Source organism: Corvus hawaiiensis, chromosome Z (genome assembly GCF_020740725.1).
Source record: "Corvus hawaiiensis isolate bCorHaw1 chromosome Z, bCorHaw1.pri.cur, whole genome shotgun sequence".
Taxonomy (NCBI): Eukaryota; Metazoa; Chordata; class Aves; order Passeriformes; family Corvidae; genus Corvus; species Corvus hawaiiensis.
Window position 1 is genome coordinate 22,824,313 of NC_063255.1, and position 71,724 is coordinate 22,896,036.

At 46.0% G+C, this 71,724-nt stretch overlaps 1 protein-coding gene across 1 annotated transcript; it reads right to left on the minus strand.

Moving 5' to 3' along the window:
* Positions 1-358: 358 nt before the first annotated feature.
* Positions 359-34,733, minus strand: SKOR2 (SKI family transcriptional corepressor 2). Its single transcript, XM_048291365.1, has 11 exons — positions 34,624-34,733; positions 26,389-27,770; positions 26,097-26,241; positions 25,536-26,003; positions 24,617-24,677; positions 24,223-24,297; positions 16,881-16,946; positions 16,397-16,495; positions 12,157-12,224; positions 3,398-3,462; positions 359-1,132 (listed from the first exon to the last, which is right to left on the minus strand). The coding sequence occupies exons 2-10, from the start codon at positions 27,735-27,737 to the stop codon at positions 3,400-3,402; spliced, it is 2,394 nt and encodes a 797-aa protein (XP_048147322.1). The 5' UTR covers positions 27,738-27,770; positions 34,624-34,733; the 3' UTR covers positions 359-1,132; positions 3,398-3,399.
* Between the last annotated feature and the right edge of the window lie 36,991 nt (positions 34,734-71,724).

Consider the following 71,724-nt stretch of genomic DNA (forward strand, 5'->3'; position numbering starts at 1 on the left):
GTGTTTGGGGCTGAAACCTCTAGCAAGGACATGAATTCCCCTCAAGAAAGCCCTGATAATCAGGGTGTTGCAGGTCACCAAGGAAAGACCTGGGGGAATACAGCTGCAGTCTTCAAAATAAACTGACTTGGGCGTGTCTTCCTTTATTTCTGTGGATCCACAAGGCACGTCCTGAAATTGTACTACATATACTTCTGAAGGTCTTCAAAATAACCAGAGGCAGAAATTTCTGCCATGAAACTCTTCAACAAATTATTTGTGAATTAAAATACTTCTAAAAAGGTATTCTTGGGGATAAATTTCCCAGTTGTTTTCTTCAGTGGAGTAAGCATCGCATTAAATTACAGGGAAGCTCAACTATTATCTCATACTTTTCTGGTTTTTTTTTATTATAGACTTTTTATCCACATGAATGATAAAGAAACTACAACAGAGTTAAATACCTTTTTTGATAACAGTGATTATATTCTTAATTACACTCAATATTAAATTGTAAAATATTTCCAGAGGAGTACAATCGTAATTCATACAGCAGGCAAAATACCAGAGGAGGAAAGGGATGAGGGAGAGGGGTGTGAGAATCTCCAGACTGCTTTTAAAAAGCACTGTGTATGGCTAACTCTGCTCTATCCATCCATCCATCCATCCATCCGTCCGCCCGTCCATCCAAACGTGGTTCTGGCCCATCTGGTGAGACGTTCATTTCCTTCCATAAAACAATCACTATTCCAAAGCAAAAGGTGAACTGGCAGATGTTGTCAGTGTCTGTGGCATTGAAAGGACCAGCAGTTCCTTTCACAGCTTATCTGCATGATTCAAAAGCATTTTTTTCTATCAAGCTCAATAGTCCTTCTAAAAACACAAAGACTTAAACTTTGGTACCACCAAAAAAAAAAAAAAATCAAGGACAGGCATTTTTTTTGTTGTTTTGTGTTTACTAATAAATGGCTGCTACATTCTATTTGACATGGTTGTCCATGATACTATGAGGTCACTTGTCCTTAGGTTCAGAGGAACCTGATTTTTTTTTTATTTAGATCCCCAAACACTTCCATTTCACAGTCTATATACAAGTCAGGTTTCTGACTGGGTTATAACTTATAAGGTAACAGCTGCAAAAGCTCCTGTGCTTCTGGGAATTAAAAGAAAAAAAAAAAGAAAGAGAGGGAGAAAGAGAGAGAGAGGGAGAAAGAGAGAGAGAGAGAGAAAGTGTTACCGACATTAAGCCAAAGTTTGAGACACTCACAGAATTATGACACTTACTTACAACCCTTGAGAAAAGAACATACGTAGGTCATCTGCTCTGGGAGCATCCCCTGAGACTTTGATAGTGAATATCTGTGGGGTCATGTGGAAATATTCACAATAAAGGTGAAGTGCAAACTTAAACTGACTACAGTGCGATTAAACACAACCAGATCTGCTGTGGGAAGGAACTCAGGGCCCAGCAAGGGCAGCTGAGGGGCTCAGGGCAAGAACTGAGGGGTTCCTCTGCAGGGCAAAGGGTCTCCAGCCTCTGGGAGCGCTGCGTGGGCAGGGATGTGCAAACACGTCTCATCCTGAGGAGACTTTTCCTGCCTGGCACGTGAAGGACCTGAAATTGCTTCTGAACAACAGAGCTGCGGTTCTCTGCCTGGCTGGTTCAGCTGAGCAGTTAAGTAACAACTAATCTGTCAAAAGCACCGGGGCTGCTTAGAGAAATCCCCGCTGTCTGCAGGGATGGCGTGCGGCTGGAAACAAAAGTGGCGTGAGGGGCGCATCCATCCTTCATGCTCTCGGCAAACAGGCACGGAACGCTCGCTGCTGTGATGCCAGCACCGTCCTTGCAGGGACTGGGAGCTGATGGAAGCCCGGTGCTGGGAACAAACTGTTCCTCTCCTCCGATGCTGCCATCCTCAGGTAGATTTTTATTGTGCATCGAGCGCTGCGGACAAGGCGCTCGGGGCAGGACCTGCTGCTTCTCATCTGGGGAGGCGTGCTGTTTTATTCAGGATATTAATGCCGCGGAATTTGTTTTAAATCAGTGCCCAGATTGCTGTAGACTCGATTGGAAAACGGTGGCAGTCAGCAAGAAAGTGTGCACAACAGGGCAAAGGAGACAAGCTCGATGCTTAGATTTATCTCCTTATCTCAGCAGGCAGAGCTCAGGGCCACAGATACTGGTGATCTGGTTACTCTGTACTTACTCCTACTCTTTTTAAGAATCTGCTTCTTCTACAGCTCAGGCAAACCTCCATCATGTCTACTATCAAGCCCTTCTCAGATGTCCCAGACTCTCTTGAATGCCTCTCTTCTGTGCATTACTGAGATCTCAGTGTGTGAGTAGCTCTTCTTTTTCTAATCCCCCTACTTCTCCTCAGGGATTTTTTCAGTGAATCCACAAGCCAGATTTTGTGGCATAACACAGTAGCAAGGCTAACAGCTTTTGGCATCTGTCTCCAATCCCTAATCTCCTTGTTTTACCAGGAAAAAACCCAAGAGAATGTCATTTAAATGTTAAGACTTCAGCACCCAAAACTGGAATCTCCCAGGCCACTGGGGATGGAGGTGGTGTTTCTATTAAATGAATGCTCCTAAAAAACGGTCCCAAAAAATGTAGTGTTTGGTTTAGGAAGGCTCTGGATGTGGGCAGCAGGATAATTACCTTCTGTAGGACACTGAACTAAAGAACCACAGTCAGTGGGGTTCTGTGAAACTCCCAAAATATGATGAAGTACTGCTTTTTCCTGGAGCTAAAGGAGTTCCATTAAGGGCAGAAAAGCCCCTCCCTACCTGGAGTGTGAACGATTTTTTTTTGCACTCTGAATGCCAAGGTATTTCCCTCCTTCCACTGAAGGTACATGATCTTGATGACACTTTCCAGTATCAGGAAAAGCACATGCTCAGGCAGTTAGAGTCATGGAATGGTTTGGGTTGAAAAGAACCTTAAAGATCCTCTCACCCTACCCCTGCCATGGGCAGCGACACCTTCCACTGTCTCAGGCTGCTCCAAGCCTCATGCAATCTGGCCTTGGACACTGCCAGGGATCCAGGGGCAGCCACAGCTGCTCTGGGCACCCTGTGCCAGAGCCTCACCACCCTCATAGGGAAGAATTTCTACCTGATATTTAATGCAAAGCTACTCTCTTTCAGATTCAAGCCATTGCCTTTTGTCCTGTCACTACAGGACTCATGGGTCACCTCCCAACACTACGTCCCACCCCAGTGAGGCCTTGTAAGTCGTGCCACGTGTTATTTATCAGCTTTAGACTGTAGCACAACACGTGCACAGAGAGGGCTTTGACACCAGAACCAGCAACATCAAACAACAGAATGATCCTCTTAATCCTTGCAATGGCTGCAAAGGAAAACAGGCAGCCAGGTCAGGTGGAATGAAGTCTCTTTTTCACAAGCTCACCTTTAGCTTTTGCTGAGGTGTGCACCGAGCTTTTCTTTCCTGATCAAGCTTGCTGCATAGGGAATCTGGAATGACACAGAAACAGAGACACTGCTCAAGCCAAGGTCTGGCTAATGAAACATCCAAGCTGGAAATCCCTGCAAATGAAAGGTTTTGTTTTTCTCCCTGAAAACAGGGAGCAATTGTAGGAAACAACACCTTAAGTAGAAGGGTTGTACTCTTTATGAAACTGCAAGGAGGTTGAAGCAGAAATAAAATAAAAATGGTCAGAATTAAAACAACAGATAGAATCTTAAAATTCATTGTTAAGGATGCCTCCTGATGCTTTGTTTATATAAGAGGCTGACAAAGGGTAAAGCCATCGGTGAGATCATAAAAAATCAGCTGTCTGTGACAGATCAGGCAATGCACACTGATCCCTGCACAGCCAAAATACAGCAGGTTGGGAGCATGAGACTTCGTGTATTTATATCCCCGTAATTAGGAAGTTCATAATAGTTATCTCCAGCTTGCACCAATCTGAAGGGAAGCCACTGAAGTGGAACAAATAATTAAAGAAAAACAGAGAACATGGGCATATTAGGGAACACAGTTATATTTAGAAACAAAGTGGGATGATGTGCTCATTTGCCACTGGGAATACATTACAGGGCTGCTCTTCTTCAGTGCTGGGCCTTTAGAATGCAACAAAACTAAATTGCTCTGAGATTTCCCCATAGCTGGGAATCCAAGTGGCTACAAATTCTTTGATGATGACTTTTGGAAGGACCGCTGGAGGAATTCAGGCTGGGAGATCAAAAATTTCTGTGTCCCTACACTCCTAGGGGCTGCTGCACGCTGAGCTGACCTGCTTCTGCTGCCAGGCACTCCAAAATATGCTCACAAATAATGTCAAATACGTTACTGCAAGCTGACAATTATGTCAGCTGAAGTCAGGATCAAGGCCTTAACCTGCACAAACAGCAGAAGGAACAGATGGGCAAATGCAGAAAGTTCAAGCAACCTGCCCCACACCTAATGACACAGTGAGTTTGCATCCGTACCCACTGACCCCACACGTTCCTGTACATACCTGCTTTGATTTTAAATGCATTATGCCCACAGAGGATGTTTATGTGTATTGTGCCCAGCATGTCTCTGGGCTGGGGTAAAGCATCATGTCTGCAAAGACATTGAGAGACTTATCCATCCCTGCCTACCTTAATGAGGAAAAGAGGAGGGAAGGGTCAGCGGGAGAGGAAAGAGAGGGGCTCCTGCAGCTCAAGAACTAACCCTTTCATTTCTTGGGAAAGGAGGTCAGTCTGACTGAGAGCATCAGCACCAGGAAGCAGCAGTGTCTGTGACTGAATGAAAGCAGAAGCCTTTCACAGGAGCACACTGCTTCCCCCCTACACAGCCCTAGAAAAGTGGAAATATGTGTGCACGAACCACTGATGACCAGAAAAGACCAAGATTCCAGGTGTTTTGTCTGGCTGCTCTTATAATCCCTTCCCTTGACAGAAGATAAAAGGTATCAGGAACCTTGTGGCCAGATCCCCCCCAAGAACAGAGCTGTCCCCTCCACCATGTCCCCAAACACAGCTGCCTTCAGTACATGCTGCTTGCAAAGGCTGCAAAACTCCCTCCCAAGCTGCAGCGGAGAGGGGGGGTGTAGAGAAGCTGCCTCCCTGATCACCCGTGGCCGTGGTTTGGATGCAAAAAGGAGCCACAAACAAACTGCACAAAAAATCAGCACATTCCAGCTGGGACCTGTGGTGCCTCACCAGCTGATTCCTGCCTCTCTCCCACTCACGAAGACCAACTTGGGTTTGCATGGCCACAAATTATATAGGACATCTCCCAAGCTGTACTGACCTAGATAATACAACAGGGTACAATCTGTCAGAAATTAACTGTTCTTAATCCACTTCTCTGCTATATTTGGCACATTGGCGTCTTTCTAATGTGTGTTGTTTTACCTGATCTCCTGGTAATAGATGACAGTGGGAGAAGTGGGTGTTCAACAGGGAAATGACTACTTTCTCCATGAGTTAAATCACCTACAATGTCATCTTCTATTTCTGTCGTTGTCAGAGCATCTGGTAACTCCGATGCTGTGGTGGAATAGGATTTAGGGCTCTTCATGGCAAAACAGTCCCCCCTTTGTGCATCCATGGGGGCTGTCATGATGAGGGCACTCAAAGGGGCATGGAGATGCAAAGGGTGGCCCTTTTCAAAGGGTGTAGAAAAACAACAGAAGTGCAGGCAGTTTGGTTTTAAGCAGCAAAAAAACAGTTTCTCACAACCAAATCCACATTAGTAGGAAATACAACACAGGAAGCCAAGGAAAATGCAATATGGACACTGAGTCCTTTTTCCTGCAGGCTGACCCCAGCCTGGTCCTGGTACCCATTAGGAACTGCAGCACACTCCCGTATGCATTCCTGGAGCACATCCCCTTTGCTCCACCTGGAAGGAACCCAGTTAGCAAGCCCTAAGCCTGCTCCATGACTCAAACCAAAGCACAGATAATGGATAGGACTGGGGAGTCATTTCTGAAGTTCCTCTCTGACCCCTGTTACACACACTTGGATATCAAAGAAGCTTCAGCACACCATCCTCTTTCAGAGGCTTCACCTCTGCATCCCATCTCTGGTGAGGTACACAGTAATACATCACCCTGCCTTCTGTCGCCTAGAAAAAATATTTTGCACTCAGGCAGTATCAGAGGCTGGCTCTCTGTACATCTACACCCATTTTTGATCAGAACTTCGGTAGATTTAAAGGAAAGGAAGCTTTCTGTTTAAATTTCTACAAGGCATCCTTTTCTTTAACACTTGAGTTTACTGGAGAAGGAGGCACAGCTCCATCCTATCAACCCAGGGTGCATCCACATGCATTGTCAAGACACAAGTTTTGCTCGCCTGTCTTAAAAAAAAAGAAAAAAAACCGACAGTGGGGAATAAAATTCTGGTGAAAACAGCTCACTTTCCTGTACACAATGAGGGATGAGCCTTTTCAGGACACAGGACACAGCGTTCCAGAAATGTTCTTTCACCTGTTATTATGTGTGTGCCTGTAAACAGGCACTTCATCACAAGATGCCACTCAAGAAATCCGAGAGCCATTCTGCTGAACAACTGTTTGCGTTCTCACCAGGGTCAATCATCTGAGCTGCACCACTTCAGGCCGAACACAGAAATCACAAATGGCACTGAAGCACTACCATTTCCCATTTCCTGCTTTTGAGAACAGGGACAGGCACGCAGAGACCGAGGTCTCCACACAGAAAAATGTGGATGCTTCTTGCTTGGATAATGAATACATTAGCTGTACAAAAACACCAGCTCTCCGTAAACAATGTAAATTAAACTAGGAATTAAAAGTACTGGTGCTCTTCTGAATTACAGTGTGACCCAGAGGAACATGCTCTTATGCTGCTGAAGATTTACCAACTTTACCACATGGTAGATTTTTTTTTCCTTCTTTAAAACATCCCTTGCCGATCCTTAAGGATCAGGGTGAAAGATGATGCAGAGATGGAAATCAGTTTTGCAGAGAGATAGTTCCTGATTTATTTTATGGCCTCTGAAGAACAGAGTTGATTTAAAGGAGCACTGAAAGCAGAAAGCCATAAAACACAGAAGAGTTCCAGATGGATCCAGTTCTGAGCTCTGAACATTATTATCAGCCCAAAGTGAGGCTAGTGAGGAGGAAATCTGTTCACAGGAGCATAACCTAATTAAAACACCCCAAACAAAACCAAACCAACATTTTTCACCTTATCTAGAAAGACGAAGACCTGCCTGAGTATTTCACATTTCTAACACACCTCAAAAACCTATCACCTTTTACCCCAATGGGAAATTAGCGGGGTTGATCATCACCTGATGATCTAAACCCCAATGGGTGATGAACACCACCTGAGCTTTTCCTGATGGGTAGGTCATCACTGAGGTCAATGCTGCCTGAGAACCCACTTGTAACTACTTTTAAGAGACCTCTGAGAGAAAATTAAGAAAAGCTCCTCAGTTTGCAGGAGGCTTAAATTTCCTGCTTGCTGTTCTACTTCCCCGTGGCCATGTCTAAGAGGGGTTCATGAAAACATTAAAGGATGAAAATCATCTTGCTGGCAATGCTGCTTCTGATCTTTTTCTCTCACCAGGCAGCTAGGAAGAAAGTTCATGGTTTTAAAATTTGTTCCACTAACACAGTTGCTCAGAAGACAGTATCAGACAGATGCAGAGTCTCAGGCAGGAGTAAACTTGGTACTTGCTTACAGCGCTGGGCTGTCTCAGCAGATGAGTTCTGGTCTCATTGGACAGAAACCAAAAACTCTAAAGGAAGGTGAGCTCTTCTAAGGCTGTACCATGTGTGTCATGTCAGAACTCACCCCATCCTGCAGAGCACCAGTTCTTTCTCACTGGCCTTTTCCGTGCAACTCAGTAACAAAATCCACATGATCCTCAGAATCACAGAATCTTTTAGGTTGGAAAAGATCTCTAAGATCATCGAGTCCAACCATTCCCCCAGCACTGCCAAGGCCACCACTGACCCATGTCCCCAGGTGCCACGTTCACAGGACTTTTAAACCCCTCCAGGGATGGGGACTCCACCACTGCCCTGAACAGCTGACCTCAGTGCTTGACAGTGAATAAATTTTTCCCAACATCCAGTTTAAACCTCCCCTGGCACAACAGGATCCACATGCAAAATCCATATTTTATACGTCATCTCCACATACATGCCCTGTAGTCGGCCAGTTTGGGAGACAGCACTTTGCAGGAGGAGGAAGAGAAAAATGCAGTCGTCTAAGATCCATTTTTGTTGTTAAAGATGATGATTGGTTGTTTCTTAGCACTCGGCCGAGAACCTGGCACAAACAGGTTGCAAAACTTCCTGGCAGCTGCTTCAGGCACTCTGAAAACTGAAACACGGGAAGTTCCACCTGGATATCAGGAAGAAATTCCTTACTGGAACACTCTGCATGGAGAGGTTGTGGAGTCTTCCTCACTGGAGATATTCAAAACACGCCTGGAAAACTGTTCTGAACAAAGTGCTCTGGGGGACTCCAATCAAGCAGGGAGGTTGGACTAGATGACCTCCAGTGGCCACTTCCAGCCTTACTCATTCTGTGATACTCATCAAAACTAATGGCCACACAACCTCCTGCTGCTCCAGCAACCTACTAAGCCAGGCTGTGTCCAAAGAAGAGAATAGTTCCCACCCCGTTGCCCCAGCGACCTGAGCCTTACTCCTGACTTTCAGAAATCCATAAAACACTGTTATTTGTCAGTTCCGGGGCGGGCAGAGCTCAGAATCGCTCCCCATGGATTCAGCCCTGCTTTCGGAACGCGGAGTCACCAACTCGCGGCCCCTGCAGTGGCGGCCGGCAGCCGGCAGAGGGCACCCGCGGGCCGCGCTGGGACGGATCGCTCCCAAAACGGGGAAGAATCTCCCCCCAAAAAAACGGGACAAAAGCCTCATGGCCAATGTTCACCACCGCCCGGCCACAGGGCATGAGCTTCACGTCAGGCTGCAGTGGGTGTTGGGGATAGAAAGTTTTCAAGTGCAGTCATATTTGGTTGATTTCTTTCGTGGTTAGGTTCAGCTTGTATTCCAGACGCTCCTGAAACAGCAATCAGGCTGGGTCAATTTATTTAAAGGTCTAATTACTCAGTTCAGCGTGAGCGAAACCATCGTTCTGGCAACACCTGCCTCTGGTACCTACAGTTACAGGGGATCAGGGAGTCACAGAATCGTTTAGACTGGAAAAGCCCTCCAAGATCGTTGAGCCAACCATTCCCCCAGCACTGCTCTGCCCACAGCAACCCGTGTCCCCAGCTGCCACATCCACACAGTTCTTAAATCTCTCCAGGGATATTCAGGAAGGACTAATTTAAGTTGTATATCTTCAGCAGTGAGAAAACCCAGCCTGACTCCAGGCATCTATATTGTTTGTAAAATGATTTTTAAAAGCAATTAAACCAAGTTCTGTGCCTAGGTACATCAGTAAATGTTGCGTTTAGTACTACAAAGGCATACACATATGAAGGTCCAAGTAAAGCTGTGATTTTAGTATGCATTAAACACTTCTGCTTTTCTCTTTGCACTTCTATGTTAACAAGATAATTAGGTTAAAACCCCGTTAAAGTAATAGTGCAGCACCTCAGGTACAAAGAAAAGCCTAACCTGCCCCTGTTAAAACAACAACAGCAATTAAACAAAAATAAAAAACAAAAGAGCCACGCTTTTTGTATGTTCTGCACCAAAAGCTTTAATTCATCCATGCCATAACTCAGGAAGGCCGAAGTAGTTCTATCATTACCACATTCAGTTCATTAATCTTAATTCTAGATATAAACACACAAGATATTTTCACATGAATGAATTAAAGCAACTGCAGGGATTATCACCTCAAAAGTGCTGACTCCATTTCAGTTATCAGCCAAGACATCTCTGAGGATTCCTGCACCCATCTTAAGCAAACACACTCGTTACTTGCAGCAGTCTCTCAGTTTTTCATACAAACATCTTTTCATCGTTCTCACTTATCACAACCTGCCCCACAACTATGAGCATGAAGGCTTACTGGTGATTTGACAACATTGCAATTAATAATGAGTAAACCCAGGCAGCTGTAGTGAGTGAAGAGGTCCTGAGCTGTTGGTGCAGTACATTAAATGTTGAAACTGTTCTCTGTAAGTACATTCAGACAGCTCTGTTTAATGATTAAGTGACTCTTAGTCTGTTCATAGTGATGCCATGAAGATTTTTGCCTTTTCTTTTATACCCCTGTTACACCTTTTTACAACTTCTGTATTCCTAGTGCTTTTTGCCTGCATTCTTGGACTTGTTTGTTAAGCTAAGAGACTAAACATTTTAGAAGCTTCGTAGCTAGGGATCAGTGTGCCCCAAACCCCAAGGTCCTCTCCAGAGCACATGCTGTAAACCAAGATAGAACCATCCAGGGGAAGGCTCCTTGGGGAGGGGGGGGGGGGCTCATTCAAGCTTCTCATTGGGGAATTTTTGATAGATATGCTAATTAGTAAGACCTATAGTGTTATACCAGATCTTTTGGGGATGTGCATTTGACCTGGACATAGTGCACCTAAGGATCCTTAAAATAAATACCAAGGTAAAATCCCTTTCTCCCTTCTAACTGTGTCTGACTCTTGATTTTAAGACCAGGAGAAGGCATCAATTGCACATGTCAGTAAGTGAAAAGGGTGTGAATTACTTGATCATATCTCTTTTCCTGCCCAAGAAAATCAGGAAAACCACCACAGCTGGCTCACTGGAGGTCTGGGATATCCAATTCCAGAAACAACTTCACAACTGGACCACAAGGTGAATGGCAGAGGTGATCCATTCTCTCCCTGGGAGGCAGAGTTACCTCCAAGTTCAGCTGATGCAAGAGATAAAGGCTGGGGGTGGGCCCTGCTTAAAAGTGTTTTGCAGCAGGAAATCCAACTGGACACCTGTCTCAAGTCCAAAGCAGCAGTGCTTTGGAAGTGCTTTTCAAGATAGCATCCTAATTAGAATTTTCTGTGACAACAAAATTCACAGGTCAAGCCAAACTTCCTGCCTGGCATAGGGACACAATGGGGAGCACAGTAACACCTGGACACATTAAAGGAAAAGAGTGGAGACCAGTTGGAAAAAAATACCCAGAGATGATCTGGGTTTGAGTTTCCTCCACAAACAACCTCTTTCAAACACCCTCCATCTCTCATTGAAATCTCTGAAGTCAGCAGGAATGGGGCGCGTGGATGTTCGGCAGCTCTAAAAATAAGGCCAGTCCTAAATGCCTCTAAACACTGGAGCACAAATCCTGGCCTTCAGCTTTACTTTTATGTCCTAACCCATCAACTAGAAAGTGACAGTACCAGGAGGCTGGGCAATGCCTTCTCTGCACCAGGGCCCCGTGACAAGCAGAGAGGAAAATTTAGATGGTGGAACAGGGGGCTGATTCAGGGAAGTGGGGATGTTTGGCAAACTTGCCTCAAAAAAAAAAAAACCAACCCTGTTGAGCAATGTCAGACTGATCACCGAGGAATCCCCAGCAAAGCAAGCATTAGCTGACAGCCTCACCACACCCTGCTCTTGAAACCACACTGAGCACTATGTGAGTATGGAACAGCTTCCAATGATCCAGCCCCTTTGCTTGCACCAGATTAAGAACGTCAGTTTTTCAAAACAACACAGCTGAATGTGATGATCTAGAGCTGCACTAACACACAGGCAAAATCCCTCTTGATTTTAAAATAACAAGCAGGAGACCCAACGGTAACGTGTGCCTGCACTGAACCGTGTTTTGGCAACTTGATCCTTTACTGCTGAGTTAAGCACTTCTTCTGAAATGAGAAAAAGGCACATCCTAAGGTTTGTTTGCTGGTGAGAAGCTGGGATTGAGCAGATTCCCTACCGAGGGCGGAAATACACCTCTTGGCAACTCACACGAGGCAGAAACATTTAACTGCTTAAGGTTTACTGATTCACTCCTCCCCGCTCCTCTCTGCAGAAGCACCTCTCTGTGTTGAGTCAACACGTTTTGTTTAGTTGAAACGTGAAGACCCATCTGGTTACGGTATGAAAGTAAATCTCCAGGTAATTAGGCTCTAAACCAGCTGAGAACTGCATGTTTACCTCTATGTATAAGGCAATAGGAGCTTGGTAATTGTGCCTTTGCATGGGTCATGAAGGAAAAGCTTGAGGTGTGCGCTTAAAAAACACAAAGCAGCACCTTAAAACATTTCTAGCAGAGAAAGTAAACTTACGATTTGTAGCTGCTGCACCATTTCTTCTCTGTACGCCAGTTCCCGCTTCATCTGATCTTGAAAATTATCTGTATGAGAGGGACAAAAATGTAGGTGCAATAATTAAAACAGAGACCTCTCAGCAGAATTTACATAAATCAAACTAAATCAAACCCAATCACCACTGACAAACCAAAAAGCATTACAAAAGTCCTTCACTCAAAACATATGCCTAACAAATACTTATATAATAAGAAACACCACTGACAACAGAAAAATTGTGGGAAAATTAGATTTCGCTACTTCCCCCATCAGAAAATGTAGGATGCTAAGTTTGTGTTGCTAGCACTTATTCCCAGGTATTTCCCTCACGGGCAAGGCTCTGCAGTCATTAGTCAAACTTCTGCAAGCCCTGAAGAGAACAGCAAAAACTGCTCTTCTTTGCTTTGGCATAAATCTGTTGACATCAACAGCAATGTCCAGCATGTGAGAGGAGAAAGCGTTCAAGGATGCAGGGTTTGATTTGAAGTTTGTAGCATTGTGCTGACAGCTTTGAACAGAACTAAAGCTCCAGAAAGAGTGACGTGGAATTTGGAAGGCAAAAAGTTTTTGAAAGAGAGATCCTGGGCAGCTGGGTTATAGCACAGGCCGGCCTTCCTGCTCCGGTAGATCCTCCTTTCCTGATTCTCCTCCTAAATAACCATTTCAGACAAAACTTCATTCAGTAGGAGATTAACTGATGCTCTGTGTTCCATAGCACCGCTGTTGGAGGGTGGGAAAAAGAGAAATATAAACCAAACTATTTACAAGAACCAAATAACTTGGAGAGCTGCCTGATGGAGATCTGGGTGTTAAATGGAAGAGGAAAGAAAATGCATTCCAACCACTAAAATTTTGATTTGAGTAACAAGCCTGTCCTGGAAGAAAGTACAAGGGGGCAGAGCTCTTCACACAAGAACGTTGTCCTCTCTGAATGATGAGCTAAAGTTGTTGTTTAAAAGGAAAGGAGGCAGGAAAAGAGCAATGAAACAAAAGAAAGAGTGAGAAATTTTGGTAGGCTGAAGCCATCATGAGTCCAGCACAATCACATTGAAAAGGACATGGTGACATTATCTCAATGAAGTTCCTCAGATTTCAACTAAATTCCCATAGAACTTTTAAGCCTATTCCCTCTATTCCAACTTCATCAGAAAAAATAAGCCAACAAAATAAAACAGATTTACAATTCCTCTTTTCCTAGCCCCCCCACAAAAACCATGCAGTATGAAAAGGTAACTGCCTCCTGTCCTGGTCACTAAAAGCTGATAGTCTCAACCAAGGTCCTCCAGCTTCACTCTGAGTAGGCTTCAAAGAGAAATTTTCCTTTTTTCCTCAACACTTTCCTCCCAGCTGCCTCTTCATGAGCTCATCACCTCTCCAAAAAACCAGCTCAGGGATCTTGCTCAGTCCTGCACAGCAAATGTCCAAGCTCACGGTGGAAATGGGGTGTTAATGGTAGGGACAGCGTTTTTTTCTGGCGGCATTTATCCGAGTCCAAACGCTCCCAGACAAAGCCATAAGCAGTACCCAGGAGAAAAGATATGAATATTTAAATAGCTTTCTTAACACAAAATTAAATACTTTAAGTACCCAGACTGTGTCTCCGCCATTTTATTGCCACGTTGTTTAAAATGCAGACAGACAAAACACGGAGCACCCGACACCGAGGGTACAAACCAGAGCAGGGCTCCAGGAGAACACCCTGTTACCAGGCAGAGGTGCTTGTATTTCTATCAGGACAGCAAATACTTTCACTTTCTTCATGTGATCTGATCTTTTTTTAAAATTTTATTCAAGTGATCTCTGCATTGAGAGATCTTAAAGGCAAAGGAAAATTTCACCTGCAGCTTTCAAGCACAACAGCAACGTGAAAAATCCAGCAGAGACAAGACCTTGCTGTTTTATAAATTATCACAGTCCGTCTTCTAAGCAGGTACAAGAAGCCACAGAGAAGAGTGCAGCATAGCACTGCTAAGAGAGCTTGCAAGTAAGCTCAGTTTTCATTTAATAGTGATTTAAATGAGAAGAGAACTCTGAAACCAAACACCATTTACTGCACAGCCCTGCTGTGAGAGGTGGCTTGATGCTATGAAGGTATAACACCCCAAAAGTGCTCAGTTCCAAGTAGAAGATCCAAAAAAGATGGCTTTGGAGTAAACTTCATGTAACCTGACAGAAGCATTTTCTAGAGAGAAAGACAGCTGAAACAGGGATGAGTTTTCCCCTATTTCAAAAACACTAAGACGACTTAAAAGCCAAAGTCTTCCCATTTATCCTCACAGTGCAAAGGACGGGGGAACCATCAGAGAATTACCCTGGCAGTGTGTTTTTGTCCTCGGCAGGTTTAGGGCTGGCACAGAGATCCTGTCTGCATGGCTGATGCCACAGGGAGCCTGACTGGGATACAAACCCTGCTGCCTGCCTGCTCATCAGTCCCTCCTGCAGCCTCAGGTCTTTCCAAGACACAATGAATCCAGGAATACAATTTAAACTTTACCTCAACTTCCCTTTAGCTGGATCTCCAAAGACTTCTCTCTCTGGCTCCTCCCTGCCCAAAACACCAGAGGCAGTTTTTACCTGGGGAAACCTGGCAAAAGAGTTTCTAATGCCTGACCTAAAATTACAGCCCTGTCCAGCAGCAAGAGCCTCGAACAGCCCCACTCTCTTGTGCTAGAACACGTACTGCACTAGAGGACAAAACACTCTTAACATGGATTTACACTAATTTGCTTTACAAAGACCCTTTTCTTCTTATTTTATTACGTGTGGAGGAGGGGTGGGTTTTTTTGGTAAATCTAAATCTGTAAATAGGCTTTACGGTCACTTGTAGATATTGTTTATAGCACATTATCTGTTTTCTATTTTAATCCTGAACAAAATTGACCACTACTTTGTGGTACATTGAAACCACATATTTTTCAAGCCGGCATACAGCAGTCACCACTTCCTTGGTCGGCCGTACTTGTTCTTTTCTTTTATTTGAATTGTATTTCACGTGGTTTAATTGCAGTGTTTATTTACCTGGCAAAGACAGAGCATTAATTTTACTGTAGAAGAACAAAAGGATAAATAAGAGACTTGAATGGCAGAAGTCCAAGATGCCATTTCGCCAATACCACACAGCAGCGTTTTGATCTCCACAAATTATTTGAAAATTACCTCACTCCCAAACCCAAGTAATGACTGGATTTATTCTGAAGGATGAGGTTATCCTCCTTTCATTAATATCTGTATCATGTCAAGCGACTCTTCTTTATTTATGGAGCTGTATACATTTTTCAATATTTGGGCTAAAGATGGAGTCATTCCCAGAGTCCTCACACTTCCTTGCTTCCCTGAACTTAACTGGTGCTACAGAAAGGGGACAAGCATATTTTCTTGGAACAATACAAAAATTCTGTCTGTGTTCCCACCTTTTCCACTGGGATCATCCTGATCTAAGTGGGATTTCTCCTGGAAGAATTTTTCTGCCGTTGCTCCAGTGTTATTCAAAAGGTGCAAACCAAGGGGTCTTTTTCCATACCCCTGTACAGTCAGCCCAACCTTCTGGAAGCTTCACAAAAACCCTGCTAAGTGCCCATTTCATTTTATCTGAGATGTGCCCTGCAGATTCCACGACTCCTGGACAGCAGCACCCAGCTCATCAGCTGTGGTGAAAGGGCCATCACAAGGGGAAAAATCCAAACAGGTATTTCTAGTCCTTGAAAAGGCCAGATCATTTTTCCAGCATCAGCTAGAACCTCCTGAAAATGAGGACTAAGGACCTCCTGAAAATGAGGATTAAGTATCTCAATTTCAAAAGCTCCCGAGGTGTTGGCTAAGACCACCAACCTCATCATAGCCCATGAGGCCCCAGAAGTGTTTCTGTCTGCTCGCTGCATTCAATGCTACCAAACCCAGTAGAATGTACTCCAAAACAATCATCCAGCTTTGTATTTTCCCTACAAAAGCCCTGCTTCGACAGCTGCAAAGCCACAACAGAAGTGTCAACATAGAATCATGGAGTGGTTTAGGTTGGAAGTGACCTTAAAAATCACCTCGTTCCAGCCCCAGGGACACCTCCCACTATTCCAGCTTGCTCCAAGCCCTGTCCAACGTGGCCTCACCAGAACTAAGCCCAAGATCATTGGCAGCACAACTGAGAACCCCTCTCATTTTATCAGCCTGACAACAACCAACCACATGCACACACAACACCAAACCCCCAGATTTTTTGTCTTACTGAAGACTGGGAAAGATGCGTTTCCTTTCAACACCTGGAATTCCTGTTCCAGCCTCCTCCGTAGGTCAATCTGCTCAAACAAAACCTTCTGGAGTTCCTCTAACAAAGAGCAAAAGTGGTTTTGATAATCTGTATAAATAATTCTTGAAAGAACAGTTGTAGAGCAATTCATTACTCTAGACAAAATATTTTAGCGCTTATTAAAAAAAAAACGTGTTGCATAGACCTACCATAGATTTTGTGCAGAAAGCCATGAATATAAATCAATGTAATATATTATTTTAAAGTATTATATTACAGTGTCATGTATTGATTGATATATATGCATTAATCTCAATTATATCCACCCAAAGGTCCATATATTATTCATATGTTACTTGACAAGCTTAAAATATGGTGCAGAACAAAAGTGCCCCCTATTATCCTCATATTCTATTAAAACAAAGAGCAGTTTCATAATGTAAGAGGCCCTTATTTATTTTACCTTTCCCCATATTTTCTACATCCTTCTTCAGAGAATGAGGTGAATTGGTTTCTTGTGTGTGTTCTCCTTAAAAAAGAGAAAGAAAAGAAGTCATTGATTTACTGATAGTGCTTTTTGTCAGTGTTGCCCTTACTACACATCTGCTTCAGAGAATCTGCAGAGGAAAAAAAGGGGGGGAAAAATAAAAAAAGAGTAAGATTGAGCTTTATCTACAAATTCTGGGTGTGTAGCACAAATATTTGCAAATTCATATTTTCTTCTAGCTCAGTGAAGTATCTGCTTACAGCACAGCCTCTTGCAGACAATAGCTGATATCTCCTCAATACTCTTCTTGGTGAGCTGATTCCTCCTTTCCCTCTAACCCGTCTTGAAGATGCTCTTATGAGAGAACAACTCTGAGCAGGCAGAGAAAGGGGAAGATCCTTCTCTACAGTCTCATCTCTTCTCCTCTCAACGGGAAGCCCATGCTCTCCAGCTGGGCAGGACCCTGTTCCAAAATCCACAGGAAAAATGTCTTTTTGCCTTCATCAGCTCTTCAGCTTTATCATCTTCCAGAGCTCCATGGCATGGGTGTGTTGCAACTGGATATAATTTATATCCAGCTGAGATAAAATTGACATTAGTGGTATTTGCATCTAAAGGATACAGCTCCGGGGTCAGCCAATTGAGGGGCTCCTGTCTTAGGTTGCTCACATCAACTTTTAATCATATTGTAGTACAGAATTTTCTATGTAACAGAGTTTGGCTATTTCCAGATACATGCATGCTACTTCCTTCAACCTTTTTTGTTTACAAATTAAATTAAATTTTAAAAAATCACAAGTTGTGAAATTCATCTGAATGACAGTTTGACTTAAAAACTGAACCTTCTGACGAAAGGTGTTACTTTCACTATTCTCTGCAAGTGCAAAAATTTTCCTGACTTCTGTGAATTGTTTCTATAAAAAGCTATGAAAAACTTTTAAAAAAATAATAAGATACCACTTTAGCTGAAATTGATGTGAGATTTTCTGTTATTTACAGCTGAAGTAGAAATGGACTCAATAATTAAGAAAATATTTGGTAAATAACCAATTATTGAACTAATTGGATTAATTCTTGTTTTAGTCCACCCAGTAAATACACATCATTAACTCTACTGATAAGTAATCACAAGAGACAGGGATATAAATCTATTCATGTGTTTATGTAGTTGGAAGAGAGAATCACAGAGAAAATATCTTGGGTTTTGATGTTTCATTTGGTTTTTCTTTTTTTTTAAATAAAAATCCATAGCACTGAATGTGTCGTCACACAACAGACAGCACTTACTTTAAAAATTATTGTGTCATCACAATAGGCTAATTTTAAAGTTGAATTGGAAAGTCTCGTAATAGATGCAGTCAGAAATCTTTTTGCAAAACATTTGTTTCTGTTTTTAAAAATCGATGCAATCCTATATACCATAAACCTTGAAGTTATAGCACATGAAGCCTATCCAATAGCTCTGCATTTTAGCATCTCCTCTCTCTCTTCATTCCTTAAAAAAAAAAAAGCCAAAAAGCAACCACTCATTCAGGCGCATACATTTACACAACTATTATCTGGTGCCAGCAATTCCATTTTTAAAACTTATTTATGTAACATGGTGATTTAGAAAAAAAATTCATTTTTGTGGGATATTTGGTAAAAACAAAGTATTTTCTGCAGGTAAGTTGTCTCACCACAGTAGAAGATATAGTGAGCTTAAAAATGATCCACCCTTTGGGCAGTGGTTTGAGGAGTTTCCACAATGAAAAATGGGTTTGTTGTTTTGGGTTTTTTTAGCTGGCATAATTATTTTTTAAACTGGATGGCTAATAAAACAAAATATTTTGTTAGATAAATTGGGCTACACTAAATCTAAAGGGAGGAATTTAAATTTAGGAAGGGTGAATTTGTTGAATTACAAATTCTAGCACATTCCCAATCCAGTTCTTCCATTGAGGCGTCCTTTTCTGTGTGTTTTATGTGGAATTTTGAGGGATAATAGGCTCACACACAGAAGGTAACTGGATTTTTCAAGGAGGAGAAAGGGAAAGAGGAAGAGACTGGAGTATGGTGATGATACAGCTCTTTCCCACTTGCTCAGTTGAGCTCCCAGGGTCGTATGGCTTGAGGTTGCTGACTCGCTGGGACAGAAAGAACTGCATCAAAATGAAAATAAGGGCATGTAGCTTGAAGAATAACTTCCCCAGCATCTGCAGCCTCCCTACTAAGCTACTGAAAAGGCTTGTTAGGAAATTCTCCATGCTTGCACCTGAAATAAGTAAAGAATGGGGCTGGAAAAATGGAGGTATTTAAAGGCAAAACCCAGGATATATGGTTTTAAAGAATAATTGCATTTCTAAACTGCTTTTTGATGTTAAAAAAAAAAATAGTATCAACATTATTATTATTATTGTTAACAGCAGTAATAATCAGATGGGTTTCACCTTTCCTGTCCCCCTGAAAATGATAATCAGGAGCCTGCTCTTCTCCGTTTTTCCATACTTCCCAGAGGCCTCATCACGCACTGTGTACTGTTCTACCTTAATTGAAAGGGAGGGGGTATTGAATATTTAACCAGCTTCCCTTCTCTTAAATGTTAATTAAAAGCTAAATAGGTGTTTAAAAACAAACAAACAGAAAGCCCAAAGAATTTTAATCAGTTTATGAAAAAATCACTTCCCCTCCTAATAGCTCTACCATAACCCTCCTGGGCCTTGTCTGCACACAAACTTGCAGCATTTAGAGCAGCAGGACTGAAAGCTGTGCCACCCCCCTGTATGGACATGGAGATTTCCTTTAGGAAAGGCTATTCTAGTTTGTTCAGAAAAATCAAACTGCGCCTCACCCATCTCTTGGATAGGGCAAAAGAGGGTGAAATATTTGCAGGCCACTTAAACTGCCTCAGTGAAAGCTTTGGGTGCCTCTGTTCTTCCCGATGAGCTCAGGTGCACAGACGCTTTTTCTGGAATAAAGGTGCAAATGGCTTTCTTAACCTGGAGTGTCAACACCCACTCATGGAGGACACCCCAAAATTACTCAAAAATTGGCACAGTGGAAAACAGAGGTCCCAGGGTGGGACATTGGCACAACCTCAGCTCTTGCGATGCCACCATTTTATCAGCTCTACGTCCACCGGAGCGCTTAAGATTTCAATTTTTAACATTAGAATTTTTAATATTTCTGAACTTACCCTCCTCAAAAGAAATGCACTTTGCCTTCACTGCAAAAAAAAAAAAAAACAAAACAAAAAAAACCACAAGCCAGATGCATACCCCTTCATGTTGTGCCACCTCCTGCAATCCTTCCCCAGGAAGGTCTCAGAGCGCTCTCTGAAAAGCAGCTAAAAAATTCCATGCTGTCCCAGACAACTCAGCTACCACGACGTGCTGATTTGTCCAGCACAGAGCATGGATGGTCTGGGAATATAATTCCATTCTCCTGGCTCTACGCCCTGCACCAGGTCCCCAACTCGTGCCCTCCACAACTCTGACTACACCTGCAGTTTCAGATCACATCACGGAGAACCATCTCCTCTTTCTCTGTCTCCACTTCATGCCCGTTATTCCTGGATGACAACTGTGCTTTGCAGAGCACAACACATCTGCCAAAAGCTCTGCACCTCACCCCTGACACTGTGAAGCCCACGGCGCTCCTGGTCCATCACCACTTAAACACCCACCGGTATCTTCAGCTGGAGAGAGTGCTGTCTGCAGACACAAAGACCACAGCAAAAAGTTGCTGGTATCTTCTGGATATAACTATATATAGATATATACATTTATATCCATTTAAAAAAATAGAGGCAGATGTGAACCAGCAGACTTTCAGTGCTCCAGAGGCACCCTCTGCATCTGAAATTAATGACTTGCTCTAAGACACACAGAGTTCTTGCGTATGTCCTGAAGAAATTCTAAACTTACTGAAAATATTCATGCATCCTGCATATTCATGCCACTTTTTGGGGGGAATAATCAATAGGATAGTCAGGACTTGGCAAAATATGCCTGCTTTAGGAAACTCAATAAGCATCTTTTAATTGTTTTCCTGTAAAGGGGCTGATAAATGTCTTAAAAAATCAGGAGTTTCAAATGGCAATTTGCCCCCCAAAAGTGATTTAAATTTAAAACAAACTAGTTCTTTTTTATGCCCAGATAAATCCTCATTTGTAACATCCATTTAAAGTTTAAAACATGGCCATCTGATTAAAAAACATCCGCATTGAAGTACTAACACATAGAGGGGAAAAAGAGTTTCAGGATTTCAAACTAAACACTCAAAAACCTAAGCGTGACCAAACTAAAAATACAAAATATTTTTTAAATATAAGAAATCAGTTGGCTTTTGGTCTGATCCTTATTCATATATCTGAGAACTATTTCATAATTTTATTTTAGAAGCACAAGAGCTAGAAAATTTCTAATTCTTGGTTTGGTTTAAATGGAGGGTAATATGCTTGCCAGATTCCAGAAGATGAGGCTTTAAAAGATGAGCAAAACACACCTAATATTAAGAAAATTGCAAAATATAAAGAAATTCAACGACAGTCCACCCTCTTTTAATAATTAAAAGAGAGTTCCTGGGCTCCTCAATAATAACAGATGAGAAATCAGAGAAATAAGGATGCAGTCCTACAGTCCATCTGCAGATTTGTCTGTCGTGAAGATCTGCAGATTTATATACAATTTATCTATTAATATGCAGTGCTGGATCCCACATCTGAAACTTCACCTTGTCAACTTCTAAATTCTTTGGGGTTTTTTTTGCAAACACCCTTCCATAATAAAATTTAAAGTCATTTAACTTCTGTACCCAGAGCTTTCCATTTATCCCAGTTAAGACTACACAAATGTCCAGTCTACTATAGAGTAAAAGCCGGGCTATTTTCAACCCTCTATGAAGTATTTTAAATCTACAGCAATTGCAGTATTTGCAGAGTTGCCCTGAAAATATATTTAAGACTAAATAAAGGAAACCTGGCTCACCGTTTCCAGCTTGAATTTTCCTGAAACTGCCTGAAAATGCATCTTTTACAGACCAAGAAATAAAATCAGGGGAATTGCAGCAAGATTGGAGAAGTTGACTTCAAGGTGTTAATAACACCCAGTTTTAGGGCTCCCTTTTCTCATGAAAATGGATTAATAATTAGATGGGCTGAGGAACAGCCTACAGAACTCCACTCCTCTTTAAGAAACAGGCAGCCTTGCAATGTTCTCCTACCCTTCAACTCCTGCCAATGAAGGAGGGTCAGGATGGCAAACCCGAGGAAAATAGACCAGTTACATAAGTTAGTCACAGTTACCTCTCAAAACTGCCGTGGGATTTTGAATAATTTCAAGCTCTTTCCAAGCACTGCCTGACAGGGACAAAGGGGGATTTTCACTGGCAGTTTTCTGGCCATGCAGGACAAACGGCTGTGCGATCCTTGAGCCCGTATCTTTTTCAGCCTTGGAAGGAACTCTTGTTGTGAATCTGCGAGTTCACTGACACACTGAGACCAGGAAGCCAACACTTGCACTTAGAAACAACCATCCCTGGCACAGAAAACTGCTTTTGCTTTAAGACCCTCTTTAGTAGGTTTAATAAATAAATACAAGTTCATCTCACATCAAGAGGAATTCCCAGGACCATATCATCTTACTTAACCTTATTAGGAAGGCAGAGCTTTAAGCAACTCACAAATGTATTAAGCATTTTTAAAAAAACTGGACAGTCAGGATGTTCTGCAAAATGGTTTGACAACCAAGCAGAAAAGCAGTGAGAATAAAATCCACTAACTCTGTGGAAGACTAAGAAGGCCCAATCCTACATAGCTGGACTGATATGATTTCCTCAGAAGATAAGGCTGCTTGTGCTTGGAGAGTGCACAGAAATCATCCTCAGAACAAACACTTTGCCCCTAAACATTTTGCATTTCTTTACAGCCAGTTTATCTCAGATCCAGTCCCAAGACCTTCGAACACCCAGGCGCTCCTCTCATTTTACTCAATATATTTAAGATTATGAACAGAGGCAAAACATGCAGGGCAGTAAAAAACCCCTGAAATTTACATTTAAATTTACCATGAAGAACGTATAGCTACTGTGGACTTACAGTGTCAGTGGATAGAAAACATTTTGAGTTTTAGAGAGGGAGAGGATGCTGCAATATCTAAATAAAAAGCAAATTATAGCCATAATTTACTGTTTAAAATGAGCAGGGATATAATAATTTTATAAAAGGAAAAAAAATCCAACTTTTTTTCCCCAAAATTAATTAGCCACAGAGCAGGACACTGACTACGCACAGTGTACTGTATTCCAAAAAATTCTCAGGTTCTTAAGGTTGACTTCTGCTGGTATCACTGCTGTGCTCTCAGTGGTAATTATTTGAAAGTGTAGAAGATAATGAGGTGTTATCCATTGGTCCACAACCTCGATCCCTCAACCACAAAATTTACAAAAACCTAAACCATTGATAGGTTTCTTCATCGTATACCATTGCTAGAGCAGGTCTTGTTATTAAACGTTTCTAAAAAAAATACTCCCTGAAATGGGATAATTTTGCAAATGTTTGTGATCTTATATTGTTCTCTGCTATTATATAAGATTTCTGCAAGATCCCATTCCTTCATTTCCACTCCGTGTACAACTCTCTCTCTCCCGCTTGCTCTCTCTGTCTCATTTGACAGGCAAATTTGCAGACATTGCCTGAGGATAACAACCTCGTTTGACAGTCAATTAACCGTGAATAGTCAAAGCCAAGGCAGTTTGCATTACATAAATGGAAAATTAGATTCCTTTTTCCCAAGAAACAAAAACCTCTCCTTAAGACACTGCAATAGACAACTTAGTATCAAAACTTCTAATCACGTCTTTCCCAAACCCCTTGGAGACATTTAGCAATCAGTAAAAGGTGGTTTCATTTAATTTGTATAATGTAATTTTTGTAAATGTATTATACATTTTGTGTAGAGATCATTATCATGGAGATAATATAAATGTTGGCATAGATGTCATAAAACACCTTTAATGTCTTTCTGACAGATATTAAAAGCAATAAGCTGTGATCCTTTTTAATGGAAGGTTTCAAAGAGAACATTTCAATTATTGTCATTTTATGCTTTTCCAGCCTGTTTCATTGTGTAACCTGAAACATTTCAGAAATTTCTGCTGAAATATGCCCAGCAATTAATAATCTTATTCCTATTAATGTCACTGCTTTCCACCTATTTGCATTTCTCTCAGTTATATTTGCTTGGAATTGTTTTTATCTTTACCCTTGTACTAAATATTCAGACATTTGATTATGAATTGAAGCCTCTGTCTCTTTTTCCTCTACTTCTTCTGAGCCTACCTGCTATATCTCTCCAGAAGTCTCCTCCTGAAGGCTCTGAATCTGTGATGAAAAAATTATGCTCCTTGTTCTTATCTGAAATCCAAACAAAACGCAGTGCTTAAAACGCTTTTACCACCAAGAAACCTCAAACCAAAATCAGTATCAGAATCCAAGGGAAAAAAAGTAAATATATATCTGTACATTCACCAGGCACAGAGAAGCGTTTTGGATGCGAATGAATATAATGCTAAATTACCACCATAGAGAGACTATTAGAATGTTTAATGGATTTTTTTAATTGAAATCACGGAAGTGATTTATTTTTGTTTAAGCCAAGCCATAGAGAACAAACCCACTCAGCTCACAGAACTCCCACCTCGAGGTGAGCGGGCAGATCCGCATCTGTACTCACCTGAGAAGGTGTCCTCCTTCGTAGGCAAGATGACCTGATTACCCTCCTTGCTCTTCTGATTCTAGAAAAACAGAAAACGGTGAAAACCACAAGATCAGTGTGGAAATTGACAAGGAGCAGTTGAGCAGTGGTTTATCAGGAGCGAGCACAAAGAGCGCCCAGGGAAACAACACAGTAAATCCCACTGTGGGCACCTTCCACAGCCACTCTGTGGAGCAATCCCACCGTGGCCTCTTCCAAAGCCACCTTTATGGAGGGAGCACACATCCTCCTGGAAACTTGCAGGCAACATGCAGGGTTGGGTTAGGGCACCCATCCCAAAATAGGGGCTGGATTACTTTCTCCCATGAGTTAATCTGGGTTGAGGGGGTCAGGACATGGGAGCAATACCCACAAACATTGCCAGCACCCTGCTGGGAAAGGCACCCACCAAATAAATCTGTCATTTTTGTTAGCTTCCGGGGCTGGCCTGTGGATGCTGCATCCAGGCCTGGTATGCTTGGCATGTTGTGCAGCAGTGCCACCATGGAAGCAGCTTCTCATGGGAATGGGTGTCCCTGGGATGCTTGCCCAGTTGGGCAAAGGGGTTTGGGCCGCCCTAGTTTTGGGAGTGAGGTGAGCAGGAGGGGCTTGACCAGGAGGCCATGGTGAGCCAGGTCTGACTACAGCCCACCAAGGCCAGCTTGGCCTGAGAAGTCGTTGGGGACTTGGTACCTGACATGATGGTGGGGGGGTACCCAGTCCCTGACCCAGTGGTGGGGGATTCACAGTGCCCGACATGGAGTCAGGGGCTACAGAGTGCCTGACATGGTGGTGGGGGATTACAGCCGTCCACGTCCCCAGTCAGGGGACCCCTCCCGCCCCGGGGTGGGGGTGTCAGTAGCCACAGAGAGGGGAAGGGGCCTGCCGGGGCATTTACATCCTTGTAGAGGGGCTGCTCCTCGGGCGCCGGGTGATGAGCCGGGCTGCTGCCGCCGCTGCCCGCCCGCGGGGCCCCGGCAGGCGGCTGCGGCGGGGCTTGACCATCCCCCGGCTTCTCCTGGACGGGCGGACGGGGGAAGGGGCCGGCGGCGGGGCGCTCCCGGCCGCCCTTCTCCGGCAGCCCCCGGGCGGGTGGGAAGCGGCCGCCGACCGCCAAGGGGTCTCCGCCGCGGGGCTCTTCCTCGCCCTCCTCCTCCTCATCCTCTTCCTCCTCCTCGGGAGGCTTGTGCCCCTCGACGTCCACCTCGGGCTCGTCTTCCTCCTCCTCGTCCTCCTCCTCCTCGCTGCTCTCTTCGCTGGCGAAGCTGCAGCTGGTGCCTCCGGGGGAGAGGAGGCGGTGCGTGGCGTGCGGAGGATGCGGGTGCCTCTCGCATCCCGCATCCTCGGGGGGCGGCGGCGGCGGCGGCGGCAGCAGCAGCTGCAGGGGCGAGGCGGAGCGCGGGGGGCCGCCGCCGCCGTGCAGCTTGGCCAGGCTCTCCGAGTCCTCCTTGCCGCCCACCGGGCGGAAGGCGCTGGAGTGGTGGTAGCCACCGCCCGCCTTGCGCCCGCCCGCCGCCTCCAGCAGGTGCGGATGGTGCGGGGGGACCCGCCCGCCCCCGCCGCCGCTGCCCCCGTCGGAAGCCGCGGGCGAGGCGGGCTCGGCGCTGCCACCGGGGGGCGACTCGAACAGCGGGTCCCGGGCGGCGGCGGCGGCGGCGGGCGCGGACGGGGGGGCGGCGGCGGGCGGTGTCCCCAGCCCCGCCGGCCCCGTCCCCAGCCCCGCCGGCCCCGCCTCGCCGCCGGGCTCCGACAGGTCCAGGAAAGCCTGGCGCAGCAGGCCCGCCCCGTCCCCCCCCAGCGAGCATCCCAGGGCGCCGGGGGGCTGCGGCGGCGGCTGCAGGTAGGTGGGTACCGGCAGCCCGCCCGGGGTGCGCGGCGGCCAAAACATGCAGAAGGGCGGGTAGAAGGCGGCGTCCTTCCTGCCCGGCCAGAAGAGCCCCGAGAGCCCGCCGCCCGCCGCCGCCGCCCCGCCGCCGGCCTTGTGCGCGGCCGCCCCGCCGAGGGCATCGCCGCCGCCGCCCTCCTCCTTCTTGTGGCAGAGCCCGAAGGCGGCGGCGGGGAAGCCGTAGGGGTGCGGAAAGAGCCCGCCGCAGCCGGGGAACTTCTGGAGCATGCCGCCGAAGGAGCCCTTGCTGGGCACCGGGATGACGGGGTAGCTCCGCGGGCTCTTGCCGCCGTGCGCCGCCGCCACCGCCTCCTGCAGCTCCTCGTCCTCCTCAAAGCGCGGCCGCTTCTGGTGCAGGTCGGGCGGAGCGGCCAGGAGGTGCGGGCTCAGCAGCCCGCCGCCCACCACCGCCGCCGCTTTCACCGAGCCCAGCGGGTGGCAGGCGGCGGGGGCGGCGGCGGCGGGGGCTGGCGGAGCGGGCGGCAGGGCGCGCTTGCGGCTGCCGCCGTTGAACATAGCCTTGACATCCTCCCAGGCGAAGACCAGCTCATCCTGGGGGCTCTTGTCGGTCAGCTTCAGGTGGCGGCGCCAGGAGTTGAAGTTGGCGGCGTCAGGCTGGGTGTACTTGGCGTCGGGGGTGCGGTGGGAGTGGAAGATGAACTTGTTGGGCGAGAAGTACATGCTGCAGTAGCTGCACTTGATGCACTTGGCCCGGGAGCTGTTGTAGCGGGCCGGGATGAAGCTCCCGCGGCATCCCCAGGCGCACTCGTGGGATACGTCGAAGGCGAAGTTATCCGGCAATTTGGGGGGCCGGTTCTCCCCCAAGAAGGACTTGCAGAGCCGTTCTGCCTCCCTCTTGGTGATCATGCCGCAGCGGCGGGAGGAGATGGGCATGGCCCCGGCCCGCCGCAGGATCTCCAGCTGCACCGGAGTGCACTGCACGCAGGTGATGCCCAGGGCCACCCGCCGGTTGTGGATCTCGTTGTAGCTGAAGTTTTTGAGGAGGGTGTTGGAGATCTGTGCCAGACACAGCCGCTCCTGCCCGTCGATGACCAGGGAGACGATCGGGATGCCGTAGAGGATCACCTGCCCCACCTGGTTGGGCTTCATGGCGGCGTGGCCGGCCCTCGGCTGGCTCATGGGGTCCGGCGGGTACGCGCTGGACGGCGACGGCAGCAAGATATCGGTGGGGCCGGGCAGCGGGCTGGTCGCCATCGTCTCAGCGCCGGGGGGGCTGCTCTGCTCTAGCTGCGGGAGGGGAGGGGGACAGAGACAACAACGCCGTCAGCCGAGCACTCACGGGGATGAGGGTCCCTGTGGCACGCACCCTGTCCTCCCCCCCGCTCCTCCGGTCTGCCGGCATGGGGAGGCGCTACCCGAGGGGACGTTTGCTCAGCGACCCCCGACTCCCCCAAACCTCCTCTGTCCTCGCCGGGGGTGTCCCCGGAGCTGTCCGCCCCCGCGCATCCAGGTTCTCCGACGTGCGCATCCCCCCGCAGGTGTGGAGATGACGGTACACGAGCGAACCGGCCCCGTTTGGAAGAATCCCTGAACCACGGGCGCTTCGAACCCCGAACACGTAGCGGGGACGGCGTGTCCGTCTCCCCGTCCTGGAAACCCCGCCGCTCCACGCGGAGCCTCCGCGGGCAGCCCCGGTGCGCGGCGGCCGATGGGGGTGTCCCCTCTCCGCACGCCCCGGGATGGGGAAAGCGCGGAAGAGGAGCGAAAAACCCGCAAAGTTTCCGTGCTCCCCGCGGCTGCCCGGGCATCCTCCCCGCCCGGCGCCCGTTACCTCCGCGGCCGCGCTCCGGCCGTGCCGCCGCCGGACCTTCCTCCTCCTCGTCCTCCTCCAGCAGCCGCCGGGAGGGAGGGAAGCGCATCCCCGCGCCCGCCGCCGCGGAGCCGCGCGGCCGGACAGAGCCCCCCGCCCCCGGTGCGGCGGCCCCCGTGGGCGCTCTGACGTCAGCGGCCCAGGGGGGCGGACGGGGCCGGACCCACCGCACGTCCCCCTCCCAGACGGTGGGTGGCGAGCGGGGCTGGGGGCGGCTCCCCCATCCCTCTCTTCCTGCCTCTCTCCCTCCCCGCACCGGGAGGGGATGCGGGCGTCCCGTCGGGGCCCGGCCTCCCGCCGCCCGCCCCCCGATCGCTGCCCCGCTCCGCGCGCGGTGTCCCGGCGAGAGGTCGGAACGGTGGAAGGTGGAATGCGCTTTGGCCATTTTTTGCCTATTTTTTCACCTTCCCCTCCTCCCTCCGCCCCTTCAGGGTCTGAGACAAATCGCTTCCGAGGAACTGAATATTCTCGTTAGGTACCCCGCGTCTTTTCGGAAACGGTATTTTTTAAGGGATCTGGAGAAATTACAGTGTAGGGGAGGAGAAAGAGAGAAAAATTTGATTTCTCGCCACAACCATGTCCTCAGGAGCACGAACAGCTTCTGTGTCCTCACTGCCATTCCCAAACACACCGGAGTCATTCACTTTCAGAAGCACCCGGACCCAGATTCTCGATCCCACTAAGACAAACACGGCGCAAATGTTCTGCTTGGGTTTTTTTTGACTTCTCCCCCTTCTCCCCAGTTGATTTATGCCCCCAGTTAAGGAAAAAAGAAAACAAAAACACCCCAGCAAACAGACTGCAGCATGGTAGCGGTGTCTGCCTTTTTTTTTTTTTTTTTTTTTTTAGGTGAATAGAGTGAACTGAAAATGTAGATTTTTTTATACGAATCACCTCCGAAAGGTTGTGGGTCCCAACTGCCTCTCCGCGCAACGTGGGGAGAGGACGGGGCAACCCCCTGTGCGACCCTACCCCCTCCTCCAAGGTAGAAGGCTAATACCGCTCAACGCCGCTGCCTTCCAGCGAGGAAAACTGCGGAAAACCGGCTAAAACCCGGGAAAATTAAAAACTCATTCCTAGCTAAGCCGGGGAGACAACTGGCGTTTCTTAATATCCGATTTATTTTCTTTTTACAAAAAGTATTTGCATCTCTCTTTTTCTCTGCACGCACATGACCAGTACTTAGTATTTCTGCACATTTAGCTATGAGAACTTGGTGATTTTTTTTTTTTTTTTTTTTTTTTTTTTTTTGGTTAGTCTGTTTGGTTGTTTGTTTTTTTTTTTCTCGGGCTTCACAGATCCAGAGGAGAATCTCTGCACCGACCTTTTCCGGGACATCCACCCTTAAAGCTCACACGTTCTCTCCTCTGTCCGGGTATTGGTCGGGTTCTTGCTAACTTTGATAGTAATAATAGTAGTAGTAGTAATAATAATAATAATAATAATAGTAATATCACACCTCTCCTTATTACTGCTGTCACTTCTTATTAAACCTTGCTCTCCCCCGTGTCGCAACTGTCACACGGAGACTTCCCCCTTTCCCCTCCCTCCTGCTTTTTCCCGATCCTCTTCTGCACGGAGCCTGCTGCTTTCGTGTGAGCAATGGCTATGAGCCTCACATTGGTGACATTTTAATCAATGCTTCCTAGCCAGACTGACATGAATTTTACACTTCAAAACTCTCCTCCATCAGCTAATTGATTCAAATTGTTTTATTGGTTAAACCCGTGTCACACATTGTATGATCTATTACCACGCCTCGGAGAAAATCTCCCCTCCTGTCTTCGCTCCCAGGTCGGCACCAGGAGGGACGGGGGGGTTTTAGGGAGAAGCCGCTTGATCCTGAGGATGCTCAGTGCCTGCATCCCCGTAGCGGCCACCGGACAGACCGCTCCCCTCTCTCGTGGTCATCCGGCGGCTTTTCCCTGACCATTCCCGGGAGAACCGGGGCTGGGCAACTTGGCCCCAGGCTCTGAGCCCGGCGTTGGAAGAGGACGAAAAGCGGATGCAGGAGGCGAAAGGGATGAGAGGGTTTTGCAAAGCGCCTTTTGCGAGCTGACTCCACCGGACTAGCAGCCCGGGAGAGGCGGCAAACTCAGGCTCGGGACAGGGTCGTGCCTAGCCCGCGACTACGTTTCATTTTGTAGTGACTGAACGAAACGAAAAGTAAAACTAAACTGCTTTTTCCCTTTTTTTTTTCCCCCCCCTCACCTGCTGGGTGCTGTCCACCCTCCTGAATTCCATTGTAAAAACTGAGTGGCTTCCTCCATTCCCTTTAAAGGGAAAACTGAAACCCACGGGTCGGGGTGTTTCAGTTCTCGCGGAGGGAGGAGTGTGCAAGGGCCACCGAATTTGGGGCAGAGACTGACCCGCACCAGCACCGTGAAGAAGCGGGACAAGAATACACCGTTCTCTACTTTTTCTTACTTAACCCTTTTGGGAAATCTCATGGAGTAGCACGACCCCAGCACGGGCATGGCGGGGGTGGTCTGGCAGAGAAAGGCTGGCCCATACAGCGGCCGGGAGGATCCCGCAGGTGTCCGCAGGCGGGCGAGGCCCGGCGGGGCTGCTCCGGCCGCCGCCAACCCCATCGGTGTCTCCGCGGGCCGGATGGAACCCACCCGGACCACGACGAGGGGCGGAAGGGAGTCCCCACTAGAGAAGGGGTGTCCACACTCCTCCTCACGGGTAGGTGCAGATCTGGGCTCCTGTCCTGATGCCGACTCCAGTTTCTCCCGTTCATTTCGTTCCTTGCTGTTGCCATTTGGCTGGGAGTCACCTCCTAGGAGAGGAGTGAAAAAGGTGGACAAACTTCTCACAGGAGCCTGGAACGGCTAAACAGGAGTCCAGACTCCTTTTCCCTCTTCCTTTCTCTATCGCGATTCTGCCTCGGAGAGGCCGAGCGGGAGGCGACAGCAGCTCATTCTCCCACTGGGGATCTCTTCGTGTGGAAAGGAGCAGCGGGGAAAAGCGGCCAAGTTTAAACCACCTCGACACACCCTCATGGCCTTTATTTACTTCCAGAGCGCTTAAATATTGTAGCAGAGAGGCCACGAGAAGGAAGATAACCTTGGTGCGTTTAAAAAACCACAAAGAAAACCACCCTCAACGCGAATCCATTCCCTCCTCCCACCCTTCCACATCCCATTGAAACTTCCAGCCGTGTAAATAGCAGACATACAAGGTATTGTATGTTCTCCTAACAAAATTTAGACAGCAAAGTTTGGGGTTTTAAAAATACTTTTGTGTGGATTTCGCTTGTATTGCTTGGTGTAGAGCGAGGCTCTTATCTAAGTAGTTGTTGGGGTTTTTTTTTGTGTTTTGTTTTGTTTTGTTTTTTAAATCGCACTTTGTTATATTAAGCAGAAAGGGCACTTGGAATAGAGGTGGTCCCATCTGGAAAACCCCGGAGCTCATTTAGATCACATCACTTCGGGCTTTTGTCTCTGCTCTTGAATAACCCAGCTAGACACAACAAAAGGGCAGAGATCTCTACGTGGAGTTTTTCAGTGGCAAAAGGACGGCTCGGAAAGATGCTTCTATAATCGTAATAATGTACGGGGTAAACGACTCAACGGGATCTTCTCTTGGCTCTCGAAAGACGCCGGGAGAGTTCAGGGATGGGGCATTTTTAGACACTTTTTTACCCCACTGGTAGCTGAAACCCAGCACGCGGGCTGAAGGGAAGGAACCGAGAACGGCACATTTTGTCTAATAGAGGTCTCTTAAATTCTCAGTTTAATATGCTCGGAGCGATCCAAACCCGAGGTGGTCCTCGCCGGAGGTACAGACCTTAGCCAGGAGGCGCGGATACCCCCGCCGGGGGAAGGCTGCCCGCCAACCCCCCCAGCATCACTCACCCGAATAGAAACAGCACAAAAAAAAAAAAAAAAAAAAAAAAAAAAAAGCGATTTATCATTTTATTTTATCCTACGGGAAGGGACTGGCAGCCCGGGAGGAGATGGGTGCTCCCTAACCCTCCATTCCGCTCTTAAAAACACGACGGTGGTTATTTCTGTTCTGCCTGAGGATGGGGTGGCAGGGAGGAAAAGAGCTGCAAGTTTAGGTGTGCGTGAATTAACACCCCGGGGGGATGCTGGACTAGGAGAGGGGGAAAAAAAAGATCCCAAACGAAAAAAAGCCACCTCAGCTATTGATTTTTTTTTTCTTCAAACGCATAAATTAAAGAGCTCTGAACATCTTGCATCAGAAACATGCGTGCTCCGAAGTACTTAAACGAGCAACAAATTTCCACGGTGGCGAAGCAGGGCCCCAGTTGGGCTGTGATGGGGAGCAGCGATCCCAAACTTCCGAGAGAAACGTGACGAAGAGTCATCACGTCAGTAAATAATTCAATTTTGCGTCTTTCAGAACCCAGTAACCTTGGGTGTCTTAGAAAGCAGATTGTACAAACAGGCAATTAAGATGAGCACAGAGACTTTCAGAGGAGATATAATGAACCAGCTTTAATTACTATCTTGAAATTAAAAATGTAATATACAGATTTAAATTTATTTTCACCTAAATTGTGTATAAAATTATATGGCGTTCCCCGCCCCCGCCTTTTCCCAGGCTAAGAAACGAATTGCCACCAAGCTTGCCACTAAAAAGTCTGAAGTACTTTCCAAACCCTGCTCCCCAACACGCAGTAATAATGATACATTTATCATTACTGATGACCGCCCACTGGTTTATTATTGCTTTGTTGCAACTATTACAATCAAGAGATTTCTTTATTTACTGTTAACATTCACTTAAAGCTGAATGTTAATGACTCTTCTGAATTCACCGAAGACTTTTCCGTTATATTTCAGGAGTAGTTACGGTTTGAGTTTCAGAAACGGCAGAAAATGAGGAGAGATGCTAGGTGGTGGTTTGCTCCTGGTTTTTATTTATTTATTTTTTCCTTCTTAAAAGGCTGTTTAAGAGGATTTATCTAAGTCGGATTTTCAACAAAAAGTTGCAAAAGCCTTGGCGTAATGTACGTACTTGACTGTAGCTAATTATGAGTGTATTTTATTACAGGAGATTCATTCATTATTGATAAATGTTTGCAGTAACTTCCTGCTATGCAGAGTTGTATTTTACGAGGAATAAACAACCTGTGGGGATTGGGAGTGTTTGGCTTTTACGCTTCTGCACTCTTTGATAGTTCCCATTTCCCACTTCGGGGTCTGGCTTGCCACCTTCCCTCTCTCTACACCCAAAAGCAACTTCTTTCCTCTTCCCTTACCACCACACACCTCTCGTTCCCTTACGCCTTGCCACGATTTTAAGATTATCATTAAAAAAAAGTGATTTGTATAGTACAGGATTTTACTATACGCACACTTCCCTAAAGCCAGGTCCATATGGATGTCTCCAAAGGGTTGTATAGATCGGGATGAGCTCCTGCTTCGGGCCAGCCGACGGGCAGGAGCTGTGCAACAAGCAGGCAACACACTGAGGAAGAGCTTGGAGGGCGGGGAAAAGGGTTTCCCCGAGGGCTCTCCGCTTCGGCTCCAGCTGTCGGACCCCCAAAGCTTTGGAGTTGGCGCCAGTAAAAAAATACTAATTAATAATAATTTAAAATATTTATTATTTCCTCCAGATTTTAAACATCGGAGCCGTTGATTAAGAGGAGACGCCTCTCACAGGCTGGTGGTGGCCTCTCTTCCCACTTCTCCCGCAAAATCAGCCCATTCCCGGGCAAGGAGGGTCGTTCCAGGGGGAAGAAGCCGACCTGTCTGGGGCAGAGGCGCAGCACTGTGCACACACCCACACACCTCCACGCCATCCCGGTGCCGGCAGGACGCGCAGCGCTGCGCGGGCGCCGAGATCTCCGTGCGCTCTCCTCCCCAGGGGCCCGGGAGGTCCCCGCTTTGGACTTGGGGCCAGGCAGCCCCGCTCGTCCCTTCCGATCTCCACACCTGGCCCAAAGTTCACGATTCGTAAGGAAAATTAAAAACTATATATATATATATAAATACACATATGTGTAAGAGACACGGGAACGAGGAGCCGCGCGTCCGGAAGGGGTGAGCGGCGCGGCTCCGAACCATCGCCCCTTCCCTCCGCGGCTGCCCAAACTTGCGGGGGGCTCCTCTCTCCCATCGGCGCTCTCTCACCAGGCAGCGAACAGCGCCTTCCGCTGCCCTCCCCGCGACGGCCAGCACGACCCTGCGACCTATCGCGACAGAGAGCGACATTGCTATTTGCTCCGGCAAGAGATGGATGCACCCAAATCAAAAGGTTCCCACTCACCCCACCCCGCCCCAGCCCCACGCTTACCTGGACACCCGGGCTCCATGGGCTCTTCGGGGGTGCGGCCGGCGCGGGGCCGCTCTCGCTCCGCGGTAGCTCCGCGGTGCGTAAGTTTGGCTCCCGCGTCTGCCGCGGCGGCTGTGCCGCGGGTGGGTCGGGTCTCGGACGCCTTCTAGCAGCCAGGCAGCGCCTTGCAAGCGGTGCGGGGAAGCCGCCCCCTTCCCCGGCCCCCTCCCCTCGCTGGGGGGAGAACTGCGGCCGCCCCCGCCCCGCCGCTACCCCGGGGCGGGTCCGCCCCGACGGCTGCGGAGGAGGAGAGGAGGACACCCCCCACATTCTCCCCGCCTGGAGGGGGGGCAAGAGGGACCCTGTTGCAGGGGCGGACTCTGCTTCCCCAAGCTCCCCCCACCCCAAGCTTCCCCTCTTTCCCCAAAATTTCCTTTGCCTCTTCCCTGTTTTCCCCCCACAAAAAGGAACGCGGGCAAGTCGCCGGCCCCCCAAACTGTGAGTGCTTTGAGGGACAGAGGGAAGGGTGTCCCCCCAAGCAGAAGACCCTGAGGGAGACGGGGGGCGGGGGGGGGGCGGGGGCACTGCCACCTCCTCCAAGCCTTCGCACTCCCGCAGAGCCCCCGTCCCCAGCAAAACGCTTCCCGCAGATCACTCGACGTGCGGAACAAGGCGGCTGCTTAAAAACACAAAGCCGGAGCCCTAATGAGTTCAATTACAATGTGGTAAACACATTGCCTCTACGCTTTAATTAAGCCGGCTGTCCAATTTTAACTCATTAGTAATTCATTAAGAGAACAGCCTTTAGCTGGCTGTGAGGAGAGGAGTTCCGAAGTCTGTGCGGTTACGCGCCGTGTACATCCCAAGGTATGCGAGGACGGGAGAGTGGTGTGTGCCCGTCCTCCCCCAGCAAAGGGGGCTCCTGGACCCCAAAGGGAGATCACCTGTTGTCCCAGCTGCTGTGGGACACCCTCGTAGGGGAAGGGAACCCGAAGGTGTCGGGCTGGGGAGGAGGAAAATAGTACTGGGGTTACCCGGTACCCCCCGTCCCTCTTCTCTCGGGAGAAGCCGGACCAACTTACGGGCAGGGGGAGGGACGCTCTAGGGACTGCGGAGTCCCCGTGCCCCGTCTTAAAAAAATAATAAAATAAAATAACAGAGAAAGTGTTTGAAACCTATCTGGGCCAAGAAACAGGTCAAATTTGCCCAAGAAGCGAATTTGGTTTGATGAGTGAACCCAGAGGTTTACAGGGCCGAGTCTTGCCTCTCCGCCCCGAGGAGCTGGAGGGAACCCTGGGCACCGGGGCGCTGTGTGGCGCCGGGAGTGGGGGTGGGAGCTGCCCCCCAAAATTTCCGTGTTGAAGCTCTCCCTACCCTCCCGGGGAGGCTCACCCCGCTCCGCGGCACCCTGCGCGTCTCTCCGCTCCTCTCCGCTCGATGTGGCGGCTGCTGCGGGGGCACCGCAGCAAAACGGTTTGGGGGAACCCGTGTTTCCTTCCCTTCGCGTTTCTGCCGAGGAGCGGCGAGCCGCAGTGTCCCGCATGTCCCCAGGGCGACAGTGGTGGAGCAGGGATTTAGGGTTTCCCGCTGCAGCTACTGCCCCGTTAAGGATTAAAACATTTTCACTTCAAATTGCAAAGTCTGGGGGGCGGCTCTGAGGTGGTCCGGGCTGTACACCCCCAACCCTTTCCCAAATCCCATCCCATTAGAATCGCTGCTTTTTAAATGTTTGCATTATGAGCGTAGTTATGATTTTAGCACAGCTCCAGCAGGCTGGAGGTAGCATTTATTTTTTCTAGATCGATTGAAAGTTTCTTTTTCTTTCTTTATTTTTAGCTATCTTTGACATTTAAAATCTGAATATGGAAAAGGATTTAGCAGACAGGAGCAGGTTTGGTCTAATCCCGCTTCACAGGTGCCAGGTGCTTCAGAGAAACACACACACCACCACATAAAATCTTTCAGCAATAAGTTCGGGTGGGTTGTTTATTATTTGGGGTTTCATTTGTTTGCTTGACCACAGGAATTTATCTGATCCTAAACAGCTTCAGAAATCTTTTTTTTTTCCCCCTCTCTCCTTGGCTGGGCTTCTTGCAAGTGTCCCCAGCCTAGCACGGGTACTTGTCACCTCTGCTGTCCCCGCTGCCCAAGCTCAGCTCCATCTCAGTGGAAGGAGGCAGGAGCAGGACCTCTGAGCTACCATGCAGTAAAAAAGGGGCTTCAAACTCCAGATCTGAGTTGTAAATGACTAAATCCCTTCTGAAGAAGCCTTTAGGCAGACATCTCAAGAAGAAGCCCTTAACAAGAGTTGTCTCCTTTGGAGAGTAGATTGGGGGCAGTTATCTCTTTAAAGCAGTTTTTCCTTTTTCACATCGCGGGCCCTCTCTGCCGTAGTCTTGATTTTCATTTGGCTCCAGGCTTGCAAAATCGGATTGTCTGGAATTAGGAGATTTGAATATTGTTCCTCTTGATGTCAAAGAATTTTTTTTCCCACCAAGAAGGAATATCATACATGCAAGATCAGGCCCCAGTGGAAGGCAAGTCTGTGGGCACCCTACTCAGGGCTCAAAAGCAGTGATATTTAACCTGTTGCAGTGTTGCCATTGTCACCTTCTTTTTATTGTCAGATCTTTTAAACAATTGCCCCAAAAGTGAAAAGAATATTGCTTATCTATTTCCAGAAACATCCTCCACTCCTTTGTCTTGACAAGCAAAGCACTGGCTTCTGGACACCCAGGGGACAATCTTCCTCCAGAGCCTCCTGGTATAAATCTAAAAATAATCTTGAAGCCAGTGGGCTACAATTCATTTTATTACCCCAGTGTTAATCTAGAATAGGTACATAAAAACTGTTAGGACAATTAATCTGAATTAATTTCCAAAGTGAATTAAATTAAATTGAATGAAGACCACCTGAATTCTGAATAAGAACAACCTTCACAGGGGTTTCACGCAGTTTAATTAATCCACTTTTAAATTCTCACCTTCAGCTAATTTGGGTTATTTTCCTGAGTGTCCCCACGTAGGCAAAATCTTAGAGGTAAACGTGGCTCAGGGGAATTCCTCTGGATTTACCCAGATGTAATTTAGAACAGAAATGTATCCTCTAATACTCTTTGACCACGGCACAGAAATGATGCAGAAATGAGAGATATATAAACTGTGCTGCTGCATGGAGCTCAGCTTTATGAAGGAAACCTTTCCCAAAAGTTGTTTGTTTTTTTTTAAATTGTTTTTCTGTCTGCTCTCTCCCTGTACCTGTGTGTGTATAAATGCAGGTACAAGTGTATGCAGACGTGCACATTATGGATGTGTGCTCTATTTGACTTTGCTCTATTTGTTTAATCCATTAAAGGTTCTCCTCTGTGCACCTGGGACTCCCATTGAAGTTAAACTGGGAGCTAAAGAAATGGCAGGATCAGCTGGCTGGGAGAGAGCTCAGCGCTGCACCTTCACAGCTGAAATAGGACGGCAAACCCGAAACCCACAGCCACTCAGGGCCCAGCAATCTAGGACAAATTTACAGAAGCAAGGTTGTCTTTCAAGGAGCAAAGCCCCTTCTACTGGCCGAGGAAGTGTCATCAGCTTTGCAAATGTTGTAGGCACAAGTGATATGGTTGTGATAACTATACGTTATCACAACGTTACAATGCTGCTGAGATAATTGTACTCCACTTTTAATGGTGTTTGGTGAATTGAGGAGAGCAACCAGAGCAGGCACAGGAAGGTCTCAATTCTCTCCTCCCAAAAAAAGCCATTTCAATGGCAAATAAATGATTTGTTACTTCAGCATATAAGGTAACTATACCAGGCACCTGCTTTTTTTTTAAACAGCTATTTTAAAAATCAAGGGAATTATTTTTTCCATCTGAAACCAGCGGCTGTAGGACTCAAGGGTTAAAGCTCCCTAAGATGCATTTCATGACTGATATCGAAGAACTGTAGAATGGTTTGGTTTGGAAAGGACCTGAAAGATCATCTGTTTCCAACCCCTCTGAGATGGGCAGGGACATCGCGAGGGGCTCCCTGGTGCCTCTGAGGTGAGATTCCCCAGGTCGGAGCAGTCTTCTCCAAGCAGATACTTGTGCCAAACATGCCAGATTGTCACAACAGAATCTCTTAAATAACTCTTCAAATAACCATATCAGTGGGGCAAAGTATAGCAATATGATTATGCCAGAGTGCATCCAGAAACCTGGAATTTTAGTCCTTAGTACAATGAATTATGGTGTGACCTTGCAGAGAGCCATTTATAGACCAACATTTTAAAGATAAGCTCTCAAATAAGAGTGCCCTGTGAGTAATCTGGTGTGCTGCTCATCTGTCCAGACTGGGCATTTCTGAAAATCAATCTCCTTTGGATTGGGATTTCTCAGTTGACATACCTAAGTTGGAAAAATACGATCTCTTCTTCAAGCCTCAATTTATGCACCTGGAAAGGATGCTTGTGTGTGTGTGGATGTGTTTAGGGAACATCATTCATCTACCAGCATCTCAGAGAGATTTTATAAAATGTAGTTGAGTTAAAAACTCAAACATACCCTAGCCTTCATTCCCACTTTTTCATAATGCAGTAGAAAATAAATAAATAAATAACCAAATATCATAGCTAAAAACATCTCTGAAAAGCTGCATAAAATGAAAGATTCCCAAGAATTTAGAAACTATGGAGTAACTTCATAGTTTGAGTCAGGTATTTCCAGACTCATCAGGATGGAAGATTGCTGCCAGTCTTTCCTCCTTGACATTCAAATTTTAATTTCATGCACCATAAGATCAATCCGCCTTCTGAGCCATTCCTTTCATAAATTTGGATGCATTTTGGAAAAATTCAAGGCCAGGCTGGATGGGGCTTGGAGCAACCTGGTCTAGTAGAAGGTGTCCCTGCCCATGGCAGGGGGCTGAAATAAGATGGTCTTTAATGTCTCTTTCAAGCCAAACTATTCTATGATTCAAAGGAAAATGCTCCTAATGATTTGTCAAATTTAAAAACGTAGCAACGACCCAATGGAGTCAATCTTTACATTGGACACAGGGGATTTTCAAAACAGGCAGCAGCAAATTTTATGGCACCTACATCTAATACAAAAGGTGAGGATATGGCCTCAAGTTGTGCCAGGGGAGATTTAGATAGGATATTAGGGAAAATTTCTTAATGGAAAGGGTTGTCCAGCCCCACAGGCTGCCCAGGACAGTGGTGGAGTCCCCATCCCTGGAGCGGTTGGCACTTGGGAACATGGATTAATGGTGAGCTGGGCGATGCTGGGGGAATGGTTTGACTCAATGAGCTTGGAGATCTTTTCCAACATAAATGATTCTGTGTTTTTTCCGCCTGATGCTCTCACCACCTCCTGCTGGGGATGGGACCACTCAGGCAAGCTGATGGCTTGGCTTCTGCCTTGACATCAGCTCACCTTGTCACCCCTACTCCTACCTTGCCAATTCTTTTGTTGCTGCCATCCCCACAATTATAATTTAGGCATTTCCAGAGCCCAGGACTTCATTGGTGTCATAGAAGTTTCAAGGGCTACTGAGTTTTGACCAGTGGCAGGAGCAGTTTAATTCCCTTTCCTCATGCCCTCCCTACTTTTCCAGTTCCTCAACTATGGTTCAGCTTCCCTTTATCTGTGATAACCCCTCTGTCTTCAGGGTCACCTTTCAGCCTCAAATAGTGAAATGCCGCTCAGAAACCAGAATTTTCTATCTCTGCAAGAGGAGTGTACCTCATCATAACAGAAAAATACTGAGAAGAGGCCTAAAAATATCTTCAGCTGATTTTGACACCAGGGGAAAAAAAATTACGAGGATTTGTCCCTAGCATAAACTTGTAAGTCCCTATATCACATACCTTAAAAGAGGACTTTTATTTCACAGCAATGCTAACACGCTTTGGTGAGCTGATGTTTAGAAATCAAGCAAGCACATAACTGATTTCAAAGGAGCACCATTGCAAATTAGTTTGGCTCAGAAATTAAAGTCTTTCCTATCTGCTTTCACTCATGTTTGTTAATTAATTGGTAGGTAATAAACACAGACACCAGTTTTGCAGGAGTAGAAACATAAGGATATCATGGACTAGCTTTCCTGGTGTTATGCTATTAAGTCACAGTCCAATTTCCAGGAAAAAAAACCAACAGAGAATACATGAGAGGTGTTTTTGAAGAGGTGCCTACAACCCATCTGCAGCCCAGCTGCTTTTTGCACAGCACTGTGCCTTCCTTTGAGCCTGACCTTGCTGGTTTGTCTCTTTGACAGTTCCAGCCCCAAGCTGAGGTGGATGGTTGAAGTCCTTGGTCAGGCTTGGGGTGCACACTGCAGGACAGCTCAGTTCAATTCCTTCCTTTGCTACCAGCTGCTACTCATGGCTGTGTGTGAGCCACGCGAGTGATTTTATCTCTCTTTATGAGTTCATAGAATCCCAGAATGGTTTGGATCAGATGGGGCCTTCACAATCATCCAGTCCCATCTCCTGCCACGGGCAGGGACACCTTCCACTGTCCCAGGCTGCTCCAAGCCCCGTCCGGCCTGGCCTTGGACACTGCCAGGGATCCAGGGGCAGCCACAGCTGCTCTGGGCACCCTGTGCCAGGGCCCCACCACTCTCACAGCCAGGAATTCCTCCCAATGCCCAATCTAAACCTATTTTCTTTCAGTTTAAAATGATTCTTTTTTTTCCTACCAACTTCTTCCCGGGACAAACATAAGTGCCCACAATTCATCATTGTAGGGCTTAAGGAGGCATCTCTGATACCTGGATCCCTGCTGGATTATGCAACCACACCTGCACATGAATAAATTTGAGGGATATGAATTAATCCATAGGACAAATCCTCAAGAAAATCTTTAGAAATATGATAACAATTTTGGAGGATCAATGTCTTAATTCCACCCAACTCCAGTCACACTAAGTGCACTAACAAGTGGGTAACCAGTTAATAGTTTTTATAAATAAGCAGAAAAGTGCAGTAGAAGTTACTGGGGCACTGGGATGCAGTGAGAATAGAGGTGCATGGACCACACACTGTGCTTTTACCCCAAGAATTCCTGTCTCAGGAAATAAACCCCATATACTACATCACACCCTTGCATACCAAACCCACTCTTCCCAAGCTCTCTGGTCCCCACTCTGCTAAGTGCCACTTCTGCTGCAGATGAGGCAGACGTGTCCCCCTCAGGGCAGCAGGACATGTGAGTGCCAGTCCCACGGGGACAAGCTCAGAGACAATCTCCTGGATACGCAGTCAACCACCTCTTGCTTGAACAGGTGTCAGTTTTCCAAACCTCACTAACTGAAGCAACACTATAAATGTGCTCCTTTGGCAGAGTTTTAGGAAGGGAGGAGTTAGAGCATCTACTTTGCCTATTTATATTTGCTGCTGCCAAAGGAACTGAAAGGCCATTAGCAACTCTGCTGGTCTTTCAGCATTGGAACTAAACACCTTTAGCCCCAGAGGGCTTCACAGCAGTAGGAAAAACCCCACACTTGTAAGGTCTCCAGCCCTTTATTACTTTTTTCCATCATGATTACCTTGGCTCCAGAAAGTTTTAATACCATTCAAAATTCAATCCAGTTTTATTGACATCTCTAGTTTTGCCAAACAGTTAAACTGAAGCAGACGGCATGAATTTCAGTCAATCAATATTCATTTAAAACTGGACACCCATATGTAAGCATACTCTCTCCTTGGCAATGAGTAGGGAGGCTAAACAATCAATCCACACTTGTATTTAAACTCGGTGACTGCATTTTCAAAAACCCCCACATAAGGCAAAATTGAATGGTTGAATAAGGCAACATGTGATTTCTGTTATGTTATTATTAATAATTAATAATTCACTTAATAACACAGCGGGAGCCTAATCCAAAACCCACTGATGTCAATAGATTTCTTTCCAGTGCACTCAGTAGCACAAAGCAGACACAAAAGCTCAGGTTTTTAACAGCGTTTAAGCACCTACATCCTGTGCTGGACTCAGGCACCTTCTGCTTCATGGCCTCTTGGCTCAGAACAAGGCAGTGAAGTGGTGGTGATATGGTACAGTGAGCAACGGAGTGTGGTGGATGTATGGTGAGCAACAGAGAGGGGATCAAGAGCTGTCCAGGTACACGTGGCAGGGCTAGATTTAAATTTTGGCCTTACAGCTCTGGTTGAATACACCCACCTATTCTGTTACAGGTGTATACCATGTAGGACTGATGTTTATTCTGTTGTACTTCAATATAACAAGCAGATTGCATCCATTATTGACAGGCTGGGAGAGCTGGGGGTGTTCAGCTGCACAAGAGAAGGCTCCAGGGAGAGCTCAGAGCCCCTGGCAGGGCCTAAAGGGGCTCCAGGAGAGCTGCAGAGGGACTGGGGACAAGGCATGGAGGGACAGGACACAGGGAATGGCTTCCCAGTGCCAGAGGGCAGGGCTGGATGGGATATTGGGAAGGAATTGCTGTCTGTGAGGGTGGGCAGGCCCTGGCACAGGGTGCCCAGAGCAGCTGTGGCTGCCCCTGGATCTCTGGAAGTGTCTGAGGCCAGGCTGGACAGGGCTTGGAGCAGCCTGGGATAGTGGAAGGTGTCCCTGTCCATGGCAGGGGGTAGGAACAAGATGGTCTTGAAGGCCCCTTTCAGCCCAAACCGTTTTGTGATTCTATGATTAACAGCTGTCATACGTTATCTGCATCCCTGATTTAGGCTCTGGCTGTGTGCAGAGTCTGATGTGTAAAAGGTAAGAAGATCCAGGGAACAGCAAGCTGTTAAGTTTACTTAAAACTTTCCGTGGCCTTTTCCTGGCTGCCATCAACATCTTTGAGGCAGCTTCTGAGAAGTGCTGTGGCAGCCAGACACCCAGGCCTTGGACATCTGGACCTTAAAGCAAATATTATGGTTGTTATTATTACCATTTTGCCTCCCTAATTAACCAGCTGGGCACTTGCCAGCTCTTTTTCTCTGTACTGCAAGGGTTGTTTCCACTGGGTTTAGGCAGACAGTCTTACTTTAAGATCCCTATTGATCAGCTGCCATTCTCACATGGTTAAAGCACTCCTCTTGGGGAACTCTCCAGTGTTTTAAGTGCACACAGTTACTCTCATGACTGGCTTGTAAACAGGTTTTAATGGGGCTATTAGCGTAAAAGGACAGGAAACTTTCAAAAACAGCCTTTTAAATATTCATGAAGATGTTTAATCTGGTGCTTAATCACCACTGTTTGCATATCAGAAAAGGGGGGGGGGCAGCAGTGCCTTGCTGTTAACTTCAACAGGACATTAATAAATGCTCCTAGACCCACGATTAATGCCCAAAGGGCAGCCAAACTCTTAACAAAACATGCCCCACCTTCCGCAGAAGAGCTTCCCAAAACAGGTGTCCAAGAGAGCATTAGGTCCCAGGAGAGGAGGTTCAGGGCCAGGCTCTGCTCTTGCCCATGTTGAGCATGGCATGACCTGTTCTTTCTGCACTGGCTGTGCCCCATTGGGTCACAGCATCATCAGAGTGAACTTTTCTGCCTGAGTGGAGGGTTCAGAGCCTCAGGGGGTCTCCCAAAAGCAGCTGTGCTCAAGTGGGATGCACCATGTCCTGTGTCTGTCCCTCACTGGGGGTGGATGGGCCCTCCAGGAGATGCCAGTATCTCCCCCCTCCCAACAATGCGTTCATTCACTCATGCTTTCCTTTCAGCAAAGCTCTGGCTCAGACTTTCAGCTGGTTTATGCTGACTGAATTGCTGCAAGTGCATGAAAGACCCACTATATAACTGGTTTAAGCAGTGGTTTTATCCCAGTGTCCCATTCTCTGTAACCCCTGCTGACCTTTCCTGGCCATTCATGTGGTCATACCTATCCACTCTCTGCTCTGACCTGCCCCAGGAGCCTCACGACCTGGGTAAAGACAGAGTGAGCTAAACACAGAATTCCAGCTTCTGTGTTGCTTTGGGTGTGGATTTTAGCCATTTCTGTGGCAATTTTTGTAATACATGTTTTATTTTTGTTTAAAAAGTAAAGGCGGAAAGGATAGTATTTCCCCAGTGGGAGAGACTTCATGCAATTTTAAAAACGTGCATTATTTAATCCAGCAGGCATTAAGATGCCTTGAGCTGTTAACACCTGTTGTGGAAATCCATAATACACAGGCTTAAAAAACCAACAACCCTGAGAGACCCATAAAGGTTCCTGCAGAGCTGTCGTCGCCTCTTGTGTCAATGAGTACTTAAGGGCTCTGAAATCTGTGGCTGAACTCACTTACTGAGCACGTGCTTTCTCTTCAGCTCAAAAAAAAAAAATTACTTAGGATAATTTCATTGAAGAAAAAAAAAGAATAATGAATATGAAACACCAGTGAACTGCATTTCTTACACAAACCTCTCATGCATTTTTCATACATTTCCCCACCCAGGCGCCTAAATGCACCAGCTTATAGTCTATGTTACTACCTTGTAAAACTCCACGTAAAACTTCAGCCAACATACTTTTTAGTGCTTTGACATGCTGTCATTTAACATTTGTCAAACCCAGGTAGCCTGCCCTCGTCTGGAGAGGTCACCACTGTCTCCCACAGAAGTGGATCAAAAAAATTATATTCCCAATAGGAAAAGCAAAGGCAGAGCAAAACTCCCTGGGGAAAGTGGAAGAAACTCTTAGTGTGATTTCACATTAGCAACACCTGTGCTCACTTTATCTTCATAATCAGCAGAATCACAGTTGTGCTGTGAAGTCCTGGCTGTGCTGGAGCCAGTGGAAGTTTTCCCATTTAAACATTGAGACCTCTCTAATGGGACCACCTAAAATTTAGATAGCTGCTGTCAACAAGGAGCTGAGTGTCTGGTGCCATTTGAGCCCTCCAGGGTGTGTTTCTTGGCCTGTCATGCACCTCGTTGGCCCATGTCAGATTGTTGACCCTCATGGATGCTTCTCCCATCCTGGGGTGACTGAGGAGTCCTGGGTGACAGAAAAAAGGGAAAAAGAGTACCCATCTTCAAAAAGGGGTGAAAGTAACACCCTGGGAAGTTACCATCCTGTCAGCCTGACCTCTGTGCCTGGGAAGATCATGGAAAAGAAGCTGTGCTAAGGGACATGGAGGACAGGGAAGTGATTGGAGAAAGCAGGGCTGCACTAAGGGAAAATCCTGAGTGACTCAATGTAGTGGCTTTCTTTGCTGAAGCAACTGTGTCCATGGATCAGGGAAGAGATGCAGCCGTCATTCATCGGGACCTCTGTAAAGCCTTTGTCATGGTCTCCTACAGCATCCTTCCCTCCAAACTGGGGAGTGATGGAGTCAACTGTTAGATGGATTAGGAACTGGTTGGATGGTGGCATCCAGAGGGTTGTGGTCAGTGGCTCAGAGTCCCAGTGGACATCAGGGACAGGTGGTGCCCCTCAGGGCTCCATATGGGCACCAGTGTTATTGAATATCTTCATTAATGACACAAAGGCATCAAGGGCACCCTCAGCAAATTTGCAGATGACACCTGGCTGAGAGGTGCAGCTGACACCTGGAGGATGAGGTGACATCCAGAGGGACCTGGACAGGCTGGGGAAGTGGCCCATGGGAACCTCTGAGGTTTAACAAGGCCAAGTGCTGGAGCTGCACCTGGGTCAGGGTAACACCCAGGATCAATCCAGGCTGGGATAAGCAGAGGGAGCAGCCCCAGGAGAAGGACCTGGGGGTTCTGTGGGGGAGAGCTGGACCTGCCCTGCCCCTGAACCCCCGTGCCCTGGGCTGATCCCCAGCGTGGGCAGCAGGGGAGGGGGGATTCTGCCCCTCTGCCCCGCTCAGGTGAGACCCCACCTGCAGAGCTGCCCCAGCCCTGGGGAACAACAGCACAAGGACCTGGAGCTGCTGCAGCCAGTCCAGAGGAGGCCACCGAGATGCTCTGAGCGGTGGAGAACCTCTGCTATGAGGAAAGGCTGAAAGAACTGGGATTGTTCATCCTGGAGAAGAGAATCTTTGGGGTCATCTAATTGCAACCTTCCCACACCTGAAGGGAACTTACAGGAAAGATGGGACAAGACTGTTTACAAGAGCCTGGAATGACAGGACAAGGAGGAATGGCTTCAAGCTGAAAGAGAGTAGATTTAGATGGGATATTAGGAAAAAATCTCCCCTGTGAGTGTGGTGAGGCCCTGGCTCAGGTTGCCCAGAGAAGCTGGGGCTCCCCCATCCCTGGAAGTATCCAAGGCCAGATTGGACAGGGCTTGGAGCAACCTGGGATAGAGGGAGGTGGCCCTGCTCATGGCAGGGGTTTGGACTAGATGACCTTTAAAAGCCCCCTTCCAACCCAAACAATTCTGTGAATCTGTGATTCTGTGATTCTATGATTCTATGATTCTTTCTAGGTGTCCTGGGGGATGGAGGCACACAGGTATCTACAGGTGCACTGGTGTCCTAGCTCCCAGCAGAGCCTGGAGATTGAGCTGGATCAAGAAAATTATCTGCAAGATAAAACATAAATGTCTATTGCCATGTGAGGTGTCCAGGGCTATCTGGAGTATCATATGAGCAGGTTGTGAGGGGACTGTATCCTTCTGGAGGAAGAGCTAAGGCCAGCTGAGATGATCAGGGTCCCCTCAGACATGGCTGGATTTCATTGTGTGGTTTATGGGGATGTTCTGTGCTGGGCCAGAAGCTTGTGGGTCCCTTCCAACGCAGGACATTACATGATTCCATGATTCTGTGACCTGTTTCAAGGAAGCTGGATTGAGTCCTGTGCGCTTGCACCAAATTCCCCCACCCACGGCCAATCCTGCACAGCCTCAGCTACAGGAGACAGGTCCCACCTTGCTGCGGGGTAAGACAAATCCTACAGCTTCAAGAGAGTTTTATCACAGGAATAATTAGAAACTTTCCTACCTGCCTTTATTAACTAAATAATTTTATAATTAATCTGCAGCACTCAAGCCATTTCAGCAGCAGGCGTAGAAATCTCTGAGGAAGGAAGGGAATGCCAAGATTGTTTATCCATGGATCCTAGCAAATTTTTCACTGTGGCTGTCTCCTGTGGTGGACTCCTTGGGGACAAGTGAGAATCTCAGCAATTTTATGAAACTTACTTAACAGTCTATCAATGTTCAGACGAGGAGAACAGAAGGCAGGAGGACAGGTGGCATCATCCTGGAGAAAGTCACAGGCAAAGCTGTCACAAATATGAGGAAAGCTGTGGTCAAGCTCAGACTGGGAACTCGTGCTGGTTGTGGTTATATGCCTGGCAAGTGACCAGTGACCTGGGGACTGCGACCTGGAGTAGTGACCTGGGTGAAACTTAATCTACTCCAGTTTAAATTTCCCTCTGTTTCTCTGTTGGAATCAGAGGATATTTTTTTACACCAGAACACAGATGTTTTCCAGCATTATTCTTGATTTCTAGACATCTCTGTCTTAGCAAGGCACAGATTAAGCCCTACGTGGCTTTTGCCTGATTTTTACAGCTTGGCACTTAAATGATGATGCCTTTCTTGAAAGGATCTCATGGCACTTAGAGAATAAGGTTTTTGGTTTGACAACACAATTATACAGGACCTTATCTCCAAGTAAAGCTACTCAAATTTATTTAGGCAGAAAATTCTGAGGCTGGAAACATAGCTGTTAATTCTGTTTTGTAAAATATATGTAGCATATTTTTTAAATAACATTGGTTGTAGAAGATAATTATAATTTATCTTAAAATACTTCTCTCTCCCAGACTTTGATATATTTCAATGAATTGTTTTGGGAAATATTTCAGTAATATAGGAAAAATGCAAGAACTGAGTCTATTTTGAAAAGGTGAATTTTTGATATTTTTAACAAAAACTTATGGTTTCCCCCAAAAATGTAAAAAAAAAATAGTAAGACATGGAGTAATCCTACTGAGCCAGAGCAGCGGCTCCTTATGATCACTTCTGAGATCTGTCCTGAAGCTACACACTGCACTGGAACAACAAAAAAGAGAATTTTCAAAGTTGTTTTTCTAGCATAGAACCATAGATTGGCTTGAATTAGAAGGGACCTTAAAGATCATCTCATTCCACCGCCCTGCCATGGGCAGGGACACCTTCCATTAGATCAGGTTGCTCAGTCTGGCCTTGGCTATCACTCCTCAGAGATTTTCTTTGCAGTTGGGTGCTTCAGACCAACATAATTTCTTTGGCTTCTGTGGTTGTTTCCGGCAGATAATTGTGGGGTTGAGACCAAATCTTTCGTGATGAACCTTGTTTCCTCCATCCCACATGCTTTGGGGTAGACCCATGGCTCACTACCCTAGCTCTTCCTCATGAAATGAGATCAGCAGCTCACCATGAAGCCTGCACAAGAAATGACAATCCTAGGTTATTTTTGTGAGGAAAAAAATAAATAACCCAAGTGAGAGGACAACCTCATGGCTGTCCTTGCACACACAGTGGCAAAGGGCACCAATGAACAGAATGAACCCAAGAAGAGAACACGTCTGGAGACATCCCTGAATGGATGTTTATTTTTAGCCCTCATGCCCAAGCCTGGAAGATCCTATTCTTTTTGCAGGAGTCCTGTATTAGTGCTCCAGCTGAGGAACATGCATTAACAACTCTTAGTCTCTTGTACTGAGCATTATCATCTTTGAAGTCAGATTAATGGAGATTAGTGGTACCACTTAAGAGTTTAAACATCATTCTGACCCAAATTGGTTGTGCAGGCCCAGTGTACAACATTGCACATGCAAGGCTCTTACTGTCCAGAAAGTGATTTCAGTAATTGTTTCAGGGAAGAAAGCTTGTGTTACTTTCTGCTCTAATCCTGAGGTACTGCCCCCTACGCTTTCCACATCCACTGTCAAACACATCTGGTTGTCTATCTACGTAAGTATCCATTTAATAATCAAAGATCATTTTGTTATAGCTGCAGTTGGCTCGTCTGCTTGCCTTCCATGAGTGATTTCATCCATGCCTCTGATCTGTTGGATGTCTGCTCCAGTTCCCACAAGGAGTGACACAGGAATTGAGGAAAACGGACAAAAAATAAACAGGCACAGCACTGCAGAAACTGCTGCGCTGTATTAAAACAAATGGTTTTAATTATTTAAAATTAGATGCCTTGGCAGAAGCCATGCAGAAACTAAAAACAGAGGAAGCAAAAATATTCTTGTTTAAGACTACAGAAATGGAATTGATCCTAATAAGTCAAGTTTATTTTTGTGAAATAATTAAAGCAAACCTCTTGCATTTCTCTGGCTGTGTGACCAAAACCAATTTGGAAACATGCTGAACTTTTCAAGAAATCATTCACTTAGTTGGATTTGGTCCTGGTGTTATAAAAAAAAAAAAACCAAAGGAATAAAAGAGAAGCACTTTCCCAGTGTTGCTCTTAGCATTTCCCGTGGGACTGTCTACTGATGTCAGCTGTTTTTTGGATGGAGCATTAAGAACAAACTCTAATTTCCCTGTTCACAGCCCTGGCAGCCCCTGGCTGGCTTGTAGTCTTTGTTCAACCTCAAGGGTCTGCACAAACATGTGAGACCAAGATCCAATTTACTCCCATGTTTCAATGAAGTGGTTGTCCTGATGTGTGTGACCAGATTCTCTATCCAGCCAAGGGAGCGACAGAGATGTCTTTGCAGGAGATTGAGCACCTGAGGCACGCAGACATTTCCTGCCTTGGTTGGCTTTCAAGAGCACCTCCACTTGGCAGAAGAGGAATTTATGTGGTTATTTTAAGAAGTCTCCCCCTTTCCTAAATAATGAAGATGGAGGTATCTGAGTTAGGCAAGCTAAATCACAGGAGTGACACGTCTCCTGGCTCTGCTGAGGAGCAGCAAGTGTCAGGGTGCCATGGTTTACTGTCTCCTCCCAGTGACTGGCCAGGTGTGTTCTCCACTCTAAATTAACCCAAGTCCAGGAGACAAATTCCCACCTCTCTCAAGAACTGCTCAGGCAGCAGTTTTAATAACTTATGTCTATCTCTCCCATCACGTGCTAGAGACACTATGCCTTCAACACAAGGAGCAAGGAGAGAGCTACCTATTAACCACCACACCTTCCTTCAGCACCCAGGGTTCTCCCTTGGGGTTTCTCATCAAAACACTGACCCACCCTGACCCTGTTTAGCTGTCGAGATCTGACAAGATCACAGCCTGAGGTGGTATGGCTGAATTTACATGTGCTTAACAAATTGCCTGTTCACTCAATTACATTTTATTTAATCATCTGTAATCATATAAATTATGCCTGATGGTAGTAAATGTTCGTGTCAGTTCCTAATTACAGATTGATTAATTGACTGTGGTGATTTGTATTACTTATATAAGAATATATGAAGATGATGATAAATTATTATTAGTAGTATGCAACATTTCATATGAAACACAGGGGAAACTTTCCTTTCTTTCACACTAACATTCAGCGTGTCAAAGATGTTTTGCACTATCCCATGCTCCAAAAATGGACACTTTCACTACATTAAAAAAAAACAAACAAAGAAAGGGGAAATATGGTGTGCGTTGCTTGGTGCCTCAAATGAGGCTTCAAGCAACTAAAAGCTCTTGAAGATTCCATCCACCAAGAACGTGCCTGTTGCTTTCCACTCACTTCGGTATTGATCTGGACTGCACATCAAGTCAGGTTTCAGCATGAAATTCAAGAAAGTGAGAAAAAAATTGTGCTGATGTCAGATGGGGATAAGCCCTCTTGCTTTGTGGTTCAGCTTGGTCACTCTACCACCCTGCTAGTCACTCTGTTTGGAGGGCACATGGTGTAAGCCCAGATTTGTTATTAAGAGGGACTGCTGTTTGTTGAAGAATGTCTAGTTTTCCGGATGAATATTCCACTATCCCAGGCTGCTCCAAGTCCCATCCAGCCTGGCCTCAGACACTTCCAGGGATCCAGGGGCAGTCACAGCTGCTCTGGGCACCCTGTGCCAGGGCCTGCCCACCCTCACAGACAGCAATTCCTTCCCAATATCCCATCCAGCCCTGCCCTCTGGCACTGGGAAGCCATTCCCTGTGTCCTGTCCCTCCATGCCTTGTCCCCAGTCCCTCTGCAGCTCTCCTGGAGCCCCTTTAGGCCCTGCCAGGGGCTCTGAGCTCTCCCTGGAGCCTTCTCTTGTGCAGCTGAACACCCCCAGCTGTCCCAGGCTGTCTGCAGAGCAGAGGGGCTCCAGCCCTGCAGCATCTCTGTGGCCTCCTCTGGACCCACTTCAACAGGTCCATGTCTTTCCATGAGTCTGTCAGTCATGAATGCACTCAGCACCCAGAAGATACCAGGAACTTTTAATTTGTCTGCCAGCACTGCTACTCCATTTCTGCTAATCCATTTCTCAAGGTCACCTGGCTCCTCCCATACAGCGTGTTGGTCCACCCCAAACTGAAGGGTTTTGTGTTTTCAGAAAACATAATCAGAAAATGTCTACCTTTTATACCAAGGTGACTCACAAACATCTTAAATATGAATACTGAAAAAACAATCCTTGAGGAGCCCCACTAAGAAACCATCCCCAGTCCAGCACTTCTTCTGTCACTAGAGACTCTTATTTCCCCTACAGGTAAACACCTCACAGTTTTCTTTCTAAGCCCCCATTTCTCCAGCTCCACTAATCCAGCTAATCCCTCTCTGAAGCAAGGATAAGTGACACCTTTTTCATTCCCTTATCTAAAAGTTAGGTCTCTTATCGAAGGAATATGCTAAACACAAGTGACTTTGTGTCTTTGGAAAACCCCAGTTATACTTAAGATCATGGCTCTACATCTGTAGCCATTCTTCCCTCCAAATTTTGTTGCAGTTTTGTCACCTTACTGAGGTTAAAGCACTTAATAAACTGAAAAATTAAAGGTCTAATTATTTTTAACCTCTTTGTGTCTGGGATGAAGGTTGCCCAGTGCCTTCACCTAGACTGAATTAAACTCTCCATCATTTTCTTACATCTCAGCAGTGGAAATTTTCAGTTTTTACTGACTTCTTCCTAAGTGTCCAGCCGGCCTGTGCTGCCCTGCCCAGCTGTACCTCCCTCCCTGAACATTGAACCAAAGTGTATGGTTAGATGTTGAGAAGTAAAACCAGTGTGCATCTGACAGTCATCTGATCAGAAGATTTTCTTTAAAAATGTCTCCACTCCCCTGCATCTTCCAGGAACCCATGGACACAGAGCTGCAATGTTCTTCCCCTTTTTTCCCAAATTAGGTGTCTATCCTTAGATCCAGAGGGTGGGTGACCATATTTTGGCCCTTACTCATTCAAGGAACCCTTCTCTGAGCTGTTGCTGTGACGATTTGTGAGACATCAACTCTTGGGAGTGACATCTAGATAATTATCCTTTCACAGTCTGCTTCTGAGAGAGGAGATTCTGGACTACCCACAAAGGATAAGAATTGAAGCCCATCTCAAAACTCTGAGAGACAAATTCCTAAGAGTCAAATAACTCCATCATCTTCTTGTTCAGCTTGAGGAGAAAATACAGCAATTTTGGTTAATATTAGCCGGTGTGATAAAGGCAACATGTTTCTTACAACAGAATTTTATCCTCTACATACCCTTGTTCAAACAGGGTGGGTAGCACGAATCAGTTACCCAGAGGGTGAGGGTTTTAGGTGGATGTATCTCTTTGTCTTCCAGTCTGCCTGTCTGTGAGGACTGCCAGGCGTGGAAGATGTGAGGTGTGGGATATGTTTCAGCATCCCTCTGTTTCAACAGAAGGCCTCTCTGTAAAGATGAGTGCTCCTCCAGCATGGGATTTCTTTCTCCCAAGCCTCTGAAAGAAGCTGTGCAGTGCAGAGAAGTATTTTAGCAGCTGTCACTATTATGATTTCTTTCCCAAAACCAGGAATTCTCTTGGTTTTCTCTTGGTTTCTTTGTTTGTTTGGTTTGGGTTTTTTTTGGTTTTTTTTTTTGTTGTTGTTGTTTGGTTTGGTTTTGGTTTGGTTTTTGGGGGGGGTTTTGTTTGTTTTTTTTTTGTTTTGTTTTTGTTTTTGTTTTTTTCTATTTTCTTCCCTCTCCCTGTCATGGCACCATGACTCTTTCTCAGAAGCCATTGTATCCCCTCTGCAGAAACTGTCCTGGTGGATGCCTGCCTCTCACTGCAAGAGAAACGCTGCTGCCCATGAGTATGTGAGCTTGGATAAATTACTTACCCATCACTGCCTTGGCTTCCCTACCAGAAAAATCGGTACAAAACCGATTACAGAGTGAGGTCTGTTTAGCTAATGCTGATAAAGAGCCGAGGGACTGGGCACAGAGCATGCAGTAGAAACATCTACCATGTTGCTGTTGCTAACGTGGTCACTTACATTCCTGTGTGTAAATAAATCTTGAAGGGGAAAAGCCTCTGGGATGACCAGGAAATGCATAAATGCTGGAAATGTCTCATCCATTTATGGTGATCTGACTTTCTAAGCTGGAGAGGAGTGAGTGGAGTTGTTCTGTTTTCACACTCAGGTCTTTAGGTTTTGTATTCAGGCTTGGCTGTGCACCCTTTGGGCTGGAGAGAATCTTTTTGCTCTGTGCTTCTGCCCTGCAGGCCATGGTAAATCTTCTAGAAGAAGGGGTGCCAGGGAGGGGCTGGGAGATTCATCCCCCTATCCATTCACATCCCCATCCACTCACCTCCTGGCTGATCTGTCCACTCCCATGCAACAAACTGATCCAAAAACCCCAAAACTGTATTTCCCACTCCTCTCTGAGTCTCCTCAGCTCGTGACCTGCCAGCAGACTTGCCATAATTAGCTGATTTTTACAAGGTCAACATGATCCCCCCCTTCTTTTTTTGACAGCCCTCTAATGCTTTTCACGAACAGGGCGGAAAACGCTACCCAGCAGCTCGATAGACATTTCCATAACCAGCTGTTTAAATCATGATAATTGTTTTTACAAAACTAATCTATGTGGCCAAATAAGCAGAACTATGCTGGTGCTTTTTAAAAATGCAGTAGATCTGTAGTTGATGCGTTAGTATCAGTTAATTCTCATAAAAGGTCATTAATGGTGCATACAGTGAAGTGCAGGACTGGGCAGGCTGGGGCAGGGAGAGATGGTATCTGCATGACTGATGTGCAATGCTCAGGGTCAGAGCATTACAAAATTATTCTCTTCAATTATTTACATCCTTCCATCTACTCTGTGGTGGGCTTGGGCCTGTGCAAGGAGTTTCTGCTGTCCTTGCAGGGTTTTTCCTTTTCCTCAGGAATGGCATTCATTTAAATAAAAATTACCTGGTGAAGTCCTGTGCTGTTTCCTGCAGCTGACAAAAATGCAGGAAGGAGAGTGGGTGGTACTGCTGCAGTCATTCGAGTCTGGGGAACCCTGTGCTCCCTGACATCGCAACCACTGCACATAAATCCTGTGAGTCCACCCTGCCCCTCGCGAGGACATCCCACAGTCAGGTACAAAAATGAGGCTGGGAAGAAAGATTAAGGCTGCCAATTTCATAATGGGTAATATCCTTGTTATCATCATTATCAACAACAATGAAGTTTAAATGCTTCTCTCTCCCTACCTCCAAACCTTCAGCAAAAGGAATCCAACCTAATTTTTTTCTTCTTTCTTTTTTGTTCTTTTTTATTTTGCTGATGGCAAAAGCATCAGGCGTGCTATATATCAGCCATGATATATAGCCTTATGAGCTGACTGTTGACAACTTATGGCTCTTTTGTCTGGGTTTGCCTACTTGGCTGTTTAATTACGTGAAGTGCCGGTTTTCCATGCGACGCTCATTTCATACCAGCAGCTGCTGGAATTCATGGGTGGTGCTATGTTTACATCAGCCATCAAGCTGATGTTCCAAACACATTAGCATGACCATGCTGCAAAATATATGGTAGGAGGAGTTGCTACTGCAGCTCTTTGGTTCATCTGCGTCAGCTAAATCAGCCAGAATATTTCTTAGAATAAAGTGATAGAATTCTGTGGTTCTATGAAAATGTATCTCTTCATAGTTTCAATACCTCCTTGCATCCCTTTCCTTTTTTTTTTTTTTTAATGTTAATGGAATTTAAATTATTGACAGTAGCAATTTAACTTTTGATGAAAATAGCAATTAATAGAGAGGACATTAGAGGGAAGAATCCTGAGACTTTATGAGTATGGATTACTGTAAGGCTACATAATAAAATGATTACAGCATGCATAAGAGGTCATTATTGCTGTAATAATGCTGTCCCAAAGTACCTGTTTTGTTCTGCAGAACTGAAACTTGTTACCAAACCTAAATGAAAAGCAAAAAGTTATGTCTTAGACCTCTGTTACTGTGAAATTATAAAAATTAATCCAAAAATCTGGCAACTATTCTCCCATCCCTTTATCTCTTAAAAGATGAAAAATTAAACACAGAAAGGGGCAGAATTTTTAAAGGAAGAAATCTAGAATTTGTGATACAAGTGTCACGAATGCTTTTAATGAAATCCATGAAACCATAGCCTGAGGTGCTTATTGGGATCCAGGTCTTCTACGCTTTAAAGTAATAAAAAAGCCTGAGTCAGAAGCTGTATTCCATGTCTCTGTTCTCTTTAATCTACAGATGGTGCTTGTGAAATAATACTATCTGAGTGGACATCTTGTCTGAAGAGCTGAATAAAGTGCTGTCCTATGTTTACTCAAATGAGCATATTTGCTTTTTTTGACGTTGTTTGAAACAAAATAAAATTTTTGGTTTGGCTTTGTATCTTTGCATACTCTTCTAAAATGAAATGGAAGCAGTCAAAATTAAAATTTAAAGAAAATATTTCGCTAACCACACTTGAAAAATGAAAGATATTGTTTTAATCCTGAAATTGTGTGCTATGTCTTCTTTGGAAGACTGTCTGGAGCAGTCCCTCAAATGCACCATGAATGTGCCAGTAGTCTTGGTTGCCTTCCTGTGGGGCTGTTTCTGTATTAGATCTTAAAAGAAATTCTTTCTGCTCCACCTAGGACACAGATCTCTCCCATCCCACTTCCATTTAATATTTCTCTTCCCACCTTTCTCTCTTGTGCCCTCCCTTGTGTCCCTCCAGCTGAAACCTCGCAATGGCTGATGGCGTTTTATCAACCATCCTCATGGTGGCACTTCTGGTAAGGCCAAAAGTTGAGTCCCCACTTTGGAACATCCCTGTACCCACTTCAGTGCACTTAGAAACACGATTCCTATTAACCTGTAACAGGATTTAGGCCCTCAAATCACTTTACCCTAAAAGAACTTAGGAGAACCACAACTGAACATTGCAGAGCTTGAGCAATTTGCCCTTTTGGAAGAGACAGAGGTGCTATGGGATTGTTTTCTGGAAAAGGAATGAGGTGTAAATCCCAGCAGCCTCATTTACCTTCAGGGGCTTGGTTCAGGCCTTGCAATTCTAAACAAAGCAATGCCCAAAGACCATCAGAAAAAATCCCACCTTGTATTCTCATCTACGTAGATATGAATGCTCATTTCCCATTTTAATCTCTGTCCAGAGGATGAGCAGGCATAAGGCATATAATTTCAATTAATCTGAGATCTGCAAGTATAAGAAGCTATAAAAGAGATTATTATTATTTATTTCTCCAGGCGTTTTATCCGTGTACCATTAGAGATATATAGCTAAATGTGCCTTCTATGTCAATGATAGTGCTCTGTGAAATAGCAAACATTAAAAACCCATAGGAGAGGTTATTCTTTCCCATCTGATGGAGGTTTCAGTAAAATGTTTGGGTAGTATTTCACCTGGATGCCAGAGAGCTGTGTACAGGGACACAGCTATACATATATTCATATATATACATATATTCTCCTCTGCTGGCACTGCTGAGGCACCTCCAGTGCTGGGGACAGCTCTGGGCCCCTCAGGACAAGAGAGACATTGAGGGGCTGGAGCGTGTCCAGGGAAGGGAACGGAGCTGGGAAGGGGCTGGAGCCCCAGGAGCGGCTGAGGGAGCTGGGAAAGGGGCTCAGGCTGGAGCAAAGGAGGCTCAGGGGGGACCTTGTGGCTCTGCACAAGTCCCTGACAGGAGAGGGCAGCCGGGGGGGTCGGGCTCTGCTCGCAGGGAACAGGGACAGGAGGAGAGGGAATGGCCTCAGGCTGGGCCAGGGGAGGTTCAGGTTGGATATTGGGGAAAATTCCTCCATGGAAAGGGTTGTCCATTCCTGGCACAGCTGCCCAGGGCAGTGTTGGAGTCCCCATCCCTGGAGGAATTTAAAAGCCATGTGGATGTGGCCCCTGGGGACATGGGTCAGTGGTGGCCTTGGCAGTGCTGGGGGAATGGTTTGAATTGGTAATCCTGGAAATCTTTTCCAATCTAAACAGTTCTGTGATTCTCTGTGTCACATGGGACATAGTTGGGTCTTCAAGATGACCAAAAACTCCACCCATGGATGTATTCAGCACCCAAAGAGCCATCATCTCGCTAGGGGTGGCAGCTCTTCCTTAGCCCGCTGCTGCCAGGAGGAACATCAGCAGGTCCCCACTGTGCCTTGGAATGTCCATTGCTGGCGTTGCTGTGGCTGTGGAGCAGAAGCCACACAGCAGTTATGGATCAGTGTCAGGGCACTGGGGTCCCCAGGCTGCCAAACCAGTATCAGCTGTCCAGGGACAGGGGATTCCTGAAGGGCTGAGTCATGGAGATCATAGAATCACAGAGTCAAAGCATGGTTTGGGTTGGAAGGCACCTTTAAAGGCCATCTAGTCCAACCACCTTGCAAGGAGCAGGAGCACCTTCAACTAGATCAGGTAGCTCAGAGCCCTCTCCAACCTGGTCCTGAATGTTTCCAGAGAAGGGGCAACCCCTACCTCTCTGGGCACCCTCTGCCTGTGTCTCACCTCCCTCAGTGTAAAACTTTTCTTCCTTGTGTTTTCTTAATCTTTCCTCTTTTAGTTTAAAAACAATCCCCATTGTCCTATCACTCCATGTCCATGTCAAATCTCCTGTTCTCCTGGAGCTCATTTATGGACTGATAGGGGCTCTAAGGTCTCCTGGAGCCTTTTCTTCTTCAGGTCAACACCTCCAGCTCTCCCAGCCTGCCTCCAGAGTGAGGCATTCCAACTGAAAGAGCTGCTGAACCCTAAGCAGGGTGTCCAGAGACCTGGCAGGGCCCTTCAAATATGAGGCACTGGTGGAGGGAGGGAGGCCCTGGATACAGGGATGTTGGGAATCTCCTTGGGGAGTGATAAGGAGACACAAACACAGTGTGGTGAGCATGGATGTGAACACACCCCAGACAGCACAAGAGTGACAGCCAGAGCGATGCCTCATTCCTGGAGACTCACTGCATGGATATTACAGTAGCTGCTGCCACCCTTCATCATGCTTTCCTGCCCCTGCACCCCTCCTTCCTCTTTTTAATGATTAAATGACTGCATTTGGTAAAGGCACAATAAGAAAAAAAATTAATAGAGGCTCCTTCATCTCCTCCTGAGGGGGGCAATGGCACAGAGGCATCTGTGTGCGTGTTTAATGGGCTCAATTTCCTTTCGCTGCCATGGTTTGGTGGGTGACTGGGGAATGCAGCAAGATGGTGGTTACTGCTGCTTTATTGAACGGGACTCCATGAACACTCACTTGGGTATAACGTGAGCTGTGCCCAAGCTTCCCTCTCCTCAGCATCTGTGCACGTGGCCAAGGGCAAGCGTTTCTTTGAGAATGATCATCCCCCTTTTCCCTTCCCTCCCCCTCACCCCTTTCAGAGTAGCCAAACTGACACAAAGGATGCTGGCAAACTGGATGTGCTGGAAAAGCAGAGCTCCCGGAATGCCTCTTGGAGCGCCATAAACGTGTGTCGAAGGAAATTAATTGAATGCTGTGTATCGAAGGAAATAACAATAACAATAATCATGCACATCCCTAGCAACTAGGGAGGGAAAAGATCTATGTGGTTCTTTCATCTCTTCTCTGCCAAGGGGTGATTATTCTCTTCCCCAGTTAATCCCAGAGCCATCAGGCGGATATTTTGAAGAGGGGAGGTGTTTTTCCAAGGGCAGGTAGGTGCTAACATCAGAAGAAGAGGCATGATCCTTTTGCATGTTTCAAAGGAGCTGCTGGAGGTCTCACTGAGGTGCTGATTAGTAGAGCCAGCAATCCTGATCCACAGTGGTCATGAGGCCAGGATGGACAATCTGGAGCTCAACCATTGGGTGTGGGCAGCACAGCAGTCAGAGTTGTAGAATCCCAAAATGATTTGGGTTGGAAGGGACCTTTAAAAGCCATCCAGTTCAACCCCCAGCCATGAGCAGGAGCAGCTCCCACTAGACCACGTAGCTCAGATGCAAGTTTGGAGTGGCTCTGCTGGCATGCACTGAGATGTCATTCTGGTTCTCTGCTTGGGGTGATTTTGAGGCCAACAAGATCATATTTCATAAGAGAACTTCAGATCCCACAGGCATGCAGATTTCTGCCTGTTGGTTGAGTTGCTGTCCTCAAATTTGTTTTCTCCCACAGAGCCACCCAGCTTATACTGGGCTGTGACAAAACAAGGTTACCCCAGAACCCAGGCAGGATTTTTAGCCACACATGGTTCTCCTCTCCTTCTTTTGCAGGATGCCTTCTTCATTCAGAACCGCAGACCAACCTTGAGTTGAAATAGAGACCAACCTTGGCTGAAATATCCCTGCCACATGCAGGAGCTGATGAGTGGTCCTTCCACTTGTGGGCAGGGAGGCTTGGAGGAAACTTACGGCCATAAGAGACTGTGGTACTTGCTAGGAAGAGCTGTGCACACTGGGGATGGGATCTGATCTACAGGATGGCCTTCCAGCTGTGGCTCACACTGAGGAGTGGGAGGTGTCCGGCTAAAAAAGTACCTGTGAGTTGGATGGAATAAATCCAGCTCTTACCTTGAAACCCTGACAGCTGCTTTGCCTCTCCCTTTGCTCCCCATTTACAAAGAGCTGATGAGAATATGCTTCTGCTCTCTCACACCGAGGCTTCATTCATTAATAGTTACAAAAGGTTTTGAGATCCTCAGATGGCCAGTGCAAGAGAAGTAATTATTTATTAACAGCCTCTGTGAAGGTGTGGGCAGCCATATTACATCTCTCCAGGGTATTTAATTTAGGTGCTGAGCATTTATTGTGAGTCTGAGAAAGTAATTGCTGATCTGGGCAGCGGGGGGTGGTAAGATTTTTTTTTTAAATTTTTTTTTTTTTTTTGATACCTGAATGAAATGCCTATAAATGCAAATCATATTTTTATAACGGAGATAAAGAGTTGATACCAAGGGACCAACAGTCTTTGAGACTTTTTCTGAGGCTGAGATGTGTCTTTGTTCAACTCCCTGCTGGAGGGTGCCCAGGGATGGTTGGGGTGACGGAGGCAGGGACGCGGTGCTGCTCTCCCCTTGGGCATCCTTCAGGTGTTGGGAAGCTGGCAGTGGACGAGCATCTCCTCACAAATTTCCCCTGGGCTGATGTTGACCTTCCCCTGGCCTCCCTCCTGGAGCTGACCCCCCTGCCCAAAGGCTGCCCGTGCCCTCCACAGGTGTGCGGGGACACCGCTACCTCGCTCCCAGACACGGCTGTAATGCGGGGCCTTTGCCATTAAGTGCCTTCCGCCTCCTTTTCTTTTGTTAAAACCAAATGGAACAATGTAATTAGCTTGTTACAATTAAAGTGACTCGACTGGATAAATTGTAATCACCCAGACTGAAGTTAGGCATCCCTGCAGGTCCCGGCCAGAGCAGCTGAGCTGCCTCATTTGCATAATTAAAATATACAAATGATAATGGATTTTGTACTCAATTTCCAGCGGCTGTAAATTCGAGAAACTATGAAATTAGAATAACTGAGATGGAACCCGCCTTGAGGTAATGAGGATGACAAGTTTTGACAGTAGGGGTGTTTATAACACTAGTTTCTCACTGCAAAATAAATAAGTACAAAAAAGATTAGACAGTGATATTACTTAATAGTTCCATGGACAGTGGGGAAAGGAGATAGACTGGTGATTACCTCTGCAAATTTACGCTGCCTTTTTGACAAGCTCACTCCTAACCTTAGGGGACACCTTTCTCCTGATTATGAGAAATTGAGAATGAATTAAATGCATAAAAAGGGTTGTCACAGATAGACAAACTAAAGGAAAAGAAATGAAATTAGTCTTGCCATTTTAGCTTGCCGCAGGAGGAGGGGGGAGAGGGACGGGGAAAAGGCTGGGAGAGAGGTTTCAGTGCTCCTGCAAGGAGGAAATGAAGAGACTGAGTGGTCCAGAACCAAGGCTGATTTCACAAGGAATGGAAAGTCTTTGGGACCCCAGGTGAAAATAGGAGAGGGAAAAAAAAAAGATAGATAATTTCTTGTCCAGGGAAGTTCCAGGTTCTGTCTGGCAAGAATTGTGGTTTTCTATGAATAGCTTTGTTTTTTGTTTTTTGGGTTTTTTTGTGGTTAATTTCTCAGCAAATATTTTCTGCCTCCGTTTTTAAGCTTCTAGATCTCCTGAGAACACCTCAGAGCTGGAAATCTGGGCTGAGCCAGGAGTGGGCAGGTTGCCTGGCATCTCTGACTTCTTTTGACAGACATATCCAAACCAGCATCAGCTTTATGAATATACAGACAGAAAATAACCTTGTCCAAAATTATTCTGCAAAGCCAATTAAAAAAATGACTGTTTCTGCTGTCCTCAACTTTTCCACTTTGTCCAAAAGTATTAATTAACAATTGAATGTGGTCACTAATGGTTTTTTTGCAACTTTTCTCCCTTTCAGTAGGACATTCAGTAGTATAAAGAGAACTGAACCTGTTAAGACCAGGTGTTGAGCAGAAGATCTCCCTGGAAGGGTGTGAAAGTGGGGAGCAGAGGTTTGGAGCCAAGACTGATTCTGGTAAGCAGGATTTACCTGCTTACAGCTTCTCTGAACTGACCCTGGGATATGCTGATTTGTCTGTTTATTCCCCCCTCATTTTGATCTGATAGGAACTGCAGTGGTCAGCTCAGACGGGAATTCCAATCTCATAGACAGCTGGATATTCCAAGGATTAAAAATGGGCATTTTTTTTGCTCTGGAATGAGGAAATCAATTAGGATTGGTTGAAGGAAAGCTGGCACAATGCTGGTGCTGATTTCCTTGGCCCCATGTGGAGACAAGGATGGGGCCATGGATGTGTGGGAGCACTGAGGACAAAACCTGCCTTGCCGATGGGTTTGGAAAAGGCAATGATAGATCCACTACCCGTCCTCCTTCTCCAGGATCCCACGGATCACACGCTTAAAAGCCTTTAAATCCTCTGTACTCCCACAAAATTATAAGGATATCACTGAAAGCCTGAAATAAAGAAGGTGGGAAAATATGGAGGGAGGTGACAGAGAGGGAAAAGGAGGAGAAACAGGGAGGAAGTGGAAGGGTGAAGAGGAGGGGTAAGCAGGGAAGGTAAGAGGTACCCAAACAGCAAAGAGTGCAGAGGTGCTGAGAGAGATGAGCTGGGGCTGGGGGGCTACAGGGATCCAGAGGGTCCCATCCCCACCCACAAGTAGCAGCAGGAGCATTTTCTCACCCTGCCTGGGAATATTTTTGCAGCAACTGTATTTTCCCATCTGCTTGCCCACAGCCATTGGTCAAAACAGTGCAGTGCTCTATATTTATGCCTTTAAATGTCACCAGAATGAAACCTGCCCTCCTCCAAAGGGTGCTGCTTGTTTTCAGGCCCATTGAGTACAGCTTCCTTTCCTCTCTTCCCTTTTTCCTCGCCTTAAGTGTGTTTTCAATTCAGGTACAGCCGTCATTTACATTTTATAGTTTGCTTTACAGCATCATGTTATTGCGTTATCTGTTAAAGAATGTATTTTTAATGTGTTTTATAGCATGCTTTATAAATAAGTTATTAAAGAATGTACCTGCAGCTAGTGATCACTTAATAAATATTAATAAAGCATTTCCAGATGAGGCCATCATTACGAGTGTTGCAGAACACCCATGCTAGCTACCTAGAAAGAGTTTCTGTGCTGGTTACCAAAAAGTTCAGGAGAACTAGGAAGCAGACAGGGGAAGGAACAGGTTGCCCAGAGCAGCTGTGGCTGCCCCATCCCTGGAAATGTTCCAGGCCAGGTTGGATGGGGCTTGGAGCAACCTGGGATAGTGGAAGGTGACACGGAACAAACCAATATTTAAGGTCCTTTCAAACCTAAACCATTCTGTGATTCCAAGGTTCTATGAAGGACACAGTTTTGTAATGTCCTTCTGCCCCAGAACTCTAGACATGGGTTTTGTTTTGTGTGGGTTTTATGGGTTTTTGTTTGGTTTTTTTGTTTGTTTGTTTGGGGCTTTTTTGTTTGTGGTCTTTCAGTTTGTTTTGTTTTGGTTTTGTGTTTTCTTCTTTTTTAATGAAATACCAATAGCAGGCATTGATGAAGTACCTATAGCAGATATTAAGGTAGAAAAAGAGAAAGGGACTTTGAAGGTATAGGGTTTTTATGCATTACAAGTGAGGAATGCAAAGGTGGCTTAGCAGGAGGTTATCTCACTTCATGGGCTTTTCCACTTCTGCCTAAAATGTTATCTTAGCACTAAGAAATAGTCAATCCTATTTCTGTTTCCATATGACTGAATCTGTATTTTTTGATAGCCAATAGACTTAAAGTCCCATGGTAAATGTGGTCATTGCCTTCCATTTTGCAAATCTATTTTGGTTCTAGCTAGAGGAGGTTTAAAAGCACCCATGGGTGGGTGATCTGATGCTAGACATGGGCCTTTTTTGTGGGGAGTAAAGCACCTAAATGCGGGCAATTTACAAGATTATTTACTGTACAATAATGAATTTAGAATTTTATAGATTTAGTGTGCACACAGTCAGCAGGATCATGGGCAGCAGCTGAATTAGTCACAGCACCACTGGACATTGTGCAGTGGTTGCACAAAACCGTCCTTGGTGTCTGAGACCAGAGCAGAGAAGAGGGTGTTCTGTTCTGTTCATGCAGGTGTTGATGGAGGAGATCCGGGGGAGGGTCAGTTTGATATTTGGGAAAATATCTTCAAAAAAAGGTTGTCCAGCCCAGGGCAGTGTTGGAGTCCCCATCCCTGGAGGGGTTTAAAAGCCGTGTGGATGTGGCACTTGGGGACATGGGTCAGTGGTGGCCTTGGCAGTGCTGGGGAAGTGGCTGGACTTCAAGGTGTTTTCCAGCCTAAATAATTCCACAATTCTATGAGTCCTAGGAACTTCGGAACACTCTTCATGGCTCTCTATCCATGTTCCTCTCCTAGGCTGCCTTCTGGAGCAGCAAACCTCTGAGAGTCACCTCTGCCAGACATCTGCCGTGTCTTCTTTCCATGTGGTGCCACAGTTAATTATGACCATTGTGGATTTGTTTGTTTCTCCATTAACATCCACCTCCTTCTTAAATCATGTGCAAGGTTCCTCCCACCCACATTTCCCTGCCCTACTCCACGGCCCTTCTTCAGATCCATGTTTCCAGCAGATCAGAGATGCTCCCAAAGGGGAGAAATTGCTTCATGAAGGAAGAGGCAGCAAAGCTGGCTTCCTCCTTCCACCTCCCCTTTTTTGCTCTCATTATGGGCCAGATACCCTCCTCCCACAGCCCAGAAAGCAAAGGATGGGTTTGAAACTTCCCTCTTCCCTCTGCAGCTCCCATAATTGCCTTTGACACTGTTTATCATCTGTGATAATACAGCTGTGCCCTGTTACCTCCAGCTGCCCTAATTCGTGTTATCAGTCTGGCACCAGGGAGAGGGAGGTGAGAGGTACAGAGAAGAGGTGAAGCCATTACAGAGCTGACAGGGCAGTGAGAATGGAGGGTGGTGATGGACTAGCCATCACTTGACCTGAATGCAAACATACATCCTATTGGATTGACCTTTCCCTGAGAGTAATGGATCTCCTCATGCATCATTTTTGCTACATTGCTGGCCATTCCAAGGAGATGGTTTCTGGTAATTAAGATAGATCCCTCATATAATCCACCCACAGCGACAATCAATAGGCGCCTCCAGAGGGATATTTCCAGATTATTGCTATGTCAGCGCAACTTTTGGAAGCTTTGTAGATCTTACAGTGAGAAGCAGGACCAGGAAAGCAACACAGGGCAGATTTCTGGGGAGGCAAAATGTTTCCAGGAGCCATGCAGGTGTTTGTAGGTACATAAGGGTGACCCTGCCCTCTCTTGTTTGGGATGACAAATACACAAGAATTATAAACCCCAGTGTAGCTGTAAGGAAATGTCTTTGCACACCTGCATGACCATAAGGTTATTATGACAGCAAAGCAGACTCAGAATAGAATGACTGCAGCAGTGTGCTGAGGTGGCCAAGGAGGCCAGTGGCATCCTGGCTTGTATCTGCCTTTGTGAGGCCAGCAGGACCAGGGAGGTTGTCCTTCTCCACTGGGTGAGGCCGCACCTCGAGTCCCAGTTTCAGTTCTGGACCCCTCAAAACAAGACAGACATTGAGGGGCTGGAGCGTGTTCAGAGAAGGCAACAGAGATGGGGAAGAGTCTAGAGAATAAATCATTAAAGAGCAGCTTAAAGAGAGAACTTTCTGTCTTTTCACAACTCCCTGACAGGAGGGGGCAGCTGGGGACGTTGGGCTCTGCTCCCAGGGAACAGGGACAAGAGGAGATGGAAAGGCCTCAGGCTGTGCCATGGGAGGCTCAGGCTGGACATCAGGAGGAATTTCTTTGTGGAACGTGTTGTTAAATATTGGAATGGGCTGCCCAGGGAGGTGTTGGAGTCCCCATTCCTGTAGGTGTCCAAGAAACAACTGCATGTGGCACTCAGTGCTCTGTGCTGGTGACAATGTGGGGATCAGTCACAGGTTGGACTCGATCTTGGAGGTCTTTTCCAACCTAAATCTTTCTCTGATTGTATAAATCAAACTCGTTCTCTCACTCTTCTCAGGGCAGAAGGCACTTCCTTACTCATGTTTCCTCCTTTTTCATGTGATGTTTTGAGTACCAATAAGGCAGGGAACAAAGGCCCTCAGCACTATACATAGGTACAAGGCTACAGGCACTTGCAAAGGTGGAACTGGGAGAAAAATCTTTGTTTTCATTTGCAAACTGAGCATGTTTGATGGAGGTGTCCTCCCAGGGGTGTACACGGAAGGACACAAATGCCTCTTGCTCCTCTTGATTCAGCCACTTCTCTAGTTGTTAGCCAAAGGTAATACCACAGTGTCTTCAAATTCCAAATATGGATCTAGGAATGAAAACCCAGCATGTTGCAGCTGTACAAAGCAAGAAGCTACCCAATTTGTGCTGCCCCCACGCAATTTGTGCTGCCCCTACCCAATTTGTGCTCTCCTCAGCCAGTTTGTGCTGCTCCCTTTAGCAGCATAAAATCTGTCAGTGGAACAAGGAAATTCAAAACGTTGAGTGTGGTTCAACTCTCTGGTATTTGATCCAGCTAGGGTGGATCAGTGAGGGCACTCCCTTGGAGTTCATATCTGATGTAATTTAAGAGAAGACCTGAGAGCCGTGGAGAATCTGCACTGCATCCTTGCATCACTCGCCAACTACCGACATTATTAATAATGTCTCTTGGCTTCTTTATGGCTCATTTTGAACAGGTCTGACTGTATAATGTGTGTTCATACTCCACCATGCAGCCTAGAAGAGGTTTCTAAAGAAACATTCTCGGAGTCCAAAATATTTTATGGAGTCACACCCTGTGCATCAGTTGCTGTAAGAAATGGCAGTAAAAGACATGTTTTTGAATAGTTGAGTCTTCCCCAGTACTTTTTTGGGGTGCTTCAGTAGTCAGCAGGATTGGTGTTCTGGAGCTCTGGAGTGAGGGTTGGCTTTGCAGCTCTCATATCGTGTGGTAAAATCCCTGCTGACGAGAAGAGGTTCTGAAATTTGTTCCCTTAGTCATATTGATCTAAGAAATGCAGCCAAACATGAGTTGGGATATGTGCTTTAAAAATGTCAAGGGGAATTTATTACAAGCTCTGAATATATATGAAGTTAATAACTTGGCTCTTCCCATTTCCCTTTTTAGCTTTTATTCTGGATTGCTGACCTGATTTTCCAGAAAGTGATACTTGGTGGGTCAGTGGTAGGGAGGGATGCAAATGATTCTCTGTAACGTGAATTTTTTGCAACCAAAGCCTGGTCTTCTTGGAAAGTCCTCTGAGGGCTTCTGGGCTGAGAAGAAACCCCAGAGTGTGACTTTTTTTTCTTACTGAGCGTTTCACGTTTACCTGATGCACATTTTTCATCTGAGTCATCTTCTAATTTGTCTTTTTTCTAGAAACAACATCTCTGGATGTTCCAGTAAAGGGGAAATGATGGAAACCCCTCTTTCAAGGGAAAATCTCTTATGGAGGTCCCCAACTTTTGAATTACATTCCAAACATTCCAAACATTGAGATATAGAAACACTCTCTCTTGTCTCCAGATTTTGTTGGTAATGTTTCCATGAATTTGTGGAACATTTCTGCTCTTCATCTCTCCTAATCTTCTAAATCAGCTTTACATACCTCCTATGCCCAGTTTGATCGTCACGGCTTTTCATGTTGTGGGGCTTTTTGGGTTTTTTTTTCATTATAGCTTTCCATTTCATGTTAGCACATAAAGAAAAATGAATTTTATTGGAATAGCTATGTCACAGCAAAGATTACTTTTCTCCCTGTGGATGAAACCAGATAGTGTTTTTCACGTGGCTCATGTTATAACAATCTCACTCTGGCTGTATGGCCAAAACCTAATCGGAGTATTTTGAGAGGAAATTCTTATTATTTAAATGCAGTTTCACCCGTGATATGTTTTAGAGCTATAAAAGAACATTAACTGGTTCTTATTTTATTTGTTTCATAATACTAAGGGTTTATATGAATTGATAAAGCTCTTAAAAAGTCGATTATATTGTACCTCTCCACACTACTGCATGCAAAATTTGTAAACAAAAATAAGAAGAGATCTGTCCACCACTCAGCCAATGTAATATCCTCTTTAAAAGGTATGGGTGCTTTTCTGATTGGGCTTAAGAAGAAGAATCTGATGGATGATTTCTCCTAGCCCAAATCAGCACTGTCCCTTTGGGGATAGAGAGGCAAATGCTACTTTTCTTCTTTTTTTGTATTTCCAGTTCTTTTACTCAGAGTTTGAATTAAGATGCAGAAGATCAAGAACTCTTGTTTGGTCTTAGTTGTTTATTACATCTTAGCAGTAATACAGCTGCACAGTGTGTGCCTCTTGGTTGGCAGGGTGGAAAATGGCCGTGAGTTCTCATTTCCAAGGTTTTTTAAAGTCTAAATTAACCAATTATGAAATGCTAAGTAATATGTTTTTACTTACAACCCAGTTACTAACTTTTCATGTTCTGCAGTGCGGAACTTTTGACCCAATGACTGAGCACTCAGATTTGTGAAGAAGGAGAAAGAAGACAAATCCACACCCAAAATCCTCCATATTGTAACCTATTATCACCTATATCCCCTAAACCTAATTTTCTACATTTCTACATATTTCACCCAGTGACAAAACTTTTAATTACACAGCAATAACCTCAGTGTTATCACACAATTTAGGAAGCTTTTCCCAGGGTTTTGGATGGAGTACAGTGTACTTCTGAGGATCACTGCCTCTGAGCACTGACAGGCTGAAATTCTCAGAACCCAGGGTTCCAACTCACTACCACAGCAGAGGGCATGACATTAAATGTAGATAAGTCCTGAATTTCCATTTGGGCAAAGAAATGCAATACCAAAACACAGCTACTTTGGAGGAAGCATGTGACTTAAATTTTTACTGAGTAACTCAAGAGTTTTTAAGACTTCTAAATTTCCGAGTGACTTTCCCTACCTTGATAACTCCCTAAGAATCATAGAACAGTTTGGGTTGGAGGGGACCTTAAAATCTCATCTCATTCCAATCCCCTGCCATGGACAGGGACACTTTCCACTATCCCACGTTGCTCCAAGCCACATCCAGCCTGGCCTTGGACACTTCCAGGGATGGGGCAGCCACAGCTTCTCTGGGAAACCTGTGCCAGGGCCTCCTCACTCTCACAGGGAACAACAATTCCTTCCCAATATCCTACCTAACCCTGCCCTCTGGCAGATGGAATTTATTTTCCCTTATCCTGTCATTCCAGGCCCTTGTAAACAGTCCCCTCTGTTTTTAATGTCAGCTCCTTCAGGTCCTGGAAGGTCACAATTAGGTCACCTTGAAACTTCCTTTCTTCAGGCTGGAAAATCCAAATTCTCTCAGGTTTTCCTCACAGCAGAAGTGCTCCAGCCCTCTGATTATTTTGATGTCCCTGTGAGAAACTACTTCCAACTCACCCGGCTGTAGGATTAGTAGGTCCCCACTAATTCATGGTTCAGTGTTACAAAGTCATTGATCTGCCATCACAGGGTATTGGCAGCAGCTACCTGTCCATCAGACCCACCATAAGGATGGGCTTTGGAAAAAAATCCCCCAAATATTCTGTGATTTATTTAATCCGATCTTGAAAATAATTCCTAGTAAATAGAAGATCATGAACATCTTCAGATCTTGAGAAACAATCCTTTAGTATGTGTGTGTATGTGTGATTGTGGATTAATATCTTTCTGAGCTCCAGTAAAAGGGGCCATTATAAAAATGAGGTTGGCTAAGATGATTAAACATTATTTACAGAAAGGACATGGGCCTGATTAAATCACAGGGAGGGGGGTCTGTTTTATGGTGACAGGAAAAAATACACATCATTCAACAGAGGTGCTTGTTTCATTTCAGTAATTAGAAACTAAAGCAACTTGGACAGTCTGTCAGTTTCAATATGGTGGCATTAGCTAGTAGATCATGTAAATAAAATCTGTGTGATTAGATCAAAAATAAAAGGCTCATAATTTTTCCTGTTACCTTGCAATTTACTGTTGAGGTCTGTTGAAATGGTCTTACCACGCACACACCTCCAAGAGTAATTATTTAGAGGGCTGCATTTTTTAAAGCTCCTTTAATAGTTTGCCCTCCAGAAGCCAGTTAAGTGACCAAATTTTGGGAGGCTCTGGCTAGGCAGCTCCACAAAGATGGTAGCAGAGCTCAGCATATGAGGTTCCTATTAGCTGCTCTCTTCAAAATCAGACCCTAAAAATTTCTGCTATAAATATTTTTTTACCTAGTCTTGGGTCCAAGTTTATTTTATTAGTGTGGGCAAGAGAGAAAGAGATTTCAGTGCTTTTCCAATAAACTCTTTGGCATGACAGAGATATAAAATGCAGCCATCCCATCCTCTACGTATCCTGCCCAAGGTTTGGGCTACACTAGAATCATACTGAGATGCAGAACTGGGTAAGTGAGACTAGAAATCTTTGTCAAGCACCTTACTGAGGGTAAGTATTAGCAAATTATGAGAGCTGCAGAGAGGAGGAACCTTTAAGTTGCCAAGTGTTCATAGAACCATAGAATGGTTTGAGTTGGAAGGTATCTTTTAGAGGTCATTTGTTAAACATCACCTTTTTCCAGGGTAACTTCTTGCTGGAGGACACCCAACTATTTCTGGATGCCTCAGGTATAAAGCAGAGCTGGGGTATAGAGAGATAAAAGAAACCTGTTTTATCCTTGCACAGATGCTAAGAACAGGCCGGGAAGATTGCACTCAGATAGGACTCATTCTCCCGCCCAGCCAGCTGGGCTGTGGCCACTGCTGGTCAAGGAGGTTTCTTTATCTCCAGACATATGGTCATTGTCTTGCCTCGTGAACTTGATTTTCTGCAGCAGCACATTTTTTTGAAACCCACTGGGTGTGTCCCGCTGTCAGCTGTGACTGGGCCACTCTTCTTAGTCTTCTGCTCTGGACAATTACAGCTTTGTGCTTGAAGCCAGCACCAGCATCACCAGCCCAAGACTGATGCCTTTCCAGAAGTGTGATCTAAACTATCTGAGGTATGAAAGATACAGCTGCCTGATCTTCCAGGTATTTCTGGCCCTTGGAAAAGATTGCAAAAAACAACCTAGTGGCTGGGGTCTCTTTCTCTGGGAGGTCTGTTGGGATGCTGCCTCTGCCTCTTTCCAAAGGCACAAAAAGCTTTCCCAGTGGTTTTATATTTACAGTCCCCACACTAAAACAGTTGCCTGGTTGCACTTTGTTTTGGGCATGTTCTTAATGTCTGTTTAATCAATACCTAAAGCATTGCATTTGTCTGCGTTGTGCTTCCAGAGAGAACGTGGATATTGGCAATGGGGGAATGTGAGGCAGGTGTGTGCCTCTCTATCATCAGGGAGTTCATGCCAGCTACTTTTTATCTTGCTTTTTTCCCTTATGTGGCACATAAAGGAATTTTGAATAAGTTGATGAGGTTTAGTAGTCTCCTGTGATGCAATGAGATACTTT

Coding starts and splice junctions, on each gene's coding strand:
- SKOR2 (XM_048291365.1), bottom strand. CDS start 27,737: ATGGCGACCAGCCCGCTGCCCGGCCCCACCGATATCTTGCTGCCGTCG. Junction 16,496..16,880: donor TGTAGAAAATATGGGGAAAG/GTAAAATAAATA, acceptor GCTCTTTGTTAG/AGGAACTCCAGAAGGTTTTG. Junction 12,225..16,396: donor CGCATCTTTCCCAGTCTTCA/GTAAGACAAAAA, acceptor CCTCTCATACAG/ATAATTTTCAAGATCAGATG.